At 47.4% G+C, this 70,558-nt stretch overlaps 5 protein-coding genes across 5 annotated transcripts; 4 read left to right on the top strand and 1 right to left on the bottom strand.

The window, feature by feature from the left end:
- Positions 1 to 3,227: 3,227 nt before the first annotated feature.
- On the top strand, positions 3,228 to 10,061 carry LOC122375840. Its single transcript, XM_043355383.1, has 5 exons — positions 3,228 to 3,426; positions 3,975 to 4,110; positions 4,393 to 4,607; positions 4,810 to 9,249; positions 9,445 to 10,061. Exons 2-5 carry the CDS (start codon positions 4,034 to 4,036, stop codon positions 9,642 to 9,644), a joined length of 4,932 nt encoding a protein of 1,643 aa, XP_043211318.1. The 5' UTR covers positions 3,228 to 3,426; positions 3,975 to 4,033; the 3' UTR covers positions 9,645 to 10,061.
- Positions 10,062 to 25,702: 15,641 nt separating this feature from the next.
- LOC122375843 (uncharacterized protein K02A2.6-like) lies at positions 25,703 to 30,147 on the top strand. The gene is made up of 3 exons (XM_043355387.1): positions 25,703 to 27,967; positions 28,121 to 29,905; positions 30,061 to 30,147. The coding sequence occupies exons 1-3, from the start codon at positions 25,703 to 25,705 to the stop codon at positions 30,145 to 30,147; spliced, it is 4,137 nt and encodes a 1,378-aa protein (XP_043211322.1).
- A 147-nt stretch (positions 30,148 to 30,294) lies between these two features.
- LOC122375842 (angiopoietin-related protein 7-like) lies at positions 30,295 to 32,995 on the bottom strand. The gene is made up of 3 exons (XM_043355386.1): positions 32,013 to 32,995; positions 31,085 to 31,219; positions 30,295 to 30,520 (listed from the first exon to the last, which is right to left on the bottom strand). Exons 1-3 carry the CDS (start codon positions 32,993 to 32,995, stop codon positions 30,295 to 30,297), a joined length of 1,344 nt encoding a protein of 447 aa, XP_043211321.1.
- Positions 32,996 to 47,744: 14,749 nt separating this feature from the next.
- Positions 47,745 to 62,037, top strand: LOC122375837 (cyclin-dependent kinase-like 4). Its single transcript, XM_043355381.1, has 12 exons — positions 47,745 to 47,914; positions 48,164 to 48,341; positions 48,611 to 48,808; positions 49,137 to 49,315; positions 49,768 to 49,880; positions 51,828 to 51,964; positions 55,978 to 56,100; positions 56,775 to 56,875; positions 57,171 to 57,332; positions 57,561 to 57,760; positions 58,064 to 58,194; positions 61,537 to 62,037. Exons 2-12 carry the CDS (start codon positions 48,171 to 48,173, stop codon positions 61,576 to 61,578), a joined length of 1,557 nt encoding a protein of 518 aa, XP_043211316.1. The 5' UTR covers positions 47,745 to 47,914; positions 48,164 to 48,170; the 3' UTR covers positions 61,579 to 62,037.
- Positions 62,027 to 66,649, top strand: LOC122375838. Its single transcript, XM_043355382.1, has 4 exons — positions 62,027 to 64,056; positions 64,801 to 64,950; positions 65,187 to 65,343; positions 65,870 to 66,649. Exons 1-4 carry the CDS (start codon positions 63,456 to 63,458, stop codon positions 65,997 to 65,999), a joined length of 1,038 nt encoding a protein of 345 aa, XP_043211317.1. The 5' UTR covers positions 62,027 to 63,455; the 3' UTR covers positions 66,000 to 66,649.
- Positions 66,650 to 70,558: the final 3,909 nt, after the last annotated feature.

Raw genomic sequence — 70,558 nt, 5'->3', positions numbered from 1 at the left:
CCACGATAGGTAGAATAATGCTAACGAAAGCATTGGGGCTGAAAGTAGAATCTATATTACTAGTTAAAGCTGCTGCATGAAAAGTTCGCAAAAACTGCTTTCTTTAGCAGCACATACTTTCACTAGTTACTGCAAAAAGGACTAATCAATTACCAAAAAGGAAATTGTGTAAGGCCGAAAAGACGTGCAAAAAAGGTTATATCCTAGGTAAGTGATAACTACAAGTCTCAATGATTGTGTTTTGCATTCTGCAATATTCCCGTGTAAGTGCATCTTTCAAGCATCCAACACATTATAAAATTAAAAAATAATAATAGAACATTTATTAACACTTCATATCATCTGCATGAAAAACAAATGTAAATATATACACAAACAAACGCACGGGAAATAACGAAAGGTCGCTCATATACCTGCACACTCGCAGTGACCGACAATTAACGCGAGATCGACTGGGGGAGGCGGGGGGGGGGGGTCGTTGAACCGACGTTCCGTTCATGGCCATAAGTTCGACCTCATCCACGACCAGACGGCGTTTAGTGATAGACGGAACCGGAGACCCCGTGTTGTTGTCGTAGTTGTCCTCCATTGTAAGTGGTAGTCGACGGAAGAACTGACCAGGCCCCATGCCTGGAGCAAAAAAAAAACTGGATCAGTTCCAAGATTTTTTTTTCTGTTGGGAGCTATTTTCGCAAACAACACAACTTTCTTTCAGACCAAGAAGCGCGATTTGCCAAAGTCGGAATATGAAGCACTTAAACAATATAAGATAATGTCAAAATATACAACGTGTCAGACTCACCAAAGTCGATCAACGTCGGTGTCGGTGGCATGTGTCGGTGGCAAATGCTTATGTACCACCCGGCCCCGGATCACTTCACTTCACTTCACTGCACTGCTGCACTGCACTTCCCTCCACCTCACTGCCTCCCGGAGCAGGGGCACGCACTCCCATGCCACGCACGACGGATTCCACCGATAATAGCTGATTTAAGCTATCATTCCAGAGCTATCACTCGGTGGCATGTGCCCGGAGCACTTCACTTCACTTCATTTCACTTCATATACCGGAGCACGTGCACACACTCCCACCACGACCAACGGACTCCACTAAAATGGCGCAACACGTGGCCGGAAACAGCTGGCACGCGCATGCGCATATCGCTCTGCGCCGTCAAAACGTGCTAAAGGGCTGGTGATAAGACTCCCAGAGATTTGTAAAGCAGGGCTTAGCTACTTTCTTTGGCGCCAATTTCAAATTTGTTTCCTCTGTAAGCATGTCCGGTTCTATTGTGATACTAACGTAAGCACTAGTGGTGTCAATCGGAACTTGAATCTTCGGAATTCCGATTTTGTCCAATGTCCAATTCGGAATTCGGTTGGACAATGGCCGCAGGCTTTGGACAACTTTGGACAATCGCTTGCTACACCTCAACATTTTTAAAAAGTAGTCGTGTTTAACATTGATTGGCTATTAGAAAGCTCAGCTTTCGATATGATTAACACTTTTGAGCTTGTAGCGGTACATGAAAAGCAAATGAAATAACAGTGTTGATTGTAAATTATTGCGTAGGTGTCGGACATCTTTGGACAAATGGCTGGCTTGGACATTTTTGGACGGACAATCGACGTAAGCATTGGACATTGGACGGACTTTGGACATACGTTTTCTGAAATTGACACCACTAGTAAGCACCATATTCAGCATTACCAACTTCTAAAACACTTAAAATGGTTCTAATTAGAAATCCAGCTTGAAAGAGCACTCACTGATGGACTGGGTACTAGCAGAAGTAGACGTTAAGCTCAGTAGAAGAATAGGTGATCTAAACTTGTAATATTTGATGGGAATGTTAGCTATCATTAGCACAGTATTAGCACCATGCTTCTTTGTAAATACGTCGTAGGGTTCTTTTGACGCTAAAAGGTGCTACGAATAGCAGCCGTTAGTACCCCAAATGCTAAACTTTTTTTACAGTGTAGCTCTAAAAATGTTGAGTGCGGAGCAGAAAGACTACCTGGGGGGGGGGGAGGGGTGGCACTGGCAACCCCCCCCCCATGTGCGGGCGAGGGCTAGTTGAGGCTTGAGGGCGTCGAAAAATGAAAGCGATGCTGTATATTGTCTTATGTAATTTGCACAAAAATAACATTAAACATCAATATCTTCAAGATAGGTGTATTGGACTAGTACATTTGCCGAGCAAGCGGTACACAAATTGTAGCCCGAGCGCTCCTAAAATCCAAACATCATCAACTGTGTGTGGTGGCGTGCAATATCGCCCGACGGAGTCTGGTACCTACCGTACAGTAGAATCCGCTTAGTAAATCCTCGGATAATAAATCCAGCCGCCTATTGTGCCCACTTGAGCCATTCACTGTTTTCTCCGTAGAAGCATAACTGACTCCGATTAATAAAGTCACCGCTTAATAAATCCATATCGCCGAGTCATCAAAGTGGATTTATTAAGCGGATTCTACTGTATATCGCTCCCCACACAAATGCTCCCAGCTGCTATAAGGATATTACCTCCATCACTATCATGGTTGGTAGACATTAAATATTCAGTGCAACGAAGAGCCACGTGGGCCCTTGCTTGGCTGCACTACCTTCATTACCCACCTATCCCAAAAGTACTGGTAAGCTAAGCCCTTGTCGATGAAGTACGAATCTAGTTAGTTGTGCCTTGGTCATTCCGCTAAGGACGATGAAACTCTTGTATGTCCTATAAAACGGAACATAATGATGCCAATATGTCAGCGGTGGGTGTATGCTGCAAGAAGTGGTTATATTAGTACACCCAGTCTTGAAAGTACCGCGCATCGTTGCGGTGGATCCATCAAGCCTGACCGAGAAATGGCTCCTGATTTGAGGATCACCTTTAACCAATGGACATCGTCATCCATCCCCCAGGTCAATTTATTCGGTGATTCTAAAACTTAGCAGCCCTTCCTCGGTCGCGATTGATGGATCCACTGCAATGATGCCCAGTACTTTCAAGACTGACTGTAGAAAAACTGTGGAAATACACAGTGAACCCTGACTTCACATCATGATTCACGCAACCGAAAGGTCCTTAATATAGCCTGTCACCGCCTGTCACTATGTGTTCATGTATATTGTGTCCTTTACACAGGGGCAGGAAACTGGTGGAGATAGCTGCGAACGCTCCGGAACTAAGTGGCTGATAGTATACCGCCACTAGAGTGCACTTGTAAAAAAATGATTCAGTGTGGATGAGGGCTGCGCACTGAACAGTAGTCGCTGGCGACAGATGTGCAGTGGTAGTTGCTTTACTAGAGGTAGTTGTTTTGGGTAGTTCTTTTACTAGTTGTTTTACTTTTGTAGACTTTTGTTGAGTTTTACGCTGATTGTGGCCCACGGACCATTGATGATGGTCACAGCGGCCACTGCTGATCCGTGAAACAGTGAGTATGGTCTTGACTATAAACTTCATGCGTGGCAGATATGCCGTTATTTGGTGCCTGTCTATGCGTCGCGGTAGGTATCATTTTGGGTAAGCAGGAAAGCGTACGAGTGCCGACTACTGTAGTAGCTACAGCCTTACGCTGCCAGTACTCTCTAGCCCATGATTTCTTTTGAAGGCATGCTCATTTTTCTTTTTTCAAACGGGAGGAAATGTGTCGTCGGTTGATGATGAAAGTGAGTTTATTGGTTTGCAAGAAATCAAGTGAACCATTTTTTCCTTTGGGTTTCTCGTGCTGGGAATGGCTTGCGCTAGCGCTAGTTACCTAAGCAGTCGACTTAATTTTAGTTGATATCTTCACTGGGCATTCGTGCGCTTATTTAGGGACGTCATTTTTTCTTACTAACGTAAGTTTTTCTCGTATAACTGCATTAGGTACCTCATATAATTGAGAATGTCTCAAGTTAGGCCAAACCATTTACTTCACCCGCTGCTTATAGTGTATTTTGAGCGAGATGTGACGGCTTGTTCATTGGTTTTCCGTGGCAGGCGTACAGCGTTGACCAGCTCAGCTGGTATTGTCGCATGGTGTCTCTTGCCTGAAACCGATGACGTCGTCGGCTCTCCTCGCGGTCTGGCTGGCCGTCACCCTTGTGTCCGTCGTACGCTCGCAGTTACTACTAGGGTGAGAAATATTTGCCGTCGCGATTGAGAAGCTTGCGTGTGTGTTCTTTTTCAGCCTTCTTCAGCCTACCATTTCTGTCCTTTTTTGTATTTCTTGTAAATTATATTTTCATCACAGACAATGACATCACAATAAAAACAATTGCATTTTATTTGTTGGTGTCATCGCCATTGTCTGTGATAAGAAATCAAATTTCATAGGCTGCTTTCTTGTGGCTACAGACAAAAGGCACCACATAATTTCTATTGTTACGCCATTTAAAACAATTAATCGTCATCACAGGGATGGCCGTCTGGATTTTCTGGACCGGACCGCCACATGGAGAGAAGCTCACGAGCAGTGTCGACTTCGACACTCCTTCTTGGTGCCATCGCAAGCTGCATTCGACAGCTTGGTGGGCCTCAGCTCAGCCGGTCGTCTGAATCCACCAAGTGACTTTTGGATCGGTGCCAAGTACCTACGAAACGGCTACTTTCAATGGCTTCTCCAGGATGGTGGTAAGCTGATGTGCTGGCTAAAATAGTGGCGATTGAACAAATAAACCGGGTGGAGTTCGTAGTTTCGTCGTGAGTGATTACTATGGCGAAAACTTGGGCAACTCAGTTGTTGTTTTGGTGTTCGAAGTTGCAGTGGATGATTACAGATTGTCGAGGTGCTAGTTTTCCAGAGTAATTAATACAATGTCAACTTCTGTTTCAGATTACAACTCTATTTCACCTGGAGACGTCGCCCTCACTGCCTCCGCTGAAGTCACAGATCTATGCGCTCTAGCAACGACGATAGACAGCGAACTGAGCATGGCCTGGACTTCTTGCAACGCCACCCTAGGAGTGGTGTGCTTCCGTAATGAGCACACTGACGCGGAGCAACAACAAGCCGACTACAAACCGTCTTTCACAGCTCAGATCGGTGCTGCGACCGTCCGACCGTCTCCTGCCCATGACGAAGTCGTCTTTGTGGATCAAACCTCTCTGGATACTGGTATCCACATAAACATCACCTGCGGTCCGGGCGACACCATCGTCAAAGATCACTTCGTGCTCGGAAGAACGCGCTACATCTCGAGTTGGTGGAATGCAAACTTCACCATTTTTCAACAGTTCGCGCCTCGTTCAGGGAACGTTCTGAGCGTTGGCACTTTCTGGTGTCGAAGGTATGTGAAAGGAGCAGCGGATCCTGTGATAAGTGGACGCCTTCACGTGGCGAGCTCTGGAGATATGTACGTACTGACGACGACGCCAGACCGGATCCTGGAGACACTTCAGCTGCTGGAGTTGCGCAGTGGTGGCCTGGCATTGGGAGAAACGTCGACGCCAAATGGAACGATTAAAACTTTGGGGGACCTTTTGAATTCAGTTGCGGACAGATTTCGATTCGTTGCAGCGTTTGACTACCCAAGCAATCTCGTCAGGCATCAGGAATACGGAAGGAAAACACCAAGACCTGTTCTTCGCAAAGTGTCACTCATCATCGACATTGGTGCACCCCTTGATGCTGCACATTTCCAGAAAAGCATTGCTTTCAATGATGCGACCGCTCGACAGAATGGAACCTCGTCCCGGAACGACCACTCACTTCGTGAGGTTTTCCGTTGTCCCATCGTGGACGTGGAAGGACACATGTGGCAGACGTCGAACAGCTCGAGTTTCACTCCATCGTATCCACCATGTGTAACAAATGGTCTCATGGCTGTCGTTGAACGGCGATGTATGCCGAGTTTTGGGCCCAGCGGTGCCCAGTGGGGTCCCTTCTGCGCTGCTGGCGTTTGCCAATCGAGGCTTCATCGGTGCGAACCGCCTCCACCTGCATGCCCACCCGGATCTGTACTCCTACCGGCCAACAACACAAAGACTCTGTCGGGACTGTGCGTGAGGGTAATTCCAAATGTCAGCTTTGAAGAGCGTACTTCCGCGTGTCACCATCGGCATCCGTTTTCCGTACCTTGGATTCCACTGGAAAGGGTGTCGTGGCTTAGTTCCACAATCTGGCTTCCTTTTCAAAGACTGTGGCCACATGGATCATTCTTACCGGCAATTCGAAGTCTTCTGATTACTGATGACGGTCAAAGCACGGTCAGCCTACAAAATGATCAGAATTGCACAGTGATGACCAAGAAAGGTCTGGTCTCCAACTCTTCATGTACGGCGAGACATGGAGTAGCGTGCGTCACAACTCCTCTGCTCTCACCGACTGGAAGGGAAGCTTCACAGGTGTCGATAGCAAGACAGAGAATATGTCAGCCTGAAGATAAGATGGGCACAACGGGCACCGAACGCTGTTATGCGCTCATATGCCCAAGTAACAGCTCGCGTATCTCGTGGGCAGAAGCATCGGCTCTGTGCACCAGGTCTGGTTCAACTCTAGCCAGCTTGACCTCGCCAAGATACCTGGATGCAGTGCTTCGTCTGAGAGACGTTCAAGGAAGATCGGACCGTGTCGCGGTGCAACTGGAAAGACACGACGGTCGAGTGACATGGCGAGACTTCAGCAGTCTGGCCTACCCAGGCTTGTCCCCTTTTCTGTCTACTGATCAGAGTCATACGCATGGTGTTTTAGACGTCCCACGTGGTCAGTATGACTTCGTTATGCCTGATGAAAAGGCCGTGGGATGCGCCTTGTGTGAAGAACATGCTGTTGCTGAAGCAGCAGAGATTGTGTTATTTTATGATCATTCCTTCGACAACAAAACCATTCTCGCGAATGTTACGAGTGTCCAGAATTTTGTAGAAGACTGGGATGATGATCTCATATGCATGGTCTCTACCTCGGACGCGACGACAGCTGAGCTGTTTCAGAACGGAAGAACTTCATCAAATGCACGCGATGGATTTCGAGTGAAAAGCTTCAATGTTATCTCCGATGACGATGGGCGAGTCTTTGTACAAATATTTCCTTCAGTAGATTTTGGCTACCTCACATGCGGACTGCTGATCACCGAATTGGGAGTACAGATCACGTCCAACTCGCTTCTGTTAACCAAGCGAGATGTATTCGTGCAAGAATATGTTGTTGGAATCCAGGAGACTGGAGGGAATATTTCGCAGTGCGAAGTTACCCTCTGTGGCCCCATTTGTCCCTGCTTCAACTTGACGCATACAAGCGAGGTACTTGTAGTTCCCGATACCGGCCAGGTTTTTCAACGAAGAGTTTACCCTCTCCGTGTAACATCATCCAGCAACGGAGATGTTACAGCACACTATTACATCACCTTAGAAGCGGTCATCCTGAGCCATCCACCGTCCGGAAACGCCAGCCACTCTAGAACTTCGAACCAAAAGGAACTTGAACAGGCTCACCGAGATCTTAATGGAGTTGATATCCTTATGCGAGACTTTAAGCCTGAGTACTTCAAGCCTGCACGCTGCTGCCCAGCGGAAAGGACCCAGCACCCCGTGCCTCTCAGCTGGCCAAAGACGTGCGGAGGGACTGTCTTCGCCGAAGAGCAGTGTGTGGATGGCTCCGGGCGACGTCCGCTGCGGCACTGCCAGGGTACTCCTCTGACGGGCGTCCAGTGGTCGTCTGTAGACTTCGGAGCCACCAGCTGTGCCGCCGTATCTAGCACCTCAAGGAACCTCTACCAGCTGTCTAAGGACGCCGTGACTACGGATAACGTGTCGACTACAGCGGACGAGCTGCAACGGCTGACAGCCGAGCCGGCCTCCCTGGATGCTGGAGATGTGGTCTCGGCTGCTGACATATTGGAAAACATTGCTGCCAGTGTGCAGAGGAGCAGTCAGGGTGAGGATCGGCCCATACCACCGGAAGATGTGCTGTCTGTACACAGGAAAGCTGTTCAAGCTGCCAGTCAGCTGATGAATGTGGACCAGCCAGTACTCAAGACCTCTTCACTGGTACCTGGAAAAGGTTCCCGCATTGCCAACGCGCTTGAGGGCATTTTGGAAACTCCAGTGGAGGGCAATTACAATATAGACACGGAAAATATAGCAGTTTTATCGGAGGACATCGTTGGCATCGCATCATCCTCAAACGAGATAACGAACCTCAGTGTAAAAAAGATAGCCCACGGCGCTGATATGTCTCGCTTTTCCGCATCTGGTATGGAGTCATCGATCCTGTTAGAAAACAAGAGGCCTAACATCTCCGTTGCCTTTGTTGTCTATCGTAATGGTCGGCTGTTGCAGTCCCCCGGCCAACGTGTCACGAGTCAGGTAGTGTCGGCCATAATTCCTGGCGCAACGAGCAAGGAGCGAGCCTTGGCAAATGTTTTGATGACGTTTCGTAGTCTGCCAGGACAGTGTGCGCCTCCGCCAACATGTGCCTTTTGGGATTCTGCTGAGTCTCGTTGGTCCACAACGGGTTGCTGGCTGGTGAAGGTTCAAGACGGTAGTGACTTTTGCCGTTGCAACCATCTGACTAACTTCGCCAGGATCTTCAACTACGAACGGGACGAGTATCTTAGTGCTAGCTACCACCACGCTCTAGATATTGTCACTTACATCGGTAGCTGCCTTTCGCTTTTTGGACTCGTCTTTACCATGCTGACATTTGTGTTGTTCAAGAAATGGAGGAAGCTGCGTAGTAGTCAGATCGTTATGCACATGAGTGTTGCTCTAACAGGGGTTTACGTGGCCTTTCTGGGAGGTCTGGGAGCGAAGGAACATCACGACGCCTGCGTTTGTTTGTCGGCGCTGCTTCATTTCTTCTTATTAGCAACGTTCGGGTGGATGTGCGTGGAGGCTGTGTTTCAGTACCTGCGCTTCGTGAAAGTTGTGAACACGTACATCCCCAGATTCATGCATAAGGCAAGCGGACTGGTCTGGGGCGGAAGTCTTGTGCCGGTTGTCTGCGTGCTGGCTAGTCGCCCTCACTGCTACGACAGTCAAGAACGCGTCTGCTGGATGGACTTCCAGAGTTTCCGCTACGCCTTGGTACTGCCAATGCTCGTCTTGATGGTGATTAACGCCGCGCTGTATGTCCGTATCGTGTGCGCCCTGTACTGCAGCCGCGAGAGGAGGCTGCGCACCAACCAACCAGAGCAGCAGCTGGCGCGGCGCCGTCTGCGCGTCTCAATGGTCACCCCGGTGATGCTCGGACTAGCATGGATCTTTGGCTTCCTGGCCGTACGGGAAGGTCGTCTGGTGTTCGCCCTCCTCTTCTGCATCTGCAGCACGCTTCAAGGTGAGACTTTGAAACTTCTCAAAATGTGCTCATATGTCAACAGCAATCTGAGGTACAAAGCTACATGACTTTAAAAAGTTTGTTACAAAATTAACATGGTGGGTTAAGGAGTTACAGAGTAAAGTATGTGAGAATGCACGTGTATTTCGGTCTAGTCGGTGTGCCTTGGTGTTGATTACTGTGTATTCGCTGCAGGTTTTGCCGTGTTCCTTCTGATGGTGGTTGGCGAGGGCGGGGTGTGGACTCTGTGGCACGCCCTGCTCAAGAACCGCTGTTGTCGGGCAATCAAGAGAAGCGTCACCTCAGCGAGCACCATGTCTACGGGCGCCACTCCGTCCAGTGGTACCAGTGAGCCACTGATGTCTGGCGGAGGTCAGTGCGAGACCGGGCTCTGATGTACTTGCCGCGCCAGTGAATTTGATGTCATGTAACGCTGAGCGTAGCACCGACCTTGATGTCACGCTAAGACATTGCGGTCTGTCTTGCCAGTTGTGGAGTGTAGCGATGGCGGAACTAGTTACGCTTTATATAAGTCGGAAAGACGGATGTCTTACCACGTGCTTGGCTTGCCAGAATTATAGTGTTATTGTGTGTGAAATGTTGTAGTACTGGAGCAATTAAATCATCATGTCGTCACTCGTCATTTGCTCCAGATGTGATTGTGATGTTTTGCTGTAAATGGCCGAAGTCACATCATGCTTTCCAGATATGATAAAGTCAAGTCAGGAAAAGGTCTTCTCCTGATTGGCACCAGTCTTGCAAATGTATTTTGTTTTTGTGTATGCAATAAACATGTTGATGATCATCATCAATCATAATTGTGGTAATGACAGACACATTATCGTTTGTTTTCAACGCCCGTTAAGGTATACGATGTATATTGTATATCCAGCATCAGTGTAAGGGATGTGGGGGGGGGGGGGGGGGTACCACCTTAACACAATTGTCCGGGCCTCCTTTCACTTATGTTCATTCATTATCCTTTGAGTTAAGATTTGAGCCGCACCCCGTAAGACTATTACCGGACCCTAACATCCGTAGGGTGGTCGTTTCGCCCCCCCCCCAAGATATCGGAATTCAAAAACGGCGGTCGATAGCTCCATCAGGGAGCCATCTCGCCACCCAGTTTCATTGATCTCGGCCCAACCGGTGACGGTACAGGACAGGTCAAAGGTCGTGTTTCTGACCGTTTACAGACCTACTAAGAAATTTGTTGAATCATCGAGAAAAAGGAATGTTATCGAAAATCACCGACGGAGCAGCATTATTACATATTTTGCCGATAGGCGTTATCACAAGTGTATTCGCGGCCATTGGGGCGACGTAAGAAAAGAAGAAACCAACTGGCCCCAAGAACTTTAAATTATCAGTTAGCATGCACCTTTTCCTTGATGTGTAGAGAATTTACCATTATTTGCTACAGAAAATTGCATTTAAAATCTTCCATTTATGCTTTTTCATCGTTTGCACAATATGTTCTTTTACTAAGCTAGAAGCACTAATTAGAAATAGTTCCCGCATCATCAAGAACAATAGGGAAGGCTTGAAGTGAATAAAGTAATTTAAACGGTTTTGTAATCTATGTGAAGGCTCTTCTAAAATTGCCTGTAGAAATATTGAAGGCAAAAGTTTAACTTTTTCACAAGACGGATGTCTATAAACCTATTTAACTTGTGACAACTCAGCCGGTATTTCGTCGCCTACAGCCCAGCTTCCCTAGTGACCGATAGAGGCGCTGCTATCGATGTCCGCCCGTGCCGCCTAACGCTAAATGAGGTCACCGATGTCAGGTCAGGTTACAGAGGCCAGGTCACTAAGGGTCTCAATCTGAACCCAAGTACACATTTTCATTGTCAAACTAAAATGATTCAAAATCAAATTGAAAAAGGCCACATTAATATTCAAAAAGGTCACATATGTACAAATTAAAAAAAAGATCACTTCCATATTAAAAATTTCACAGCTTAATTAAAATGTTTACATTCAAACTTAAAAATTCACATCCAAATAAAAAGGGCGCATTCAAATTAAAACTTTTTGAAGCTTTTTGTAATCTCACATATTTGCAACCGCTTAACTGGTCTATGAGAGATCTTGAGCATTAGATAGTCCGTTCATTTAAAAATATAATGCGACTAGGTATTGGGTAACCGGGTAACCGTGCCGGCGCGTGCCAAATGCTGAATCCTGAGTGCTTAAAAGGTCTCGCTCACAGACTCCGCAATCACTGGGACGATTGTTTTGAAACTCATATGGCTTGCACAATGTACAACTACATACCTATATATATGGGTTCATTCTCGTGTATTACAGTTAGGGTGCTATTGCACGTGCGCTCAGAGCTGGTATACAGATAGGGACCGGCTATATGGGTTAGAGTTGCAAAATTTCCCTACCGCACTACCGGCATGCCGGTAATTTTTCACTACCGCAGGTTTTTTCGTGGTATCTGGCATGTCTTGCCGGTAGCATGCCGGTATTTTTTATTTTGCACAAAAAAATATCAGCATATGATTCAAACTTTGAACAGTAAGAGGTGCTGGGTGGGGCGGTTACTGAAATTGCCAAAATGTGGCATCTCATGTAGGGGAAAGCCAGAATCAAGAATGCAGGTTTTTTAGTATGTCGGTAATTTGGCGGTTTTTTTGCTTGGGGCGTGGTAGCATGCCGGTATCCCAGAAAAATTTTGTGGGGCGGGGCGGTGCCGGTAGCAGCCCATTGGGAAAACTTTGCAACTCTAATATGGGTGACCTGAACAAATCAGTTGCTGTCTCACTTTGCACGTGCGCACGTGCTGAACCGAATTCTACATATATCTCAATAATGGTTAGGTCGTAGGCCGATGGGCTGAAAGTTCGTATTTTGTTAGGGACAGGATAATTTGGTTATCTCGTTGATTTCAGTTAGGGCCCCAATTTGCACGTGCGCAAGCGTGTGCTCTGATTGTGCGCATGTCAATGTGCAATAGCACCCCAACTGTGATACACATTGGAATGGTCAAGCGGTTACCAAGATATGAGGCAGGAAAAGGCCTCACGGGACAAAGTTTTACTTAGAATGTGACCTTTTTAATTTGGATGTGAACGTTTTTAAATCGAATGTGAATTTTTTATTTGGATGTTGAATGTGACCATTTTTAGTTTGGGTGTGATTTTCTTTTAATTTGAGAGTAGAAAGGTGTATACTAGGGTGTTGTGGTGTATGTTTTATGGTCAGTTTCGTAATTCAAATTCAATGATATGGGTGATGTGACCATTGGGGCCAGTTGAGTTTACGTTCTATAGTAAAGCTCAGGTAAAAAAGTCAAACTTCAACTGGATATTTTTGCATACAGTGGGTATATATTCGATTAAGCTTCTCACGGAGAATCTAATCCTGGTCTTAGTTTTACGCCACCTGGTCTAGAACAGAAAATTAGTTTGAACATTACACGTAATAAATTGCCAATTCTTTCGCTATACATTTCCCAAAAATTGAAATTTGGTATGACGATGGAAGACCTTTAAATTTATAATATGTATTAGTTTGTCAAAATTGGAAAAAAATGGTAGGGGCTAGTGGGGTAAGACGGGCACCTCAACTTTGGAGCCATTTTTCGGCCGGTTAGAAACATCATAGAAACGGGAAACTGAGCGAAAACCTTTTTTAGAAATTTTACTTCCATTTGCCAGAAGATGAGACTTAGACCTGATTCAACAAATAAACTGCAGCTATTTTTGCAAAACCTTGCAAAAACCCGTCTTACCCCACCCCATGGGGTAAGACGGTCACATGGGTAGGGCAAGACAGCCAGCTTCTTTCACCGACCAGCACAGCTCGCAACAAATGATCGAGATTAGCCGCATTGATACAGTCGCTCGTTGGTCTCAAGTGCTTCGGAAATGGCAGTAGGTATACGAGATTCGTGTAGAAGGCGTATGCTCGTATATAGGCCCTATGTTCAGAAGCCATGTAGAACCGTTTGTCACATTCATTATTCGGGAATAAGCTGTGCCGAAGGAATATTGCTAACATGTCTGTGAATATCGGAATCGAACATATTATTAGAAATGCTTCTTTTTTTCCTACAGCAACAAAAATATTTTCACCATTACCGACCCATTTGATTCATAGTTGCCCGTCTTACCCCAAACTCAATGTCAGAAGTTCAGCACGATTTTTCTCTGTGGACAATTTGATGCAGACAAAGCAAATCCGCAGTAAATGAACACTGGTGTCATATGAGTGTACCACAAGTGATTGCGAGTATTTAACTCTATAGTGCTGCACACAAAACCTTGCACAATACATTATGGATGTTTTCAATGTGAATGAGTGTTTTAAAGAAATCAAAATAAGAGATTATCGACTGAATACAAATTCACCAGACTTCAATGGTGATGTGTAGTGGGAAAGGCATGAATTCTGGTCCTAATTTATCTCGCTCGTAGTGCTATTGGTTTGGTCTGCAGAAGGGGTGCCCGTCTTACCTACCCTGACTGTCTTACCCCACTTTCCTCCACTTAATTATGCAATATATTAAAAAATGATTTTTAATTTTAAGGGCCAAAGTCCGGAATTTTTCAAAAATCTGACATTACACTTTTGATGCCCTGTAAATTCTACACATATTGTTGTACGTATTTTTTCTATCATACATATACCTATAACCGTGTGCCTGATAGCTGTTCTCGCAAAGCCTTGTTTTTGGTCCAAAATGGCAGTTTCGTCCCCTCCCCTACGGGGCGTGGGTTAACAGCTGGTTCCAGGGACTTTAAAATTCAGCAATAAAGAATAAAAGTAAAAACAGGGCACGGTCGGGTAAACCCCGTGCTTGTCCTCTGCTTCCCTGGCACCGTGCTTATCACACCAGGCAGCGGATGTGCCGTCACGGAAGCGGTCAAAGTTGCGAGAACTGCGCCGAGGCATTGGCGAGGGGGTGGCAGTGAAGCCACGGCTGATGGAACCGGATGGGGCACCGGTCCCCAGCACTTTTGCTCGGAGAAACCGGGCTTCAACGACTTCGATTATATGACCACAGGGGGAGTGAGGTGAGCTCACCGCCCACGCTCTCTATAATTTGAGAGGGAGCGTATGTTGTGGCATGTTTTTTACTTTTTTTTACAAAACTTGGTGACTAAAATACGTAGGTACGGCCGTCCAGGTATTAAGTGGTTAGTTGCCGACATCTCAATAATTAATCGGCATTCATGAGTACCTATACGTCTTATGGCTGTCGAAAACCATTGGCAAAGTGTCCGCACGAACTCTTCTCATTTCTATTTTAGTCATTTTACTGGATAAGTGTCATTTAAAGTTATTATACTTACCAAAAACACATCGGCTAACCAACCAATCCTTTGCTATAGGGCCGTACAATAGACGGGATGCGCGAGCATACAAGGGACACCACAAACTTTTAAATGTTCTGTATTGTATGCCACAGCTCAGCATTACACACCGCCTCATTTGTCGGCGTCATCGATATTAGGTTTTTTGACGTCATTGCCAGCCATAGTTACACACAGTCATACGACACAAATAGAACATTAGGTACAGGTCTCGCGAGATTAAGCGGTAGGTTTTGCACTTTTACATTTCCGGTTATATCTCAGAAACTAATCGATCTACGATGAAGCCATTTTACACGATCATGGCCGGCTTGTTACCCAACAAGTCGATCGCATCTTCAACACTTAAAAGCTTAACCCGCGCCCGGCTGGGGGTCCTGGATTTCCACGCCCTGCTGGGGGGGGGGTGTTTGAACACCCCCCCCCCCTTGTAACTCGGCTCCTGGGCCACGTAGCGATACGCGGAAGGCGGCGTTCGAAAGAGCGTAAAAAATAATGACGAAATCACTTCGGTCAATTTTTTGGTCAGGTCAAAGGTCAGGTCACCAGAGGTCATTGAAGGCAAAATTTCGCCGATTTCCAGGTCGAATGTCGAAAATTTCCCAGAAGCCAACGCATAACTCGGGAACCAATAGAGCTACAGCGCCGCGGAAAAGTGCATTCGATAGCCCTATTAACGCCCTTTCTGAGTAATTCTCTCAGATTTGACCTAACGTCAACGATTTTGCCTGCAGGGGGCAAAAACTGCAAAAATAGCCGATTTTTTGGAAACAGTTTTTCTGCAATAACTTTTGACCCAAGCCTTGTACGAGCTTACTTTCACCGGCATCGTGTTCCTCTCGTCAAGACGCATCGAATGAACTATAACTTGACCTTGAAAGGTCAACTTGAAAATTTGACCTCAGGTCAAGGTCATGACCTGACCGGAAAGGGTCATGTCGCATATCAGTCGATCCGTATCGTCGAGCTGAACACATATAAGGTGTTTTCATCGCTCTAGCATGCCTCTATCAAAAGTTATTTGCGAAAAACTGTTAGATACCATTCGTGACCTAAGATGACCTCAGGGCACTAACAAGGGTCACGGACACCATTTTCATGTTCATTGTGTCTAAACCACTTGTAATTCGGTGTTTGGGAGTGTTTATAATGTCTTTCGTCCAAAAGAGGCGCATTTCAATTTTCTCCCATTGACTTATAATGGGGAGGTCGCAAAATTGACCTGACCTTAGGTCATCGATATCAAAATTCTGAGATATACATTTTGTACATGCTATTACTCTTAGCAATCGCTGAGAGTTTCAAAGCGATCGGTCACTCGGTGTAGCTATGACAGACATTGAAACTTTTTATGAGGTGAGGTCACTTCAAGTGACCTGGTGACCTGACCTTGAATGACCTTGGTCTGAAATTTTCACAACATGTGTAGAATTGATGTATGATAAGGTGTACCAAAAACGGCGGCGCTCCGCGCCGCCGTTTTTGAGATATTCGCGAAAAACCACAAGGGGGGGGGGGTGTTCAAACACCCCCCCCAGCAGGGCGCGGGTTAAGACGACGAAGATATAGCCTGAAGTACACTAAATTTTCTAGGTGCAAAACCTACCGCTAAAACCCGCGAGACCTGTACCTACCGATATCCTGCATATAACATCATATCCGCTGGAAAGTCTTGTGATGTTGACTCATGACGTAATGCGTCACCTTTTGATCGCAAGGAACGACGTTGCCGACGGGGGGGGGGGGGTCGGAGGTTCCCCCCACCACCACTGACCCTCCCCCATTTCCAGTAACAGCGGGTCTACCACACCCCTGCACTTTTTGTGAAGTAGAGTATTACTTTTTTGTGGAGTTAGGTCAATGAAATTGACGTAAGCAACATCAACAAATATATAGTATATACAGCGTCAGGTTCAGAATCGCTACGAGACCTCTCTAGGTAAGATTCAATTGGACAGGAAGACAGGCGTTTATTCGGAACCTCCACACAATGTGTTTTATGGTTTCCACGCCGCATACGGTGCGAGATAAAAAAGAATGTGTAGTTAAATCCAAAACCATGTGGCAAATATACATGCCTAGTTACTAAAAACCGAGGCTAGCTAAGTTTTTTTTTTGCCTGACAGGGTCGAGATCGTTAAGTCCTTTTTTGCGGCCTTATTTGGTGTGACCTGACGATAGATTACCTGTGGTCATAATTTTTACACATGATGCAAAATTTTTAGGTAATAAGCTATGCCAAATAAGCTATGCCAAGTTTTCACCTGGCTAGTTGCGCAACAGTGGTAAATGGCTCTCCACGGCGTCTTGCTCTCTTCTTTATCCCACAGAGAGTCTCTGCGATGCAAAGGTCGCCACCAGGCGGCGCTGCAAGCAGCTCCAGTATTGCCACGGCTAGGTGCAGGGCTGGACTACTTACTGACCACCTGCTGCCATCTGTTGGATATCAGGATTATTAGCGAATGATTATTGTGTATTACAAGGCGATAAAGCAATGTGAAGCCAGCCCATAATATTTAGCCATTAGCGTCGCTACGGGGGGGCAAGCGGGGCAGCTTGCCCCCCCCCAACCTCGGACCGGGCACCCCCTGAGATCGATACAGATCCGATGAGATTTTGGAGTCGGGAAAAATGGGGGTACCTTTCTGAGAATGCCTGTGAGGTCAGACTCGTTCAAGCCAGAGTCGGAGTCGCAGTCGCCAACATCGTCAAGACAACGACTCCAGACTCGGAAGTGTCAATACTGTGATTCATTTCATGTTCCTCGTTGGTTCTTTATTACATTTTATAGCTGATTTTCATAACTTTTGAAGTGCTGATACAAAATTTGCGTTCAAAGCGTGACACTAAATCTTCGGGCCTTTCTCAACTCTCGTCAAATGTCTGCGACAGACTCAAGCACCGTTCAAGTGCCACAGGGCTCATGACTGCTTGCTTTTCACACAGGCTCCGAAGGAGCTCCACTGAGCTCTAAGAAGCCTTCAGAGGGCCCAAACCGGCCTCTGAGAGTCCCACTGGTGTTCATATTCTCTGAGGGCCCATACAGGGATATTCTTTGAGGACCTTACACATGCGTAGACCTCTGAAGGGCCACACGGATCTTTGAGGATACTTTCAAATATTTCTGAGAACCTTAGGCCTCTGATAGCTCAGCCGAGCTTTTGAGGCGACAGATTTTGCTGAGCCCAAGCCTGCAGTTTAGGGGTCACGACTCAGGTATGCCTCTGAGGGTCCCAGCACATGTTTCTTATGTCCCTATGTAGGGTCCTTAGGGATTCTACACAGACCTCCAGGGTTCACACTGCTATTTGAGGGCTCCCTGCTCACCCTGGGCCTGGTCTCTTAGCGCCCGCCGCGCCGCCCACACTGGCTTCTGAGGGTCCCACCTTGGACTCGGAAAGCCCTAAAGCACCACATACACGTAACTATTTGGGGTGACCAGCGCCGATCTTCAGGATCCTAAGCAGGCTTCTGAGAGCCCACACTGACCCTGAGTGGCCTAAACTGGCCTGGAAGTCCCAAGCCTATCGCTAAAGGATCCCTTGCCGCTATGCCGTGCGAAATTTTGGTTCCGTTAAACGTCTTTTCTTCGCGTTTGCAGCGCTTTTTGCACACGAAAAACGAGAAACTACACTCTCGTGTGAACAAAACACCTCCTCTCACTGGAGCAAAGATGAATTACTTCCGATTCACACTTCCGACCTTCACTCTCCGCCGAAAGCCCAACTTAGCTTCAATCGGCGGCTGGGATAAGCCCTATGCATTTTACGTAGAACCTCTGCATGCATGCGTGAATGAAAGTTTCAGCAAGGTGATTCGATTAAGCTGAGCGTTTAACCTTTTTTTATGATCATGAGCGACGAGCGTCTGCACAGGGGCTCTCCAGAGTGCGTCGGCAAGCGCAGCCATTGTGATTCTACCGGTCGTTTTTTGTTCAAAAATTTAAAAAGAAAATGAATTTTCTTTAAAAAAATGGCAAGTCATAGCTACAAGGAAAACCTTGTCACCATCGTATTCCTCGTACCATTGCGCGTTGAATGATAGTAAAATGAATGAGTAACGACTGGAGGAAGGCAAGATTTAACACAAAAGTTGATTTTGCCCCCCCCAACCGAAAATCGCTGGCGACGCCTATGATTTAGCCCATGATAAGGCGATAAGCCTACGATATTTAGACATTTACGCATTGATACACTGAGCAAGTAGAAGTATCTATTGAAAAAGTTTACTTTAGTCTTTCTACTAAATTATAGCATTTCAGAATTATAGTCCTGATGGTACATACTACATACAAATGCGAATCATAAGAATTAGATGATTGACAAAGTATGTCCTGATCAATGTTTCATGATCCCTCACCTTGCAGACCCGGCGGCGTGTACTCCCTGCTCTCCCCAGTCCGCTCCCCACTCTTTCCTGAGACCGCAGCGGCCAGGGACCTGCCGCCTCCAGCTACTCCTGTCTGGGTCAGGAGGGTGGCTAACAGGGCAGCTAGCGCTCCGAAGGCGGCCAGGACGCCAGCGCCGCTGGTCAGACAGGAGCAGAACGGTCCGGATACAGAACCTGCCAGAAAACCGAATATGTTTCAGTCAGGAATGGCATGATTTTTATCCAAACTTTAGAGTTATTTTTGTTCCTAAACTGACTGTCTCAGGAAAGTGCACCGAAAGAAATTACCTACATTGGTTTTCTTTACTTTTAGCATCACCAATAGTGATGCACCAAATAAAGAGTAAATTCACGGAAACTATAATAAAATTTGCTTACCGTCCCTTCCCACGACATCCCCCGTTCTCTCGCTTCTCTTCGCTCTTTTGCTCTTCTCTTTTTGTTCATTATTTTCTGTCTTTTCAGCTTCCTCACACATTACATTCTCTACTACTCGTAATGCTAATCTCCACATAGTGTCATCGTTCTCTTCCCCTGAGCGAGGATCCGGCGTTTCCAAAGGCAGCTTCAGCGTGGTCGTTGAATTCAAGGTCGAGGTCAAGCTCGAGGTCACATCCGAGGTCAAGGTCGAAGATCTCCCGCCTCCTCCGCCCCCCTGGCCCAAAATTCCTCCAACGAAGAGGGCAGAGAGGATGGCGCTGGCGGCTGCCAAAGCCAGAGTGTTGTACCGGGAACAATCGCATGAAGAAGATATTGTGGGGTAGTGGTAGTTGCTGCTACCCCCGTGGCCAGCATAATCTCCATTGTAGACTCCATTGTAACCTTCGCCGCAAACCCCGTTGTGGCTTCCAGTGTTGTAACCTGCATGGTTGTTGCCTATATTGTTGTAACCTCCATTGACTTCATGATCGTTTCCTTTGCCATCTTTGAGCTCATTGCCGTACCCTTTACTGTTGTGGAGTTCATTGTTGTAGCTTCCAGTGTTGTGTCCTTTTCCATAATTGTTTATCCCATGAGCCGCGATACTGGAATATCCGACACCACTCACAGTTTTGTAGCCCTCACTGTGAGTAACAATGTGGTCAGGTAGGTGCTGGTATCCATCACTTAACCCTCCATCGTGGGCATAAGCTTGTGGATGGTATTTGCCCACTTGAGGCTGGTATACGTGCTGAGGAGGTCTTCCATGACCGCCAACCACTGCATGGTATTCATCGGTTACTGAAGTATGTTCAACATGTGTTACACCATGTTCGCCTTTTGGAGAGCCATAGTCATGGTGTTCTTCCTTTGGCGGGTCATACCCAGTATACGGGTCACCGTACCCGACATTCAGGTGGACATACCCATCCCCCATATCCCCGTAGAAAGACCCGTAGTGACCATACTTGACATACTCGTCATCTTTGTAATCTACATCGGGTAGACCGAGTCCGTCTCCGTGCTTTGCGCGGAGTTTGTTCTGCGCTCTTGAAAGCTGAGGAAGTCCTTCAATTGTAGCAAGAGGTGCTGCAGTAGGAGGAGCCTGTGACGTCATACCAATAACCTGTGACGTCACTGTCAGCCAGTCGATCAAGAGGGCTAGTATCCCGGGGATGGACATGACCGGATAGGATTTTTATATCACTAATAATCGTTTCTCATTTTCTCTCGGATCATCCCTTGGTTCTCGAGCTCGTAACTCATGTTTGGTTGATTAGCTCGGCTCAGGTGTTTGTGACTAAGGATGTCCGACTTTGAGTGCGGGTGAAAATTTCCACATCATCAGCTTCTGCCACTCTCTGCAGTCTGTGTCCACTTCACTTCTTGCTCATTGACGTCCACTGTCCACCTTTCCACTATTCAGCTTAAATTCAAGCTTCAGTCCTTGAACGTCCACCTATCCGCTTATTTCGCTAGCCTTTCAATCTTTTTTGTCAACCGTCCATTACTCTGTCTACATTAATTGCAAAGCTAAATCCACTTAGGTCATCCACGTTTCCACCACTATGTGCACCTCTACCTTCCACCTTATCCCTACTCGTCCACCGGGCTCACTACACCTTAATGTCCACCTATCCACTCAGTCCTTCCACCTTTCAAACTTTGCGTCAACCCTTTCTGTCCATCTTTCCACCGACCACCACTTAGACCACCTTCAACGGTCGCTTCTCCACCACTCTTTGTCCACTGTCCACTTTCCACAAACAATCCACTCCACTCCACTCGACTCCACAAAGTCCACCCAACAGCCGGCCTTTTCGACTTCCAAGCCCGAGCTTTCCTACTGGAGCCTCTCTGTCCGGCCAACTGCTGAACCAAACTCTGAACACGGATCGCCGCATCACGTGACGCCGCATCACACAGCAGTCACGCTGAGTCACGAACAGTCACGGTCACTCACAAGCGTCACCGCTGTCACGAGAGCCCCGGATGGTCACGTTTTGTCACTGAAGGTTGTGTTTCGGGTCATGTTTTAGAGTTAGCTTGGTCACGAGTCTATGGTGATCTTCTCCGTTAGTCGTTGTTTGACATTGACCGTACCAGTTCGTAAAGTCACGTGACTTGTCGGTCACGTCTTTGACTAGTCACGTGGTCAGCGGACTTGGAGCGGCGTCAGATTGACGAAGATCACGTGTTGGAAGCAGTGAAGCGAAGCAAGAGTCACTTGATGAATTGCACTGATTGTGACTCAGCAAATACGTCGGCAGACAGAGCTGAGAACTGTATGGGTGGATGAGAATAGTTGTTGTTTTGTTATTACACGGAAGTCGGAACCTTTAACCCTATTCCCGGCGGGCTCCGCCGGGACAAGAAACTGGCGGGGGGGCCGATTCGGCCCCCCCTTCAGATCTCAAAAACTACACATCGCAGCGACAAATGGCGAACGGCGTTTGATAGGTCGTTTAAAGATCTACAACTTTTACATAAAACATTTTCAGGTCAGGTCAATATTGAGGTCACCAGAGGTCATCAACGATAAAATGTTTTGGAATTAGTTACCCATATAACTTTTAAACTAAGAAACATAGAGACATAAAACCAATACATTTTTGTTGCTCTCGCCCAGGCGATGCGAAATAAGTATGTGATGACCTTCACAGGTCAATTTGAAATTTGACCTGAGGTCAAGGTCAGGTCATTCATCAATGAGGTTGTGGGGTATGGTCATGCTGCATACCAAACGACGCGCCTTGACCAGGCGAGCAGTTTTTTTTTCTAAGCCGCCGCCCATGATCAGACGACCAGAAGTGTCCACCCACTGACCCACGCGACAACAGCACCTTACGTTAACACCTCCCAAGACAAAATATGAAGAAAGTCGCGACACTCCCTGCTAAGAAAAAGGAAAGCAAACAAAAACAAAGCTAAATACAATACTTAGTAAGTTAGTAAATTGTCATAAGAAGAGGCAAAGAAGTCAAGACTAAATGTAGCTTGACTGGCCGCTACTCCATCCCCAAAGAAAATAGTGAGAAGGAGAGAGTGATCCAGGGGTTAGTGGTAATAAGCGCATGCAAAGCTTGCATTATTGAAGAGGGACAGAGCCTAGTCATACCCGGAGGAGTCAGATCCTCACCGAAAAGGGATACCGAGCTAAGCAAGCTTGTTGCTCGGTAGACAGTTTGGTACCACTTACAAGTCTTTAGCACCATCATGTCGTGATTTATTGACAGAAAAACGATTTATGACGTCACATGACCTCAGATGACCTTTGCCGGTGCCCCTGTCAATTAGCGGCACCAGAATCATCACCGATGAGATAATCTTCCATAATACTGAAAGAATTGGGTGGTTTTGACTCGTTTACACGAAGCAGGAGGCGTTTCAATATTTTCCCATAGGCTTGCAATGTAAAGGTCACGAGTCTGGCCTGACCTCAGGTCACAGATATGAAAATTCTGAGATATACAAATTGCATATACTTGTACCCTAACTAAAGCCTGAAGATAAGAAATTGATCGGTCAACAACTCTAGCTCTGGCGTGATTGCAAACTTTTCTGAGGTAGGGTCACCAAACCGCCTCTGGTGACCTGACCTGAGGTCAGATCAACTCAAAATATTCAGAAATGTTGCGTAAAAGCCTTTTGGGAAAAGTCAGAAAATTTGAGCTTCCTAGCTCAAAGCGTTTGGGAGAAATAACCAAAAAACCTCAGGGGGGGGGGGGGCTCCTGAGGCTCCCCTCCGCCAGGAATAGGGTTAAAGGCATCGATTTGTGTGATGCATGTCCGTTCCCTCGATATCTTTGCTAGCTACATGTGTACCTAATCGTTAAATGCTATTTTTAGGTGCTCCTGAATTATTTATTGGTGTGCTGTATTTTTATGTGTTTCTTGTAGACACTCGTGTCTCTAATTATCCTACTGGCCTCCTACTGTGTTTTAGTCCCATGTTGTTTTCAAAATCACTTCTAAAATCTATTAGGTACTATAGGTCTCATAGTTTATTACTATTCCTAGGCAGTACTTCTCCGATTCTCGCACCATGTTAAGCAGGTACTTTTGTACTCCCGTACTACCTCAACCATCTCCGGAACCTCCATAGTTACACTGGAGGCCAGCCCGTCAGCTCCTACCCACAAAAACACAACACATATTTTACACTCCAGTGACCACGAACTCTTGTAACTGAGCTCCTAACGGTAAGACTCGGACGGGCGACAATGATTGGCGCGGTGAAAAGTGCTGTCTGCGAGCTGCTCTGAATGCGTGATAACTGACGCGGTTAGCCATGCCTCACGGAGCCGTGCTTCAGGTGCTACACATGAGGTAAAATCGCGTAGGTACAGCCCTCTGCAGACTGTGTGGTAGGTATTCTTTTTTTTTCGCCAAAACCGATAATAACTCAAAGGCTAAGTTATCAGTCGGTCGGATCTCATTGCATATAGATGCGCCATGCTCCACTCCTTCGATTGGGTCTATCACGGAACAAAGTATACGCCTGGTGTAGCAACAAAATGCAAAAGTTCGTTTTGGGGGCGGATATAAACTTTTGTGTGTTGTTGCCAAACTAGATGGAAAATGTATACCAAAATAAGCCCAATCTAAGGTGCGGAGCCTCGTGCGTCTTGCTGTTACGATGTCCGAGTGACCGTTAGCATAGTATTCGCGTTATTCTCGGTTTTGTCGAAAAAAAAAGAATACCTACCTCAGTTTGCAGAGGGCTGTACTTGTGCCAGTGCAAGCCTGACCAGATAGGAGCAAACTGAGTCGGACTGGGAATTGGTTGCCAAAATTGGTTGTGGGCAAGTTATTCACGATCGCTATCATTGCCATGTCACATGTATGTTTTTGTGTCTAAATAAAGATATAGCCATTTATACTCGTAGCTGTTTTATTTTTCTCTGCGTTACCTAATACCTACCTACTTCTTTCATTGTTGACAAAGTAAGCCGACAGGTCAGATTGGTAAATGCACGTCAAACATCAGTCGCAATTTCACATATTACCGAACAGCAAAACACCCGTCAAGCTACCGTCACTTAGTGTCCATCAGACCAGGGCTACAGAGTCGATGGATTTTCGGCGACTCCGACTCCGACTCCGGCTTTCAAAAACCAACTCCGATTCCGTCTCCGACTCCGGGCAGGACTGTCGAATCCGACCGACTCCAACTCTCGACTCCGACTCCGCAGACCTGGCAGGGCTGCGGACTGCGGAGTCGACGGATTTTCGGTGACTCCGACTCCGACTCCGGCTCAGGTTTCCAAAATCGACTCCGACTCCGACTCCGGTTACAACTGTCGACTCCGACCGACTCCGACTCCGACTCCGACTCTGCAGCCCTGCTGATCAGAGTGGCGCGAAGATCAGCTAAGCTGGTCTGATCTTCATCTCGGTCTTCATGAGGTGTGTCAGACCCAGCCACGCGCCCCACCAGATTCCCCTGGGGTCGCCTCCAGGAGAGACATAGCGTCCGTTAACCCATATATGCATGAATTAATTTTTTGTCGAGTATTTGTATGAAACTTTCTAGCATTGTTAAACAACATGTTACTAAGCTGCTGACATCAACTGTTTTGTTTTTACATTTAGTGCTTGCCTGATATGCTCGTTCAAAGTGACGTACAAAAATGTACGTCTATGCCAGGTGTCAACAAGACAATTGTGACGTCTGCCGCCGCCGTCCTAAAATAATACATCCGACAGCCCTAATACAATGCTAACGTCTTTCGTACTTCAGAAGCGATGTATGAGGGATGGGTTGGGGTGGGGATGGGGTTGTGGAGGGGGTAGGGTGACGTCATGTCATCGTTAACCCGGGCGAGGGGAATAACTTGTGTTGTATGGTCAAATATGATGTATGATATGTTGTGTTGCATTAGAGACCCTTGGAAATGGTAGTTACAATTCATACGTTGAATTAGGAAATAGATGTAGATCATGTATGATGAAAATAAGGAAATTTGCAAAGCACAACTCGATTATGTCAACATTTACCGTTGTGGTGTTCTGTTACGGACTGGTGTCCCTCTTTCGTTCCGTACCGTACGAGTGTGCCAGTGTCACCTAGCGGCAGTTCTGTTAATTGCAGGTTGTGGGGGTGGCGCTGAGGGCGAGTGACGTGTCCGTAGGCCGGCCGGCGGGGCAGTCGGTTGGCGACGGTGGTCACGAATGGTGACGGTCTGTGCCGTGCGCGTTTTGAGTTCTTCCTTTAAACCGGACTGTATATATCGCGTGGGTGGTGCAATACACTACAGTGGCGACGAGGAACTGAGATCCTTCTGCGCTAAGTGATAACAGTGATCGCCGCGATGGACTGTTTGCGTGCGCCAGCGCCATTTCTAGTGGCGCCAGGACGGCCGACCACGCCCTGGTCCCAGTGGCTTGGCGAGTTCAGGATTTTCGCCGTGGCGAGTGGTTGGGACGAGTGGACTGTGCAGCGACGAGAGGCCCTCCTATTACACTGTGTGGGACAGGAGGCGCGGCGTCTCTATTTCGCGGCGGCGAAACCGGCGCAGGGCGTGGCACCGGGAGCGCAGGAGGCGGCGATTCCGGCGCAGGAGGAAGATGGCGTCAAGGAGGAAGGACAACCGACTGCAGCAGTCGACCCGGTGGCTGCGATCTCTGCAGTGTTTCAGCGGCTGTTTCCGGAGACACGAGCGACTCATTCCGAGAGAATGCTGTTCCGGCGGTGTTACCAGCTGGACAGGTCTCCAGCGGTGTACCTCACTGAGCTGCAGGACCTGAGTTCCAGGTGCGCCTTCGGCGATCTCCAGGAGCAGCTGATCTGTGAGCAGTTCATCGAGGGCTGCAGGGACGACAGGTTGAGAGGGCGGCTGTGTCGGGAGCCAGCTCTGACTGTGTTGCGCATCCTCGAGGTGGCAGAGGAGCTGGAGGTGGCTGCTGAGCGACAGCGGCTGGTGGGTGGAGGTGGAGCTACGCGGGCACCAACCTCTCCCCCGGCTCAGCTGGAGATAGCTGCAGTGACTGCTGCTCCCAGGAAGGGGGTCTCGCCGTGCTGCAACTGTGGCGGTCCCCACCGGACTGCTGATCCCTGCTGTCCAGCTCGTTGGAGAAGGTGCCACAACTGCCAGCAGAAGGGCCACTACGCCAGATTCTGCAAGGAACCACCTAAGAAGACGAAGCAGACCAAGAGGAAGCCAGTGAGGACTGTTGAAGTGCTGGCCGTGACGGATGACGACCGGAAGAACCTGTGGACCGAGCTGCGGGTGGACCAGCAGCCACTGCGGATGCTGGCTGACACTGGCTCGGCCGTGAGCATCCTACCGTTGTCCGTCTACAGGAAGCAGTTCCGCCATCTGCCCCTCCTGCCCACTGCAGTGCGCCTGGAGGCCTACGGAGGGTCATCGCTGCTGGTGCAGGGGGTGGTGCAGGTGACAGTGCAGGCGGAGAACGGCAACAGCTCCCAAGTTTCACTGTACGTGGTAGACGCTGGCGTGCCCCTGCTGGGCAGGGATCTGCAGGAGAAGCTGAAGTTGTCCGTGATTCACGGGGCGACTGTGTGTGCTATCAAGGAGGAGCAGATGCTAGAGGAGCTGCCGAGTCTCACTGGGTTCGTGCACAGGGTGAGACTGAAGACGGAGGTCAACCCAGTACAGCAGCGGCTGAGACCTCTACCGTACGCCGTGAGGGAAGAGGTGCGGGATCATCTGTTGAAGTTGCAACAGGCTGGAGTCATCGAACCAGTCGACGCATCCCCATGGATCTCTCCCATAGTGGTGTCCAGACGGCGGAACGGGAAACTGAGGCTGTGTGTGGATCTTCGAGAGGTCAACAAGGCGGTGGAAGCCAGCGGACATCCACTCCCCGACATGCAGGACATGTTGGAGCAGCTTCAGGGTGCAACCATCTTCAGCAGCCTTGACATGAAGTCAGCATACCATCAGCTGGATCTACATCCGGATTCAAGGTCGCTGACGACGTTCATCACCCATCAGGGACTGATGAGGTACAGGAGGTGTCCCTATGGGCTGAAGAGTCTGCCACAGGCGTTCCAGAAGGTGATGGAAGCCATCCTACGTGGTCTGGAAGGAGTGCAGGTGTACCTAGATGACGTCATCATCTACGCTGCGACCTCCAACCAGCACGAGAGGCGACTGACGGCTGTGCTGAAGAGGCTCAGGGAGCACCAGATCACGCTCAACATCGAGAAGTGCAAGCTGAGGAGAGAGCAAGTGGAGTTTCTGGGGTTCATCATCTCCAAGCAGGGGGTGGCAGTGAACCCAGACCGCATCAAGGCTCTCCGAGAACTGCGAGCACCTGCTAGCCTGAAGGACCTGCAGGCCATGCTTGGCTTGTTCGGCTTCTACAGCCGATTCGTGCCGGCGTACAGCACGCTAGTGGAGCCACTGCGGTGTCTGCTGAGGAAGGGGGCGCCACCCTTCCAGTGGACTGGCGAACTTCAGGCGGTGATGGACGACGTCCGGCAGCGGATCCTGGGCAGCAGAGCGCTGGCCATGTACGACCCAACGCTGCCGACCCGAGTCACCACAGACGCCAGTGACGTGGGATTGGGGGCCGTGCTCTCTCAGGCTCACCCGGACGGAGAGAGAGTGGTGAGTTTTGCATCATGCAGTCTCACCCCAGCTCAAAGAAGATACAATGTCACGGAGAGAGAGGCCCTGGCATGTGTGTGGGCCGTGGAAAAGTGGCGGAAGTATCTCTGGGGTAGGCCGTTTTGCCTACGAGTCGATCACGCGGCTCTCCAGACGCTGATGACGTCACCGGGGGTGGGCCGAGCCGGCCTACGGGTGGCACGGTGGGCGTCACGTCTCATGGCATACGACTTCACCGTGGAGCATGTCAGAGGCGGTGACAACCCAGCTGATGGCCTCTCACGACTGCCAGGAGCAGAGGAAGGCGAACTGGATGATGATGTCGTGGCGGTGGCGGCGGTGACTGCCCAGCTCGGAGCAGTGCAGCGGGACGAGCTGCTGGAAGCGACACAGACTGACCCAGTGCTGTGCCAGCTGGTGCAGCAGATCCCACGGCGGTGGCCGCGACGGCGCCGCGACTGCCCGGCAGAGCTGCAGCCCTTCTACAACTGCCGAGAGGAGCTCAGCCTAGTGGGAGACCTGGTCGTCCGTGGTCAGCGGGTGATCGTGCCGGCGGCGCTGCGGACGAGGATGGTGTCCCTGGCTCACGAAGGACATCAAGGGATCGTCCGAAGTAAGCAGCGGGCTCGTGACATCTACTGGTGGCCCAAGATGGACACGGACATAGAAGAGGCGGTGAGAAACTGCGACGTGTGTGCCGACGTGGACAAATCGGCTCGGACTCGCAGTGCGCCGCTACACCCTGTGCCGCTGCCAGGAGCGGCATGGGAGAAGGTGGGCGTGGATTTTATCGGTCCAATGGAAGCGCGCCGCCAGCACCAATACGCAGTAGTGCTGGTAGACTACTTTTCCAAATGGATAGAAGTCGGCTTCTGCACAGAACCCAGCACGGAGGCGGTGGTGCAGTTTCTGGAGACGTTAGCATCTCGAGAAGGTTACCCGAAGGAGCTGGTGTCCGACAACGGGACACACTTCACCTCAGCAGCGTTCGCAGACTACCTGAGGAGTGTCGGCACGCGCCACATCCGCGTCACGCCGTACCACCCTGCCGGGTCAGGTGCGGTGGAGCGTGCGAATCGCACTGTGAAAAGTGCTCTCCAGGCGGCGGACCGGAGCGGCGAAGATCGAGCGTGTTATCTGCAGAAGTTTCTGCAAACGTACAGGAGCACGCCTCACGCCACGACGGGGCTGAGTCCAACCGAGCTTCTGCACGGACGGAAGCTGAGGACACGTCTGCACGCGGCGGCTCTTCCCACGGAAGAACCGCAAGATCGTGAGCTGCGAGACAGAGTGCAGAAGAGGCAGAAGAAGCAGAAGAGGTACGCTGACGAGCGGCGTGCAGCTGAGACACCACGGTTCCAGGTCGGCGACTGGGTCCGGTGCCGGCTGGTGCCGCGTCCCAAGAAGGGACGGCCACGGTACTCCGAGCCGAGACGGGTGGAGTCTCGCCTGGGACCAGTCAGCTACAGGCTAGATGACGGTTCCCGGATCCACGCAGAGCGGCTGACGACAGCTCGGGCGCCGCAGCAGTCTCAGGCTGAGCTGCACGTGGATCAAAGCGGCCAGCCGGGGGCTGGTCAGCGGAGTGCGGTGTCTCCGACGTCTGTGCCTCGCCGCGGGGAGCGGCTGGAGGCCGACGACTGGCGGCACGCGGAGGACGACGTGCCACTGGAGGACGGACAGGCTGTGTCACTGGGGGTCGGCCGGCGACACACCGAGGCCAGCCGGGGTCCCGCGGAGGACGGCGTGGCTGTGTCACCGGAAGACGCAGAGGACGCTCGGGAGCGGGAGGCGTCACCTCCGGCGACGGAGCGGCAGGCAGAGCAACAAGACGCTGGCGTGCTGCTGTCGCCGCGCGAGGCAGCGAGCGGTGCTGGGCTGGTGGCGGTCGAACCTGCTCTCCAGCCGGGCGCGAGAGTGAACTCCGGGACGCAGCCGGTGAGGAGGTCCCAGCGTACGAGACGTGCGCCAAATAGACTCTAACTTTTTCCAGGGGGAAGAATGTGGTGTTCTGTTAAGGACTGGTGTCCCTCTTTCGTTCCGTACCGTACGAGTGTGCCAGTGTCACCTAGCGGCAGTTCTGTTAATTGCAGGTTGTGGGGGTGGCGCTGAGGGCGAGTGACGTGTCCGTAGGCCGGCCGGCGGGGCAGTCGGTTGGCGACGGTGGTCACGGATGGTGACGGTCTGTGCCGTGCGCGTTTTGAGTTCTTCCTTTAAACCGGACTGTATATATCGCGTGGGTGGTGCAATACACTACAACCGTCTACTGAAAACTTGTCTTATGTACATAATAGTCAACATAGTAGATCTATAAAAAGAGCACGTTGTCAATGGCGATCAGGAGGCGTTCTGCTGCTGGCCACCGACGCGGTGACCCTGTGAGTGTGCTCCACTGTGGCAGTTACAGTCCGGCGCCCGGCGCGCTCCATGCTGACTACCTGACTGCAGAGCTTCTTGAGGAGACAGAAGATGTAGCCGTTCCGCTGGGGGCCTTCGCCCAGGACGTCTGCCTCGTCCACGCAGCTGACGCGTCGGTCGTCGTAATGGCACCACCTGTCCCGTCCCACACTGTACACGTCAGACACTGTCCCGAGCGCGTGGCCCCGCTGTAATGACTAAAGACGGCCATCAGCCGGACGTAAAGTCGCCGGCATGGTCAACGGAGCAGAGCGACTGGTCGCCCTCGACTTAGAACTCGGAGAGGTGCGTGTGTCCAGGGGCGTCGGCCGGCTCTTCCTTCCCCAGTGACGGCATGATGGTCTCTTGGAACTCGTGATCCTCGACCACGTCCATCCAGCGGATAACAGCCGCACTTCAGCCGTTGTTGGCACTCGTAAATGCTTCGATGGTCTGATTGGACTTCTTCTTGAAGGCGTTGATGTCGGTGAACTTGTTCGCCTTCAGAAGGCGATTCCCTCACATGGTACCCGTGCCATGGAACTGGCGCTTCTGGATCTCTGCTGCAAAACCGATCATCAGGGTCAAGCTTGGTGCTGCTTTGGAAGTGACATACATCCATTATCATCCCGAACCGGTTGAGCCGGTGGGTGCGACCAGTTACGGGCTCAGTTACGTCTTTACGGCTCAGTTACGTCAGTTACGGCTCAGACCAGTTACGTCAGGCGGGCTGGGTCAGCATTCTCTTCGTCGCTAGAGTCTTCGTTTGTGTCGACGCGAACTTCCGGCGGCTCTAGGACGACGACCGTGACATCGGCGACTCGACTTCGCTCCTCGATGCCATCCAGAACAGGGCTGCGGAGTCGGAGTCGGAGTCGAAGTCGGTCGGAGTCGACAATTCTGACCGGAGTCGGAGTCGGAGTCGATTTTGGAAGCCGGAGCCGGAGTCGGAGTCAGAATCACCGACAAACCCATCGACTCCGCTGACCTGGCAGGGCTGCTGAGTCGGGAGTCGGAGTTGGAGTCGGTCGGAGTCGATAGTTCTACCCGGAGTCGGAGTCGGAGTCGGAGTCGGAGTCACTGAAAATCCATCGACTCCCGCAGCCCTGATCAAGAACATCGTTGAGGCTCACATTTGCCATCAAACCAAAGCATAAACGTGTTTGATGTTTGGGAAACAAAATGTAACGGATATGCATAGACGTACATTATTGTACGTGCGTTTTTGTGAAACATACTATTTTTGGATTCGCTTGGTAAGCAAAATTAGCATTATAATGACACCACTCATGAAGTTAGGGTCATGCTTGAGCAGATTGCTGGCAACGAAAGCTAAGCCGGGAAAAGCACTTAACTGTAATTAAGAACACTTGGCTCACCCTGGATCGAGCGTCTGAACGGGTGAAAATCTTCCCGTTGCGACATCAACAAACCGAATGTCTCAAACTCAACACTGAATGCATTGGAACCGTGTTTTTTGGTATTCACCTGACGGCTAACAATGTAAATGATTTAGAACGACCGCGTTTGATGGCTCATTAGCTCTATTTCTATAAAGATGGCACACATTGGTCACCTCAAATTGACGTACATTTATGTACGTCTATGCATATATGGGTTAAGGTTGCTCAGCCCGCAGCTCCCGTACCACCAGGCACCCTGATATTCGTGGGCGCAGTTGGTCTCCGCGTCTTCCGGGATCCTGTCGTGGGTCGAGAATGTGCTGTTGACGCCGTACTCCAGACCATCGCCGGCATCTCCTGAGTAGTTGGATACACTGAGCCTGTATCCGTCCGACTCTGAAGAGACGCTGAAGTTGGTGTAAACGGCGAAAGCTTGGTCACCATCGAAGGCGTCGAGGTCCACTCTCAGTACGTACTGCCGATCTGAAACGGAAGTCAGGTGCCAGACGTGTTCAAGTCCCCACCAGAACTCCCCAGTCAGTACTCCGAAGCCTGTCTTGTAGTCGCTCCAGCCGCGGTAGAAGTCCTTGCGCGGTCTGATGTCGTCTCTGCGCTGGATGACCGTCCATCCTCCTCCGTCTGTGTCCATGTCACAGCGAGCCCGCACTGGCCGGGAGCGGTCGGGGTAGACGAGGTAGGTTGCCGTCGGCGAGTCTTCCGGCAAATCGCTGCAGTCGCGGGGATGTAGCAGGCTGTCTGACGAATTTTGCTCGGTCTTTTCTTGAGCGGGCTGTGAGCTCAGCTCAGGCGACTGAGATTGCTGAATAATAGCTGTGATTTTGGAGAACTCAGATTCATGGTCGTAAATACGGTTAGCGAGCTTGTCAATCAGTGAGCTTTGAATTTCCAGCTCGCTTTCGAGCTTGGCTTGCTGGCTCTTTTGATTGTAAATTTGTTTATACATCAAATCGTACAGCTCATCGGCGTTCGACCGGAGTTGAACCACCTCTCCTTCCAGTGACTCTACTCGAGACTCGAAGCTCCTCTCCAGCGCCTCCACCCGCGACTCCAGTCTACTGACGATTGAGCGCATTTCTTGCTGGACCACCTGCGCTAAATCCTGGTCGCCAGTAGTCTGTTGATGTTGCTGTTGCTCCTCTGCAGTGGCTATCGCACAGATCACAACCAACCACCAGAGCACCGTAGTTTTCTGCCGCCAGGCCGCCATTCTCCCACGAGGAGCCTCTCCAAGATCTGATCAGAGGAGCTACGCTAACTGCGGGCCACCAGTGACTGAGATCTTTCTGTGAGCTCTCCACTGCGGGGACTGCCGTGGCGCCGGAGACTGATATGCCACGAGTGCGCCAGAGCTCTGTGAGAATGATCACTACCAGACGAGCCCTGTATGCTAACAAATCCAAACGTTGAGGCCGCTTTAACTAAACATCGGAAGTGCGTTAGTGAGGTTTTGTAATCTGTGGTCATCACGGATGGGTGAAGATCGGTGGACTGTGGTGGTGTATGTACATTTCTGTGACACATCTAACGGAAGATGGTGTCTTGTATAAGACTTGGTTACAATACATGATGAACTTGAAGTTTTGTGTGTGTAGGGTAGGGGAAGGAGGGTGAATTGCGCCACCTTAAGGAAAAACGTTAATTGCAAGAAAAGTGCTGGAGATATAAGCATGCACTGGTAACCATTTCAAAGGGGAGCTCATTGGCTACGATTTAAGAGCCTCCCGATCAATTAAGAATGTTTCGTTTGCTTCTGACAGCTGCTTTTTCAGAAGCATGAAAAAGGGCGCATTTGCCAACAACCGCTGTAAATTGCGCCAGGGGGATGGCGCAATTAGAACCCAATTGCGCCCTATACTTTAACATGGCTAAGTGAATGAGACGGAATGCATACACCCCGGCAATCTAATGTCATTGCGGCTTACTTAAACATTTATAATGTTATTCAGGCTGGATGAATAATAAATGTAAATATAAATCGCGATGTTTTTTGCCCAGGTAGATAACTTTACATGTGTCCGTACGCTTGTAAAAGTGCAACGAAAACGTTTACTGTAACCGACTAGATATATGTGAACTTATGCGCCTATACAGTTAAATTTTCAATCGGTTCTCTCAAAATTAATAATTTTTATCGTTTTGACAACTTAATGACATCAGTTTTTACTTTTTTATCATAGCTGTCACTTCTCACGCCTGAGTCCATGTTGAAAATGTCGTATTTTGTCAAGTACACCACAAGTCGTAGCCTAAATGGCAGTTGCATTATAAGTTTGACGATAGAGATAATTTGCGGACTGACGACAGCGGGCTGCTCCCTTGCCTGACATTAAACTCCTTCTTTATTGCAATCAGTTAATGATGCATTCATACTGTCGTGATACAATGGCTTCACCATTATTCTATTTGCGCCCCCCTGGCGCAATTGCCATGGGCGCAATTAAAATTGAGGTACTTTTTAATAAAAGCATAGAAGTTATCATTAAGATGTTGCAGGAAGTTTACGGTTTCAGTGAAATACAATGAAAAAAGGGTTTTTCTTTCTAAATATCACTCTGAAAATCACACAAATAACGTAAATTTTTATAGCCAACGGTTCAAAGTACTGCAAAAAAGTTAAGAAAACGCCATAACATTTTTGATGGCGTAGTGAGCTTTGCTGATTGGCTTCATCGGAGTGTTTGGGCCATAAAATGAACAATCCAGTGGTGAAAACAATGTTTTCGAACACAAAATTATAAACATGCCATTGAATCCGTGGGAATGTTGGTGGGCGCAATTGGTTAGGAGGGCGCAATACACCCACTTTCCCCTATAGTGGTGCCAGTTAGGTACAGAAAATCGGAATACCGATACCAAACCAAATACCAACCAAAACCACGTGAGAATACCGAAACCGAACCAACTTGGGAATATGAGGGAAATACAAACTTTTTACCAAATTTACAGCCTCTTATACATTATTGAAGATTGATGATACCAACAAAATACCAAAAACATTAGGATTGTAATACCAAATACCTGATACCAAGTTGGTATGGTTTGGTATCGGTATACCAAAACGTTGGTATCCGATTGACATCTCTAGTCGGGTAGAAGGTGGTAAGACGCTCAGTCCGACCACCCCAATGGTCGTGTAACCCCTAACATTGAATGTGAGATGTAAAATTGGCCATAAAACATATAGCATAAATTTAAATTTAGTTGACCACACGACCCTAGCATAGTTGGGTTAATATTGTGATCTGACCTCTGTGACCTGACCTGGCATAAGTGACCTTCTAAGCAGCATATGTATAAGGCGACCAGCGCTGCATAGATGATTTTTGATAAGATGCCTTTTGTTTGATGTTATAACGCATTCCTTAGAAGGCGTACCATATTTATTTTCTAAAAATGGCATTCAGAGTGTTAAACTAAGGTCAATATCAAGTCTACCCATCACAATTATATGTGCACTGGTTTAGTGGTTATGAACAACAGACATTCGTCCTGAAGAACACGGAAATATTATGGCAAATTCAAGTGGACAAATTATGTAACTTCCTCGACCTATCAATTTTTAAATTCATTATGAAGATAATGAAAGTGATTAAAATTCGCGCATCTCTGACTGGTTTCAATGTCTTTCTGTTTGTGACCAATTAGCTTAGGGGGCATCAATTATTTGAACAAGCGGCTGTCACCTATTGATAATATCTCTTCAAACCTTTCCTTTAGCAGTAATAACTTAATTGCTGAGCCCACGACCTGTTTGCCTCTGAACGCACTGTCATTTGAGCCCAATTACCCTCCAGTCCAGTGCCGTGGCTGTAGGAAGCGGGAACTGCAGTTCCTCCCCCGGGACGGTACAGCAACTGGAGCGGTTCCAATAAAGCAGTGGCGGCCACACCTGACCACCCCACTCTCAGCCATGGCTCGAACGGACGCCGTCCCGCCGCTGCCGCTGATGACGCCGCTGATGACGCTGATGACCATGATGACGCTGATGACGCTGCTGACGTCAGCGGCCGCGGCTCTCTACGGCTGGCAGCAGGCGGTGACCCTCTCCGGAGCGCACGTGCAGGCCACCACCGCACCGTCAAAGACCACCTGTGGGATCAAATGTGAGGCCCAATACCTCCACGATTGTACCGGCTTCAGTTATGAGCCGGATGACGGCACGTGTCGTCTGCTGTCTGGAGGCTGCCCCGGTCCGGCCGTCGATGGACAGCAGGGCATCTATTTGAGTGCTCTGCGCCTTCCAGGTAAGAATGTTTGGAAACCTTATATTTGGTGTGATAGATGTGTGATATTTACCCATGCAAATTAGCGTTCAAAGTTAGGAATTAGCTGTAAAAACCAATGTCTGGTAGACTGGATGCTTGTTAACCCTCGCCCGTATTGGTCTTTTGTATTGGTGTTTTAAGTGTAAAACTGGTTTACTCGAGGGTTCTGAAAATGTCGAGATCGGCCGCTTTTCAGCGAATTATTCACGATAAACCGAGGCAGAAGATGTCCGTTCGATTCCCCCTCCCTTTCATCCTGTGTATAAGTGTTAAGTGCGAGGTTTGAATACGAGTGTAATTTTGTTCATTATAAACGGTGTTACATTTTCAATTATTATTATTTTTTGTTAAAAACGTTCATTCCAATTTAGTTGATTGTTTCATCATAAGGTCTTTGCAAGAAAAACACATATTTTATTTATCATTCTATCCAAAAAGGGATATGATTTCCAACTGACAACATCCATAAAATAAACGCCTAAAAGTATTATAACCCGCGCCCTAGTGGCGGTCTCAGCCAACTTCGCCATAGTGGGGGGGGGGGGGCATATGTTGTCACCCACCTCTAACTCAAAAACTAAGAGGGCTAGAAAGACACGGTAAAAAGCAGTCGATAGCTCTCAATGCGTACGTTTGAAAGTATTTCGGTCATTTTTCATCTTAGAGCAATATTGGGATCACCAGAGGTCATCGAAGGTCAAAATTTGCCAAACTTCATTATACCTATTTGTCAGAAAACTTGCCGTTATCTCAGGAACCACGATAGCTAGAAAAACACATGAAAAGCAATCGATAGCTTTTGAATTCTTCTTTTGATAAGATCATTATCAAAATTTACCTCAGGTCAACGGTTAAGCCTCCATAGGTCAAACATTGTGAAAATATGTGAAAAGCGATAATGTGAACACATATATATTGCACAAACCGGTTTCGATATCACTTCATCAGTGTGCAAATATATAAATAAAACACACAAAATACAAAACGGAGACGAAATAGGTACAGCACGTACAGCAGAGCAAATTAATTTCAAATACATTCATATGACCTCATGTGATTGAGATCCCAAGACGCTTCCGCACCAAAAGAACGGCTAAACTTTTTCCCAAACGTATGTCACCAGCTTTGGAATTTACACACAAACAAGATTCAATGAGGGACGATTCAATCGTTTTTCTATCGGACCTACTTAACCTATCTCGTATGATCTCAGTGCGATCCCAATCAGGTAAACTACCACACTTTTCGGCATGTTTCACCATTGCATTGTTAATGTTGTGGTTCCTAAAATCTCTCTTGTGCTCCATTAACCTGTTCTTAAGCCCTCTCGACGTTTCACCGAAATAAGGCTGTGTACACCCCTTGCACGGTATTTTATACACTAAACTTGTTTCACTACGGTCACACTTTTTCTTTTTTGCTACAACCTGACCAATCTTCTCCCCAGCCTTTTCCACAATCTGAATATCGGAGCACTTCAACATCTTTGATAATGCTTCACAATTCTGTGACCTGGGTACAACAACTATAGCGTTCTTTGTCTTTCCGTTTGTTTCGTTTCCCGTCCTATTCTTGATCCTTTTTGCCTTATTATAGCATTCAATTATAAATGCCCTGGGGTACCTCAAACCTCTAAAAACGTCAGTGATATGATCACATTCTTCCTTCAGATTTTCGGGACTACATATTCTCATCGCTCTGAGGAAGAATCCAATCACTACCCCCGATTTCGTTCTCCTGCTATGGGCTGAAAAGAAATGAATATAGTCCTCTTTGTTTGTGATTTTCCTATACACTTTGTATCTGATGCCGCTAGGCGTCCTCTCAATATGTACATCTAAGAAAGGTAAAGTATTGTTAGTTTCTTCTTCTAATGTAAACTGGATCCTCCTTTCCACAGCGTTCAGCTCAGCTAACTTTTCACTAAGATCAAGATTGTCTGGCACAACTAACAGGATGTCATCAACATACCTATACCAAACAACATCACCTCCCATGACGTTAAAATAATGGTCGGTCTCCATCATCTCCATGTATAGACATGCCGCCACTGGGCTTAATGGGGACCCCATGGCCAGACCGTGTATCTGTTGAAATTCTTCCCCGTTGAAAGAGAAAACCTGAAAGTCTAAACACAGTTGCACAAGCTGAATAAAGTGACTCTTAGTGACGGGGAAGTTTTCATCTGGGATGTTTTGAATGGCCTTCTTAATAGCAATGATCGCCTTTTCTACAGGGACACTGGTGAATAGCGCCTTAACGTCAAAACTAGCAAATTTCTTGCCACTCAAGTCTAGCTCACTTAGACGACTTAGCAAATCACCGGAATTCTTTAAATGAGAATCACTAACCGTTCCAAGTAACTGAGTTAGCGGTCTAGCTAGGACCTTTGCCAGGCGATGCGGAGCGCTTCCGATACCCGATGTAATCGGTCGCATTGGGATTCCGGGCTTGTGTACTTTAGGCAGTCCTCTCATCCTCGGGGCCACTGGTGCTTCCTCGAGAAGATGTTGTAGCTGTTTTCCCTTTGCCGAGCTTCGGAGTATCTTGCGGGCCTTTTTGTTGAACTCGACACTTTGACATCTGATCGTTCCAGTCACTATTTTCTTATACGTTTGCTCAGCGATCCGGAAACGTATAAGAAAATAGTGACTGGAACGATCAGATGTCAAAGTGTCGAGTTCAACAAAAAGGCCCGCAAGATACTCCGAAGCTCGGCAAAGGGAAAACAGCTACAACATCTTCTCGAGGAAGCACCAGTGGCCCCGAGGATGAGAGGACTGCCTAAAGTACACAAGCCCGGAATCCCAATGCGACCGATTACATCGGGTATCGGAAGCGCTCCGCATCGCCTGGCAAAGGTCCTAGCTAGACCGCTAACTCAGTTACTTGGAACGGTTAGTGATTCTCATTTAAAGAATTCCGGTGATTTGCTAAGTCGTCTAAGTGAGCTAGACTTGAGTGGCAAGAAATTTGCTAGTTTTGACGTTAAGGCGCTATTCACCAGTGTCCCTGTAGAAAAGGCGATCATTGCTATTAAGAAGGCCATTCAAAACATCCCAGATGAAAACTTCCCCGTCACTAAGAGTCACTTTATTCAGCTTGTGCAACTGTGTTTAGACTTTCAGGTTTTCTCTTTCAACGGGGAAGAATTTCAACAGATACACGGTCTGGCCATGGGGTCCCCATTAAGCCCAGTGGCGGCATGTCTATACATGGAGATGATGGAGACCGACCATTATTTTAACGTCATGGGAGGTGATGTTGTTTGGTATAGGTATGTTGATGACATCCTGTTAGTTGTGCCAGACAATCTTGATCTTAGTGAAAAGTTAGCTGAGCTGAACGCTGTGGAAAGGAGGATCCAGTTTACATTAGAAGAAGAAACTAACAATACTTTACCTTTCTTAGATGTACATATTGAGAGGACGCCTAGCGGCATCAGATACAAAGTGTATAGGAAAATCACAAACAAAGAGGACTATATTCATTTCTTTTCAGCCCATAGCAGGAGAACGAAATCGGGGGTAGTGATTGGATTCTTCCTCAGAGCGATGAGAATATGTAGTCCCGAAAATCTGAAGGAAGAATGTGATCATATCACTGACGTTTTTAGAGGTTTGAGGTACCCCAGGGCATTTATAATTGAATGCTATAATAAGGCAAAAAGGATCAAGAATAGGACGGGAAACGAAACAAACGGAAAGACAAAGAACGCTATAGTTGTTGTACCCAGGTCACAGAATTGTGAAGCATTATCAAAGATGTTGAAGTGCTCCGATATTCAGATTGTGGAAAAGGCTGGGGAGAAGATTGGTCAGGCTGTAGCAAAAAAGAAAAAGTGTGACCGTAGTGAAACAAGTTTAGTGTATAAAATACCGTGCAAGGGGTGTACACAGCCTTATTTCGGTGAAACGTCGAGAGGGCTTAAGAACAGGTTAATGGAGCACAAGAGAGATTTTAGGAACCACAACATTAACAATGCAATGGTGAAACATGCCGAAAAGTGTGGTAGTTTACCTGATTGGGATCGCACTGAGATCATACGAGATAGGTTAAGTAGGTCCGATAGAAAAACGATTGAATCGTCCCTCATTGAATCTTGTTTGTGTGTAAATTCCAAAGCTGGTGACATACGTTTGGGAAAAAGTTTAGCCGTTCTTTTGGTGCGGAAGCGTCTTGGGATCTCAATCACATGAGGTCATATGAATGTATTTGAAATTAATTTGCTCTGCTGTACGTGCTGTACCTATTTCGTCTCCGTTTTGTATTTTGTGTGTTTTATTTATATATTTGCACACTGATGAAGTGATATCGAAACCGGTTTGTGCAATATATATGTGTTCACATTATCGCTTTTCACAAACGTCAAACTGTCATACCACATTGTGAAAATAGCTGTTTTTAGATAAAACTTTTTCACGAATAACTTTGAACCAGCAAAGATGAAGAGTTGGCAATGGCACTATCGTATTTCTCTCCTTCAGTCGCTTCGAAAAATATATTTTTTACCTGGAAAGGTCAAGGTCAAACTTTGACCTCAGGTCAATGTTACGTGCTGACCCAAATAGGTCATGTTGCAAATCATTCGATGCGTCTCGACAAGACAAACACAATGAAGCCATCCTCAGCGTTTTATCTCTTTCCAATCAAGAGTTATTGGCAAAAAGCTGTTTGTAGCCTCAAATGACCTCGGATGACCTTTCTAGAGGCTATCAGCAAAAAAGACACCCTGGTCGTCACGGGTGGTCCAAATCATTGTGATTCTGAAATATTTGGACTGTTCCTATGCGTACACACTGATCTATGTAGAGGCATTTTCATTTTTCTCCATTGACTCATATGGGAAGGTCACGCCACTACCCTGACCTTAGGTCACGGATAAAACAAATTCGAGATAACCAAATTATAGGTGCCCATTACATCATGCAATCCACCAAGTTTAAAACATCTGACAAACACTGCAGGCTGGAGTCTGGACATAATTGCAAGCTTGTTAGGCATGGTCAGTTAACTTGACCTGGTGACCTGACCTGACGTGACCTGGGGTTAAAAATTTCACACATTGTCCAAAATTGATATACAGCAAGCTACTCCAAGTGGCGTGGCGCTATGCGCCGCGGTTTTTTATTCACAGGCAAAAAACGCGACAGGGTGGTAACATATGCCCCCCTCCCCCCCACTGGGGCGAAGGTAAATGAAAATATTTGACAGCCTGCTTGAAGATGGAGCCAGTTGCTAATGTTTACTGCAGTAAAGGCTGTTCTATGGATGATGGAAAATATTATGGTGCTGTCTTATCCATTTATTTAGATCTATCATCTAAAGAACGCTGGGAATTTGCTAAAAAAGGAAAAAATCGGAAAAAGGAGCCGGACTGCCATAGTTTTCGTGAATATTAATATGATTATCAGTCGATGTATCTGACTCTTTCACAGATGCATTTAACGTTTCGTGCGCCTGTCCGGCCGGCTTCAGCCGCTGTGCCGGCCGCTGTCTGAAGCGACTGGATGTCGCAGTCAACTACATTGAAGCGGAGAGCCAGTGCGCCGCGCTAGGCGCCCACCTGGCCGTGCCCCGCTCCGACGAGGAGAACCAGTGCGCCATCAACGCCTCCCTTGGCAGCCAGGTCTGGCTGGGCCTCACCGACGTCATCACCGAGGGCCAGTTCGTCGGCGCCGACGGCTGCGGCACCGTGCCGTCCACCGGTCCCCGCTGGGCGGACGGACAGCCCAACAACCTCGGAGGAGGGCAACACTACATCGTCCTGTACCCGAGGAAGACCAGTGTCTTGCCGCCTGGCTGGCATGACGACGTGTCAAGTGAACCGGCCCGTCCTCTGTGCCAGTGGTCCTGTCACTGATCCACCGAGAACAAGCGATCGGCGCAAACAACATACATACACGGCATGCCCTGCGCATGCACAATGCAAGCTCACAAACAGCACTAGCACATACACAAACACAAATAGACCATACACATTTACAGCACTAGCACATACACAAACACAAATAGACCATACACATGTACAGCACTAGCACATACACAAACACATATATCATACACATTTACAGCACTAGCACATACACAAACACAAATAGAACATACACATTTACAGCACTAGCACATACACAAACACAAATAGACCTTACACATTTACAACACTAGCACATACACAAACACAAATAGACCATACACATTTACAGCACTAGCATATACACAAACACAAATAGACTATACACATGTACAGCACTAGCACATACACAAACACAAATAGACCATACACATTTACAGCACTAGCACATACACAAACACAAATAGACCATACACATTTACAGCACTAGCACATACACAAACACAAATAGACCATACACATTTACAGCACTAGCACATGCACAAACACAAATACACTGGTGGTCGCAGCCGCTAGCAAAGGGGGGGGGGCAAAGTCACACTCGCGGGACATAACATTTATCCATCACCGGAGGGGGAGGGGGTGATCGGCTAATTTTTTACATCCACGAGGTGCCGCGCAGTTGGCATTACTTATGCTTCATCCATCTCATTCTTGCGTGAAAAATCGTTGAGCTCAATTCAAGGCAAAATCACCAGTTCCATTTCCCGTCCCACGGTGTTTCCACCGGTCGTGCCACTGCACCATGGCGACGGATCGGTGTAGCATATACTGGAAGGTCGGGAACGCGGATTCATGACCTTAGCACGATAAAACAATTCGGAAAAGTACAGATACCTCTTGCTTTGAACAAGCATGTGAAACCCAGAGAGCATTTTCAGACTATGACATTTACTCATATACAGGGTGTCTCAAAAGTTCGTTCACACATTTCCCATGCCAATAAAGCATATAAAAACCGGCCAAAAGTATAAGGTTTTGGTGTCTGTGTGTACACTAGACAAATATGCATGCGTTGACAACTGATTAAGAAGGTTGGAAACCAACCCCTTTGCTGTATCTCCAAAAATATTTGCCCATACCGATTTTTGTTGCTCCGTCAGCTGCCGGAGGCTGATAAAAGGTTACCAGCTTTCAAGCTCTTGCAGGGGAATCCCCTGCAGTTTCTGCGTCGGATTTAGTTTTGACTAGCTCCCCGGCAACATCTGATTTCCCCTGAAAGCCGACAGCTTGCATCGACACCATTCTTGAGTATTTTGTAGGCATTCTCTGGCGCTAACTCCTTCATAAATGACTGGCGCCGACATCCCAAGCGCCATTTTCCTTTTCAAAACGACCCCAGTCCTGAACAAACGGGAAGTGCCAGGAGTAAATTTTTCGCATCATATGGTAGCAGAATGTGTCGGACGTCTGTTTCTCAGACACATTGTGCAAATTTTGCAAATTCCAAGCGCTCGTCATTCCCCATGCCAAGACCTTCGCTTGGTTGCGGAGTGTTTTCCTCGGGAGATGTTCTGCTTTGTAAACGGCCCAAACCTGTCCATCGTGTGGTTTTATCGGGATTTTGTGTTTAAAAGAAAATTATTCGCTGCAGATCTGCCTCTTGAAACTTCGTTAGATAACAATTTACAATAACTGACACTTTTGGAGGGTCAGGTGTCCTTGGCATTGACGATTTTTGTGTTATTGTCCCCAAAAATTCGCGTTATAGATATTATAAAAAAATGAATAAATTATAATTTGTCTTTATTTTACGATGACCTGCACTTTTTTAAAATGGGTAACCTCTGTCTATGACCTTCTTGCCAGTTTTCAATAGTTATGACCGCATTTTCAGCTGCTTTACGGAACACGAGTCTGCTGTCGTGCGAGGGTCGTTCAAAACGCCGTTAGTCTCGCATGGTTTCGTCCTTCAAAAATTTTAGCCACCGTTTTTATGAGATGATCATCATGTTGCACTCATCCTCGCCGACACTTAGCCATGTGTCATTTCCGACTTAACCATTCCCATTACTCCTGAAACAGAGAGTTTCACAACATACCCGACTTTGCAACCTACATTTTCGTGCCTGACCCATGGTCAGAGGTGAACCCTTTTTGTGAGCTCATGAAGGGTCGAATGCACTTGAAAACAATGAGACTGCTTGAGGAAGGTTGTCACCAATGCCCATGCAAAACTTCGACTGTTAATTTCTTGTTGATTCAGAATTATTGGCAAAAAAGCATGGCTGGTACCTGTGAACGAACTTTTGAGACACCCTGTAGTTGTGTGGCGGCGGGAGAGAGTAGGTACACCGACCTTTGGAGACCCCTACAGGTTCCGAGCTTTCAAAATTGGCATCTGATGGCCGCGCGCGACTCCTGCGGGGCTTCGCAACGGCTCTATTGGGGCTCACTCAACCTGCCTAGTCCTACTGCTTAAAAGACTGGCTCTGAGCCCTAAGGACTTCATCAGTCTCTGCCAGCCCCAGGACCCACACCGGCTCATGGGGTCCCGACGTCGAAATATGAGGGAATCTGTGCGGACCATCAAGACGTAAAGTTACCTCGATCAGTACCAACGTATAGGCTGTGCCGGAGTCTGCGTGAGCCCTCTGATCTTCAGAAGCCCACCATGTATGTTTTCACTTCTTAGAGGCCAGTTTATGGCCCTCAGAGACCAGTACAGGGCCTGCAAACTGCAAAGGCCAGTAGTTTCAGACCATCAGAGACCGAGTTGGGCTCTCAGAGGCTAATGCGGGTTCTTACTCACCAGTATAGCGCCTTTTGGGGCGACCAACGGAGCGAGCGAGGGGGTGAGTCTTGCACGTGCGAAATTTCGAGGGGGTACCTCCAACTGACTTGTGCACGGCACTCTACTGACCGGTTTCTAGCGATGTGCCAAATTTGAGCAAAATCGGCCCAGCCGTTCTCGAGATCTGGAAGCGGCACCCTGCACGTGCGCACGTGCAAAATGGGTCCCAACTGACTTGTGCACGGCACCCTACTAACTGGTCCCTAATCGTGTACCAAATTTGAGCGCCATCGGTCCAGCCGTTCTCGAGATCTGGAAACGACCCCTGCACGTGCGCACGTGCAGCAGCACCCCAACTCTGGCACATGGATATGCAGTGCCTAGTGGGTGCCTATCTACATGCCAACTTTCAGCGCAATCGGCCAAGTAGTTACCGAAATATTGCAACAATTACAAAACTGACACCTCCTCGTTTTGCACGTGGCACGTGCATAAGGGGTCACCCACATGCATCGGGAATAGTCCAATACTTGGTAGAAGGAATGAAGCTACCCTACAAAATTTACCGCATGTAAATCGGTCAAGTGGTTGCTGAGATATAAGCCTCGCAAAAGCGTCCGCACGGCCGGCCGGCCGGCCGGCCGGCCGGCCGGCCGCTCATACTCAGAAATTTCCGTTAATCTAAGGAAAGACTACGCTCGCTTCGCTCGCTCCGTAATTACAGGCCAACATGGGGCCATCAGAGGTCAGCGTGGGGCCGTAAAAGACCGGCATGAGCCGTCGTTGGACCCCAGAGGCCAGCAGAAGGCTCTCAAAGGCCAAGATGGGCCCTCCTCAGAGGCCAATGCAGGCCCTTAGAGGTCGGCATCGGGTCTTCAGCAGCCAGTGCGGGGCCCTCAATGGCACCTAAAGGTTCGTCTTGGGACACCAAAGACCGGTGTGAGACCCTCAGACGCCAGTTGGGGCCCCTGAGGCCGGTTAGGGGCATTCATAGGCAAGATGATGTGGGGCCTCAGAGGTCGATGTGGGCTCTTAGCGGTCAACGTGGGTGCTTGACCGCCACTGAAATTCCCTCAGAGGTCAGTGTAGGACGCTCGAAGACCGGAGTGGGAGCAACACTAAAAGCTGGGCGTGGGTTTTTTGAGTCTCGTGACAATCGAATAAGGGCAAGGGTCCCATACACCTATGGGGGCCCATTGGTTGTTTGAGGGGGGCAAATGATATGATGGCCCCCGTTATTGGCCTTGGGGGGGGGGGCATGGCCCTGATGTCATGTGTACACCGCCACTGTGTACAAATTACACAGGCCTCTGAGATTACATACTAGCTCATGCAAACTTTATGCAGGCCCCGGAGGTCCCACACTAATCCTTAAGAAACCAAACCGGCATACGGCGTCACCACCGGGCTTCTAAGGTGCACAGCACCAACCCATGAGGTCTTACTTTAGTGTCGTAGAGCCACGCTCATTTGGCAGGGCCCACCCGCCACTGCCGAAGAGGGTCTCATGCCAGCCATTGCTGGGCCTACGAGAGCCTCAAGTAAACCCACGCTGATATTCCATATAAGATCCGGCCATACTCGTGAGCCGGTGCCAGCGACGCTGACCGCCAAATTGACAGAATGCGAAACTGAGCCCACTCATGAGTGAAATTTACGTCCTTTGATGGCGCAAGAAAGAAAATGAAACATACAAAAAGCTTTTCTAGGACTTTTGTTCGATCTGAAAGGTGGGGCCAAAAGATAGTATGGCCCCACCTTTCAGCACCAAAGGGGGGGGGGGCATGGCCCCCGTGGCCCCCCTGGGACCGCCTATGCACAAATAGACCATACCTACACATTTACCTACAGCACTAACACATACACAAACACAAATAGACCATACACATTTACCTACAGCACACACGGACAACGTGTGCACAATACCAATACATGCACCGCGTATACACATGCAATTACACAGCAAATGAACAGAGCATGCACATACGCAGCACATGTAAACACAAGGAGCGCATGCAGAGAGCTACATGCATGTAATTGTACACACCATACGCAAACGTAAAAGTGCTGAGCGCGGGAGGGAGCTTTGCTGTCACAGATCCACGAAAAAAAAAAAACATACCAACAACATTTTGCCGATTGTTGCAAAGCTGTGACAGTTCTAGCCCTGTTAAGTTGTATGCATGAAGAGCTGACTTGAAAATGTCAGGTATGACAATATTCATCATTTGACTATCTATCTTAACCGCGTAATGAGGCATCACAATAAAGAACGCGACGGGTGGTACCCCTACCCACCGCCTTTCCCAAGCCGAGCGAGGAAGATAAATTATTCAATTTATGAATATCTGTTATGGTTTTTGTCCATCAATCAATGAAATGTGTAAAATCCTATGGTATTAGTTATGTATAAAATAGGTCATTTATCAAATATTTTTTAGCTGGCTAGGGCTGGCTATTAGCTGGCTATTACTGGCTAGGTCGTATTGCTGCCTGTGTTTAAATAAAGACTTCACGTGTTATATTGATACGAGTAGCGAAGACTTGAAACTTGGTGGATATCTGCTGCATAGTCGTGGCCTAAAGAGACCGAAGTTTAGTGATGATCTGAATACAACTTCGGAAGTTGTTTGAATTTTGGTGATGACCGCTTTTTGTGTCACCCTGTAGTATCGAATCTACGCAAACGTATATAGTACCTAAACATGCCTATTCCTTATCCACCGACCAACAGAGCGATGATGTCATCACGGGCTCGCGTTCGTCGATGCTTTGGATCGATAATGATGAGGTAGCCTGGTCAGTCGGCGGTGAGCGTCGGTCGTGACGGGACTGACCTCCAAGTGACCTTATAGTGGCCGCGGCGACTACTCACAGCGCCAGGGCGACAAGAGCGAAGGGAGAAGTGGGAGTGGCACTCTTGAGCTATGGAGAGGCGTTGAGAGATGGCTGAGTTGGAGAGTGGTAAACTGAAAGTTGAGTTTTTTTTTAGTGAGCATCGAGGGAAGTTGGTGTGCTAGCGAACGGAGGTTCGCCTAAATATCAACTGAGTTTATACTTGAAGTAGGTCTATAGTTCAATTGGCATTTTTCGTGCGCCACTGAGACTGAGAGTCGATGAGATGAGAGCTAGCCTAAGTGTTGCCAAGAACTAAGGAGCTTGGACCGAGGATTGACCGCGCTGTGGTGACGCAGGAACCACTGGTAAGCTGATGTGAGTTCTGATCGGCGTCCGTTGGACGCTTATCTCATATTCTATCAGAAATGCTAGGAACTGCTTGTTGCCGCTTTCTTCTTATTTTCCTGTAAACAGAATTGCTAACGTAGGTATACATATTACATATGGAGTAGGTAGCTGTTCATAAATCGCGCGGCTTCGTACCGCCGTTTTTTAGTAGTTACGTCTCATTCTATGCCTTTTTTGCACCAAACTAGTCCTGATTTGATTGAGTACCCTTCCCAGATTTACCATGGAGAAGTACGACCAGCTCGGTGTGGTAGGCGAGGGGTCGTACGGCGTGGTCATCAAATGTCGACACAGGGAGTCGGGAAGGATCGTGGCCATCAAACGCTTTCTGGAGGGTGAGCAGCAAGACGTGCACGTGCGGAAAGTGGCCATGCGCGAGATAAGGACGCTAAGGGTGAGTATTATTGGTGAGATGAAGGATGCATTAGGAAACTTGCCATTGTCACGCGTTTGTAGTACTGTCATATTGACGGCATACCTCACATTCGTTACCTTGTTTCTCACCTTGTTCTTTCTAGGCGTCCACTATTCATAACTCAAATCAAAAAAAGAAAAGAATACGAACCCCACAGTCGAAATATCACCTGAACACATCCACTGAGTACATTTTAAGACCAGGAATCCCTCTTCCGCTGCTTCTAACGTCATACTGCATGTTCACAGCGTCTGAAACACGAGAACCTGGTGAACCTGCTGGAGGTGTTCCGTCAAAAACGACGCCTCTGTCTGGTGTTTGAGTTTGTGGAGAACACAGTGCTGCACCTGCTGGAGGCCAGGGGGGAAGGAGGTCTGCCGCCGGACGTCGTCAGGAGCTACATGCTGCAGCTGCTGAGGGCGCTGCAGTTCTGCCACGCACAATCGGTATGAATGACATCACTGCGCAAGTGGGAAATATTATACTTAGATCTGAATTAATTACAGTTTGATGTCATCGAAGAGAAACGATGCACTTTATAATTTGTTTGAAATGGATGCCTCTCACATGTCCTATTTACATGAGATGCCGCTGGTGTGATGTCTGTACTCTGTCTTTTATGTCTCAATGATGTTTTATCAACCTTCTTCAAAACGGCATAGTTTGACAGCTCCACACCTGCTGGGCTAAGTAGATAAACCTACGACATAAATATTCTTATTACGGTCTGGGAACATGGTCAGTGGCGGCCGAAACATCTTCTTTTCTGCACAGGTCATCCATCGCGACATAAAACCGGAGAACGTCCTGATTTCGGCCGGCGGCGTGGTCAAACTGTGTGACTTCGGCTTCGCGAGACCCCTGGCGGCGCCCGGAGAAAGCTGCACTGACTATGTCGCCACTAGATGGTACCGTGCTCCCGAGCTGCTCGTCGGCGAGACGGCCTATGGCAAGTGAGTTTATCATGCTTTTACTAAGAAATTGTCAAGTGGTTGACTGAGCTTGTGTGTCTTGATGAGGAAGGTTTGTAGCGATTGAAAAACAGGACCAAACATCGAGCCTTGCACGCGCCAAAATCAGCGGTATTGATGTCAACAAAAATATCGGGAAAATTCGTGCTAGTTTGACGTTGCTAACCCGGATGAATGTGATTATGTGAATATACCTTGTAGAGTCTTCATACAGCGTACTTCTGTATTCAGCGGCGATGGCGACAGCGTCACAGTCACAGCCCCACTGCCCTCCCCGACCGAGCTCACCCTGCAGCGTCTGGCACGGTCGGTCACGTGACCGGTCGCGGCCGATCGGGCCGCGCCCTCGACGGGTCATTTAGGGTTACATGCACCACATACCTGTAGGTGGGTTTATTGATTTATATGTATGTTTGTTTGTCTGTGTTTGGCAGGGAGGTGGATATTTGGGCGTCTGGCTGTTTGTTTGCCGAAATGCTCACTGGCGATCCACTCTTTCCCGGCGAGAGTGACGTCGACCAACTGCATCACATTCTGCAGGTCACAGGTAAGGTGACAGGTTAGGTCACAGGCTAGGTCACATAACAAGTCACAGATTTAGTCACCATGTAGAGTTCGTTGGATAGACGTATAGGCCATGCCAATAGCCACGGAGGTTAGTGCTCTCATAATATGTTATTTTTATCGGTCAACCTATTTTTTTTTCAAAAAGAAGACGTGACGTGACGTAAGCCGACGGAAGGAATGCAATGATAAACGTTTTCCGTTCACCTATGATGCAGCATTATTTGGCTTTTGCTATGTTCACCATTTGATTCAAGCCTTCCAAAAAATATGTTTGTATTTAGAATTTGTAACATCTTTTTTTTTGCAGCCAGCCATTGTGATTGGTCATTTCCGCACTAATCTAGAAAATAACTGTTTGAATTATACCACATGTTTTGCTTCGTAGTCCCGTATCAGACTAAATTCAATACACCGACCCCTCAAGGTCACACACACTCCACCGGGCTGTTCACACACAAGGGCTGTTCACCTCACTACCTGTTTTGACGAATGGCCTGTGTACGCTGTGAAGGTAGACCGTGTCGACCGTGATCAATTGTGCATACCCTGCAATTGGGGCGCGATTCCAGTTAGGAAGATCAATACAGCTAGCACAGCGTGCGGCCCTCTCCCTGCCCCTCCCCGTCCGGAGCAAATGATGGTGTGAAAACAGGGTATCAAGCCTTGATGATGATTGCAGGTGACAGCGAGTAATGTATTACAATAGGTATTACATTTATAGCGTGGGGCAGATTGCAGTGACAACTGGCAGCAGTTGATACTTGATAGTATTTTGCTTCACAGCTCAGATAAAAGTACACTTACACTTTATCAGACAATTTTCACTTAATTATCTTAATAATGTGGATAAAACACCCGACAGATAAGAACGATTACCTCCAAACGTTGTCGCTTGGCTAGCTAGACTATCCCGTAAAGCACGGGTGCATTGCGGGTCAGTCTACCTTCCAGTACTTCGTTCCGCTTCAGTTCAGCGCAGATCGGCGGGCCGCAGTTGGAACCAACGGTCGCTGCAGTGAACCGGAACGGAACGTCACCTGTCTCACTGGAGTAACGTGCGAGTCACTGCACGACGACAGTCACGCAGGGATGGCCTCAGTTCAGTTCATTGGGACAGGAGGGCCTCCAAAGGCGGACATTTTAAAACGGATATTTTCAATGGTATATTTGCATCGTTCATATTATGAATGATTGTGGTTACAAATGAAACCAGATTTAGCTTAATTTCAGATGAGGGTATTTCAATTGCATTATATGATGGTCATTGCGGAGTCATGCAGATCATTGCAGGCGAACTTCAAACTAATTGGCTATCAATGCCTCATAAAGTAGGTACTGGAATTTTTGTTTGCGTCAGGTCATTCATTTAGAAACTGCTTTTCACATAAGGCCTTGTTCTTCCCACAGCATTATCACAATATCTTTAGTACCAAATATCTCCTTAGTCTTCCTCGAGTCTCCAATCGACCTGCGTTTTCACACCTACCTACCCCAGGTCTCCGCTGCACTGTGGCTGCTGCAGCTATTACTGCTACTAGGGCAACCAGAGCAAACAGTCAATAGGCCTGACCGAGTGACCCCCATTTGCGGCTCGATTGGCCGACGGTGCCCCCGTTTTTGTTTTATAGCAATGACCGACAGCAAAAGTTGAGGATTTATTTACGTGAATTGTGAATTTGGGTTGGGCTTTGTTTTACCTCCCCATGACCTTGGGATAGACAGACTAATGAAACTAGCGGTATTAAAAAAAACTCAAGTAGAAGAACTATTGGTGTTCCACTAACAGGCAATACACGATGTCTGTTTGCCAGTTCCCGACAGTCGGTACCGGATGTGTTCTTCCGCCTCATCCACGCATTCCCTGTATCGTTTCGCCGATGGATTTCTTTCCGTTTCCGCTCCGACTGAATCTGTGCGCGCCCGGCAGGTCCTCTCTGCCTCGCCCACCAGCTACGTCTAGGTCACGGCGCCGTGGCCCACGGCCTACGTCTCAGGGGCACGGGTCGACCCCTGTTCGGCGAGAAATTCCCCTCCTGGCCGGCGCCGCAGCTGCAGCTACTCGAGGTAGGTCCTGTAGGTCCTGTACCAACTTCGCAGTATTAGATTAGCGGCTGTACTAACTTCGCAGTACAGTACCTATTAGATTAGCGTATATGTGCCAAACTCCCTGCGTTAGCATAGTGGGTGGTTTCAACTGGGACTTATGAGGGCGATCAGAATGGTTGACCCTTCTCATCATTGATTACTGTCTGTGGGCCGAGAATGTCGAGGAGAGTGCAGTCGATCTACACTGTAAAAAAAGTTTAGCATTTGGGGTACTAACGGCTGCTATTCGTAGCACCTTTTAGCGTCAAAAGAACCCTACGACGTATTTACAAAGAAGCATGGTGCTAATACTGTGCTAATGATAGCTAACATTCCCATCAAATATTATAAGTTTAGATCACCTATTCTTCTACTGAGCTTAACGTCTACTTCTGCTAGTACCCAGTCCATCAGTGAGTGCTCTTTCAAGCTGGATTTCTAATTAGAACCATTTTAACCCTCGCACGACCAGGCCATTTCTCATAACACGAACGACCGGGGGGGGGTTGTTACGACCCCCCCCTGGCGTTTCGAAACGGAAGGTCGTAGAGCTTAGCGGAAAAAACCAACGGATTGCTCTCAACGAGATCTCGCGATTGGTGGTATATTTTTTGGTCCTAGGTCAACATTTGACCTACTTTTGACCGGTCAAAGGTCAATTTTTCGGAAAAATAAACTTTTTTCAACTTTCGGCGGCGATTGCGGCAAAACGGTGGGAGATATCGACTTGAAACCTTCACTATCGGGTTCCTTGATCAATTCTCTATCGTTTGGTATGTATTTCGTTTCCCTAGCTCTAAAAATGGCGCGTTGGGAGCGCCGGAAGTCGGCAAGGTCACAGTCGGCGGTAGAAATTCGAAAAATCAAAATTTAAATTTTTGAAATCTGATTGTATTTTTGGATTTGGGAGGTCCATCTGCTCCCTATAGAAGCTAATATTGCTGCATATTCCCATTGAGGTGACAAGAATTAGCAAAATAGTGGTTCGGGCGCTTTTCAAAAATAGTACCGGACGCTGTTCCTCTTGTGACGTCATAGCTCCGTGACCTGACCTGACTCGGTCAAATTTCTTATACCATATGATAGCCAATACTTGCCCCAACATGCATGGGAAGTTTCATCACGATCCATCAACCGATGTCCGTACCACCGGCAGGAAACCTCGGGCGTTGGCACTCAGTTTGTGAAAATCCGGCCGGAGGCTGTACCTCTTATGACGTCATAACTCCGTGACCTGACATGACCCGACCAATTTTTTTCGGCAAAAGATGCGCAAAGGTTGCCCCAGAGGGTATTGAAAATTTCAGCCCGCTACGACAAGCCGTTTAGCGTGCACTTCGAAAAAACCTCAGGGGGGGGGGTTGATACAACCCCCCCCCTAGGCGTTCTAGGGTTAAGTGTTTTAGAAGTTGGTAATGCTGAATATGGTGCTTACGTTAGTATCACAATAGAACCGGACATGCTTACAGAGGAAACAAATTTGAAATTGGCGCCAAAGAAAGTAGCTAAGCCCTGCTTTACAAATCTCTGGGAGTCTTATCACCAGCCCTTTAGCACGTTTTGACGGCGCAGAGCGATATGCGCATGCGCGTGCCAGCTGTTTCCGGCCACGTGTTGCGCCATTTTAGTGGAGTCCGTTGGTCGTGGTGGGAGTGTGTGCACGTGCTCCGGTATATTAAGTGAAATGAAGTGAAGTGCTCCGGGCACATGCCACCGAGTGATATCAGCTATTATCGGTGGAATCCGTCGTGCGTGGCATGGGAGTGCGTGCCCCTGCTCCGGGAGGCAGTGAGGTGGAGGGAAGTGCAGTGCAGCAGTGCAGTGAAGTGAAGTGAAGTGCTCCGGGGCCGGGTGGTACATGAGCATTTGCCACCGACACATGCCACCGACACCGACGTTGATCGACTTTGGTGAGTCTGACACGTTGTATCTTTTGACATTATCTTATATTGTTTAAGTGCTTCATATTCCGACTTTGGCAAATCGCGCTTCTTGGTCTGAAGGAAAGTTGTGTTGTTTGCGAAAATAGCTCCCAACAGAAAAAAAATCTTGGAACTGATCCAGTTTTTTTTTGCTCCAGGCATGGGGCCTGGTCAGTTCTTCCGTCGACTACCACTTACAATGGAGGACAACTACGACAACAACACGGGGTCTCCGGTTCCGTCTATCACTAAACGCCGTCTGGTCGTGGATGAGGTCGAACTTATGGCCATGAACGGAACGTCGGTTCAACGACCCCCCCCCCCGCCTCCCCCAGTCGATCTCGCGTTAATCGTCGGTCACTGCGAGTGTGCAGGTATATGAGCGACCTCTCGTTATTTCCCGTGCGTTTGTTTGTGTATATATTTAATTTGTTTTTCATGCAGATGAAATGAAGTGTTAATAAATGTTCCATTATTTTTTTTTTAATTTTATAATGTGTTGGATGCTTGAAAGATGCACTTACACGGGAATATTGCAGAATGCAAAACACAATCATTGAGACTTGTAGTTATCACTTATCTAGGATATAACCTTTTTTGCACGTCTTTTCGGCCTTACACAATTTCCTTTTTGGTAATCGATTAGTCCTTTTTGCAGTAACTAGTGAAAGTATGTGCTGCTAAAGAAAGCAGTTTTTGCGAACTTTTCATGCAGCAGCTTTAACTAGTATAGATATTCTACTTTCAGCCCCAATGCTTTCGTTAGCATTATTCTACTTGTCGTTGGGTAACAATAGCGCTAAAACGGTTCATATGTGAGTACGGAAGGTACTAACTGCATGCTATTCTTAGCACCTTTTAAAGTTTAGCACCGCTAGGGTACTGAAAATTGGTCTAGCAGGTGTAGGGTACTACATTTAGTACACGGGTGCTAAACAAATATGGGTACTTATATTAGCACCTTGATACTAAACTAGATCTCAGTTAAGTATGAATAAAATGCTTAGCTTAGCACCGCTAGGGTACTGAAAATTAGTCAATTGAAAAGTACCTCTATGGTGCTAAACTTTTTTTACAGTGTAGGACGAAAAAATGGCTTATTGATTTGAACGTTCTTGAAAATCAAGCAGATAGCGATTTTATCATTGGAATCGTTCTTCAAGTATTTATACTGCGTTGAAATTATAGACGATTTCAGTGCTTTAAACCTCTCTTGTCGCCGGCCAAGCTGTGTGACTATGTTAAGTTATGTAAATATATATTTTGTCTGTTGCATAATCAAATAACCACTACGCGTCAAAAATAACCTCCAAACCACACACACCATTTACTATTACTTTGTTTTGCAACTACACACCAGCACGCCGCTCCTTGGCGTGCTAGCCCCGGTTCCAACACGGCTCGATAGTGGCAGTGGCTTTGTTGATACTGCTGTAGCAGCCAGTCAGTTTTATACCAGCTCGTGCCAAACAGCAGTTACTGAGCGCTGCGACTGTGACGCAATCAGTCGTGTTGATGTTCTAGGAATCGTAGCGTATAACGCTGCTATTAGCGTGATTGCACAATGGCAATGCAGACATTTAGGCTGTATGTACAGACCTAAATTACGGTCTTTGCATCGATTTGGGTAATATGTATTTTGCATTGCACTTATGGAAAACATATTTGACAATGCGATGGTCAAGTCAGATAATAGAGCTTGTATACTTTATAAACTTATATGAACAATACTGTAACTTCACTTGTACCCCAAATTCTGTGATAGGTCAGCGAGAAACCTAGGCAACTAAGACAACTAAGATAATCCAAAGTGTCCATTGTCCATCCTTGCAGCGAAAATCGGTGCAACTGTACAGTACATAGATATTTTCGCGGGATTCGAAAGGGAAAACTAAATGTCTTAGTCAAACAATGGATATTGATTGTTTCTCCATGTCGCCAGGCGAATAAGCTTCATTTATCCTGGAGCTATAGTTACATTTTAATGAGAACATCTATTTAAAAAAGGGTTGCTTGCAATCACAAACGTTGGCAATGATTTTGTTTTCCCCTGCCCTGTCTCAATCCCAGGCATGTCTGGTAATGGACCCGGCTCAGCGGCCCGACTGCAGCTCACTACTTCAGCTGGAGTTTTTCACGCAAAACCAGTACGCCGCCACCCACACACAGGAGATTTCCAGGAAAGCGCAACAGGTGATTATAATACTATATAGGAAAATATCAAATATGATATTTATCCCCCATGCACTGAAAGAGACCAATAGGTATAATCAAAGTCGAAGGTGGGTACTAGGTACTAATAAAAATACAATGCAAAGGGAAGGGACTTAAATCGTCCTTAGAAGGCCTAGTGAAATGTGGACGGTGGTCATTTGATTAGTGTAATACCTACTTGGATGGCAGGAGTATTTATATGATATACCTAAAACATTTCCGGTACATATCCACACACACGCACACACAAACCCATGCACACATGCCCGCTCGGACACGGTCAGGAGGCGTTCAAGCGCCAATCCTCCGTGCGGCAGTTACAGTCCCCCACCCTCCATCCTAACTATCTGGCTGCAGAGCTCCTTGTGGAGGTAAAAGAAGGTATAACCATCCCGTTGGTGACCTTCATTCAGGACGTGCGTCTCGTCCACGCAGCTGACTCGCTGGTCGTCGTAATGGAACCACATGTCCCGTCCTACACTGTACACGTCAGACACATAGTGTCCTGAGTGCGTGGCGCCACCGTAGTGGCTGACGACTCCCACCAGCCGATACGTAAAGTCGCCGACCAGGTCGACGGGACGGAGCGACTGATCTTCCTAGATGGCAGGAGTTAACTTTGTTTATTCTCCCCTCCCCCCGCCCAATTCTAGGAGTTCTCTACTTCTGCAGCCCTGCGAAAACTTGGGAATATCACTACTTTGAAGAAGAAAATCGACGACAAGTTCTTCACCGGGAAGGATATCGAAAACAGGTAAGTTGTACGATAAAGTTATTGGCGCTGCATTTTTGGCATCGGATTTATTTGCGAACGACAAACGATACTCAGGTGGAAAATGATCTTTATTTGTGAGTAATCTTATCTAAAACATTTTTTTTTTCATTTACATAATAGGAAGCATATAAGCTCACCTTTAGGCTCCGCAACTAAGCTTTTACTTGGTATGTTGCACAGACAATTCGTAAGAATATCAGTGCTGCTTTTTCTTGAATGTGTCCTTAGTTTACAAATTGATGCTTCTCTAATTTTGATGGTGATTAATCCACAGAAATCCACCGATCCGACCGTCGACTGAAGTCGGCAGAACGACCGGTCACAGTTTGGCTCCGCCCCCGATCCCGCCTATTGGTCGACCGGCCCAGCCAGCGGTGACGTCACACGGCTGGGTCAAGGACGGCCTGGCCGGCTGGAGCATCCTGGGACTGGGAAGGTGAGAAAACGGTGAAATAAACGGTTTGCGACTGGTTAGAATATGATAGGGTGTATGCTATAAATCAGTGAGCATCTTTATTAACATCTGTATTTGCCTACCTATATCATAATAAATATTATGTTCCGATAATTATTTAGTGACGGTTGGAGACTTTAAAAACGTATTTCAAATAAATAATTTAACAAGAGACAAACTACCTACAACAAAAATACTTCAATGTTTCAGAAGCAAGGCAACGGCTTCTGACTCCAAAACGGCCACTTCTGTTCAGCGAGCTCAGAAGAGCGCACTGGTCACTGCTGGTGACGTCACTGGAGGTATGACGTCATTGGTGGCAAACCCGAGGCCCACATTGGCCGAGATTATACAGCAGCGTCGTCAAGCAGAGGACCCACGTGTAACGCTGCCTTCGCTACAGCGAACAGGTAAATGCTATCGGCAGAGGCATTTCGGTTTAATTTTTCTTTGAAAAAAATGATAATGGGGAATTTTAGCGTGTTTATTATCAATTATACCCAGGACGGGATGTAGGGCAAAATCAGGTAGTGGGTCCATGATGTCATTTGCGTCAAGCCCTGCTTGGCGGAGCAGTCGGGCCCACAGCAATCCATTTGGACAACCGACAATATAAAAAAGGATTCCGGACATTGCAACATCTATATCTCGGTACATTTGTTAATTCATCTGGAATCATCGTAGAAATGGCTGGGATTTTTCTTCTCTTTCAGTTCCGCCTAACTCGTCAAACGTCAGCCACCGGGTATCTACCGTGTCTCCTATGGCGTCATCAAAAACGTCACACGTGCGATTGGGGAGTTCAGTGGCGCGGACAGATGGGCAGGACAGCAGAGTCTTAGCGGTGAGGAGAGAGAGAGAGAGAGAGAGAGAGAGAGAGAGAGAGAGAGAGAGAGAGAGAGAGAGAGAGAGAGAGAGATAGATAGATAGAGAGAGAGAGAGAGGGAGGGAGGGAGGGAGAGAGAGAGAGAGAGGGAGAGAGAGATAGAGAGAGAGAGAGAGAGAGAGAGAGAGAGAGAGAGAGAGAGAGAGAGAGAGAGAGAGAGAGAGAGAGGGCAAGCACCCCTACACAGACTGACTGACAGACCGTACAGAGAGGCAGATAGTCTGACAGACCTAGCTCGCTGCTTAGATATCTCTTACAACGTTTTCTTTGCATTTTTGAAACACTAAAATTATCATTACGAGATCTGTCGATAAATAAATAGAAATAGACCTTCAGCTATTCGCCTGCCGTTTTACCGCGAAATGCACAGATTTAGATCTGTAAAGAGTCTGTAGCGTCTCTGAAGAGGAGTCACACTCAGAGGCGACAAAGCGCACGAACGTGACGCAACGGTTGATCCAGTTGGCTAGTCGATGGCCTGGCCTCGCGACATACTAGCGCCATCCACCAGCCAGCCACCGACTGCAAATCGGGCCTTTCGACACGCTCTGCTGAACACGCCCGAACCCAGCTCGTGCGAACGAACGCAGCGTGACGCATGACGTCACGCGTGACAGGGTCACGTGACCCGGTGTGACGAGTGACGCGTTGGCACGGGCGGCCTAGACGAGGTTGGGTTATGGGGGGGGGGGAGGGGTGTCATGACGGCAAGTGGAGACGAGCAATGCTCGTCGAGCTATAGCTAATGGCACTGACGGGTGTGCATGGTTTGACCTAGTGACAGTACTTGACTCAGGCCAGATCAGGATTGGCTGGGGTCCAACTGGAACTGATATATAAAATGTGTGTCTCAATGACATGTATGTATAAAGGCCTGGCTACACTATGCGTTTTCTTCGTGCGTTTTTTGCGTGTTTGCGTGTTTTGCGTGATATCGTTCTAGAAAAAAGAACGATATTACGTTTTTGTGATGTTTTTCACCTTAAATTTTAGTTACATAAGAGTTATATTAGCTTTTGTACATAACCAAAGTAGAAATTATATTGTTTATAACTTTTTTCCTAGAACGATATTACGCAAAACACGCAAACCTGCAAAAACGCACGCAGAAAACGCATAGTGTAGCCAGGCCTTAAGAGAACGCGTAAGTTGTTCATTTTTGTGGCAATAAGATATAAATTTCTCATGTTCTATGCAGGGTTGTATATCAATCAAGTCGATTGAATTGATTGATTTGATTCAACGCGTATTTTGAGTTGATTGGATTGAGTCGATTGACTTTTCGAGATTACTGGTTGACTGACTCGTTTGACTTTAGCGACTGGTTGACTGATTTGATTCCCGAAAATTAGAGTGACTCGTATGATTGAGTCGATTGAATGGAAAGTCCAAATAAGTTTTAGTTGACGAAAAATAATGACACCAATTGATGACATCAAAGATCACAAAACTACACTGAAAACTGCTTGTCATCACAACTGCAATATGGGGTAGACGGCCAAATAAAGAACAGGGCCTAAACATGAACAGCCAACTTTGACTTTCAACTGCAATAATAGAAAAACACAATTCTAACGAATAGTGTTTGTCCTTTCAAACAACCTGCGGTTACCTAACTGCTCCAATCCTGGTGATAGAACCTGGCGATGCACCTACCTACCTTTCTGCACTCAGCAGGAAACGTTTTTTTTTTTAATCCAGATGATAAAGTGCAAGGCCCTATATACTAATAAAGTGTGATTAATTAATAATTCACATCTCCACATCTCCTCAGAAACAACCCACTGAACTCTATAAATATCTGAAACCCCTACAAACTACAAAAATAACTAAAACAAAAGCGCCGTTTTCGTCTCGCTAATTACGTTTACGTCCCTAATTAATAGCTAATTTGCTGCATTGTTTAACTTGCAGCAGAACGTTTGTTGATCCTTTTCTCCTGAGAGCCTAAGCATAACATATTAAACATGCTTCATTTTCCTTAAAATATTTTACCGAATATTATTAAGTGGTTTTATTTCAAATGAAATAATAATTAAAACGAAATTGGTGTTGTACAACCGATTTATTTTATGATGATCTACCATACTGCATGATAATCAATGACGTCATCTTACCAAAAAATCAAAAGACATAGAATAAGGATTTATAAAAGCTTAGCATACTTATTGGCAAAACGTTTTCTTTGTTTTTTTTTTCGCAGTCGCACCGTGCCGTTTTCGCGTTTTAATTTTCCTTGTTCCTTATCCTACTTCCTTTGTCCTTAACTTATCCTGTGGTTCCAGAGTCCCTGTCCTCTCCATTTCCTTTTAAATATACTTTTAATCCTCATCCCTATCCCCAGTCCTAACAGTTTCAAATTGTATTGCAATAAAATGTTTTGAATTCTTCACATATAACCTATCTACCTTCGTTGGTACTGTTGGTAGCCAGTGACACATCTAGGCAGGTAAGTAGGTACCTACCTGCTTTCCTGCTGTCTTCATAAAGCATACGTAATGAAGTTGTCAAATTTGTAGCACATTTTCAACACTTTCATATGGTGTCAGTGTGGCATGAAACCTAGCTCGGTTCATTATGTTCAGGGTTCAATTCAGAAGAGCTCAGCATAACTCACATAAGAGACAGACAGGGGCTTTACATGGGGTAGATGGCCTGATGACTTAGCTGGAATATGGCCAAAATTAAATTGACAACTTTTAGGTGAAAGGTGGTGATTTGGGTTAAGGGGCGAGTCAACTATTGGGTTATTTTGCACCCATTAAATGAAACTTCTGCTCCAATTCTACCCATTGAACCTCAATATCACCTGTCCATCACTAGGTATCCTTCCTTATTACATAGAAACTTTGAATGGCATGGCAATTTATAATTTTAAATGACAATATTTTTATGTTTCTTCTGTAGGTAGGTAGGTAGGTAGGTAGGTACACCAGACTGCTATGGACACTTTTCCAAGTTGGTGGGGCAAAAAACCTAATGTATGTCTTGGTTTGAGTCGTTTGATTGAGTTGATTGATTCCTTTCATTGTCGCGTTTGAGTCGATTGAATCAATTCCCGAAAACTGCTCTGACTTGATTGATTTGATTGGTTTCCCAAATTTGTCGTGATTGAATTGATTGCTATTGATTGAGTCGTATACAACCCTGGTTCTATGGCTTTTAACATGCATAATGATGATTGTCAGTCACCAGCTTCTATTTCTTGGACGTATTCCGTCATTTCAAGTGCAATAAATTACGCTCATAAGTTTGCATAGGTGATGCACATTTTAAACATAAATGTATTTCCGTTTTCAGAGACTATCGTCGGGATCTTCTTCCAGTCTACCGCGCGTCTGATCAATAGCCTATCGACGGCAGTACTGGCTCTTCTAGGGTTCTGCAAAGAATTCCGCGAGATCAACGAAAGGATAATAGTGAGCGAAAACTTATCCTATCGGACACATAACGAGATGGGAGATAAAAATGAGCGAAGGCTCATCCCATAAAATCCATGAGAGGATGAACTGCAAACTAAGGATGAGTGAGTGCTTGTCCGATGAGATATATGTGAGAGAATGAGCTACAGGAAGGAGGATGAATGATTAGGTATTCATCCACTCTGTATAGTAAGAACTAAGAAGGAAAGCGTGCGGTGTTTTTCCTACAACTATGTGCCTTCGGCGAATTACTCCTACATGTCTTTTTGAAGATGCTATAATTGCGTCGTGTATATTCAATTACCGTATGATGTAGTGAGCTTGCACATAATTTATTTGTGTAAAATAAATGGAGTGCTGGTGTTCAAACACAGCAAAATGGCAACGATGGACGAGATGGTCGAAGGATGACGAAGAAGCGCAACGTTCGAGTGATCGAAAAAGGGACGATGGGACCAGTGCATTGTAGAGTTTAGTGGACCAGTGTTAGGCGCCGTCAACGTTAGTGAGTATCGGGCAAAGGGTATAGGCTAGAGTTTAAATGATTTCGTTCAATAGAAATGGAACATGTAATAGATTAGCAACGATTGTAATTTAACCTAGCTAATGGCCGGTTTCCCAAACCGCACACGAAGCCAAGAATCTCAGCAGGCGCCATCCATCCCACTTCCGCCAGTTTTTGATGAGCACCGGACCAGAACGAACGGTCAGCTCCCGTGGCTCCTCCGTTCAGGAGATCCCACCGTAACGGTGAGACAGTGATGTGCAGAATTTCAGCGTCATTTTTCGGGTCGATTTGTCCACGGTAGCGGTTGGCTGGCAGAGTGAGAAGGCCTCCGGAGGTGGGAGAGTCCGGAGTAGGTAGCCATCAGTGGACGTCTGGAGGTGGTGAGCGGTTGGAGGATTGTCGGGGTGAGGAGAAGCACTCTGGTGATTGCGGTGTTTGGGTATATTTTGTGGTAGATTTGTGGTAGGTCAAGCGGTAATTGAGGTGAGTTGTAATGGTGGGTGGTTGTAAAATTAGTGAGCTGTGACGATCTGTGATTGTGATCTTCAGGACTACCCCATCCTTAATCACCACACCGCACGGCAGCCGGTAAAGACTAAATCAGTTATCAGTAGGAGCATACTACTCGTCCCTAGTCCCGAGTGACCGTTTGAACGATTGGATGGCCTGCCCATTGCACGCCTGTATCACGGGACGGGGTCGACCGCTGCGGTGTAACAGCCGGTGAATTCTAGTAAGCCTAATGTCTTACGAACCCTTAGTCTGACCCTGAAACGGTACTACCTTTTGGTATTAGACCAAAAGACCAAAAATTGGTATTAAAGCTCTTTTGGTATTAGACAAAACGAGTCTGTCCAAAGAAGACGTCGGTTTGAACATTTTCCTTATTCAAGTTTATATTGCCACGTTGCCAGTTTATATTTCTTATCTGTCACTTATTATGTGATGTCCGAACTATTGGCCGTAATTACCTAGTTGAACGTTTTTTTTTTTTTACCAACTGTTTAGGAGTTGGATCGTTCATCCTAAAATTTACTGGACCTCATTGAAAATTGCTGTTGGAAAAAGGATGCAATGATGCAATCGCAATGATTTACATAGGTAGGTATGGGCGGGCACGCTGCTAATTTTGCTAATCTTTTTCCCTTTTCAGGTGCTCAAAGGAGTTCATCGTCCTTTTATAACGAGCTGTTCTAGATTGTTCATCTTATGCCCACAAAGGTTCAAGATAGCTTATAAGAAGTTCTTTAAAAGCACCGAAGAGTAAAACTCTTTGTCATTTCAAAGCAATGGCATCAGAAGCATGGAGGAACGGCAAGTTAGTGACACCTCTCTTCCTATTCCTTCTCTTTCATTTGCAAATAAGTGTCATATCAGCCAAGTGTAGACACGATTCACACGTCCTCAAAAGCGATTCTCTCGCTTTACATTCATTACAACTTGACACCACCTTTCCCGGAGTTCGTTCTTCCGCTAAATCTGCAGCTCTACCCGCCCTGACCCAATCGCCCGAGGGCATTTCTCGTTGGCGTCGAGCTCTCTCAGGACCCGACCTCAGCGCGGCTGCCTCCGGCGGCGGCTATGGAGGATACGGCGGAGGAGGGTACGGCTACAACTCCTGCGATTGTTCCGGTTATGACCTGATCGGGCTGATCGCCGGTGGCGCCGCCCTAGCGGCGGTCGCCACGTTTCTCATTAATCAGCTGATTAATGGCGGCGGCGGCCGGGCGCTCGGTTTAAACTGGCTGCCAGATGGAGTTGTGAAGATAATGGCCGAAATGGTGCCGCAGCCGACCGAGATGTTTGCCCTGAAGGCGGTCAATCGGACCTGTGACGTCATCAGTGATATGGAGCGGAGGCAGATCAGTGTGGTGGAGAACAGGGAAGGAGGTGAGTAGAGTGACGGGACAGTGTTCTAAAATGCTGCTCACAGCTGCTGAGGGATTTTGGATGCGATACCGTCAGTGTTGCATTTGTTGTACTAACAGATGATGAGTCTCTGTCTCTCTTCCCCTCTCTTTCTCTCCCTCCTCTTGGCGTCTGTCTGTCCTTCCTCTCGTCGGTTCGTCTGTCCGTCCGTCCGTTTTTCCGTCCGTCCGTCCGTCCGTCCGTCCGTCCGTCCGTCCGTCCGTCTGTCTGACCGTTCGTCTGTCTGTCAACTGAATCCTTGTGCGATTTTTTGTTGTTGTTCCTCTTCCCTTTTTATTTATCTCTTTCTTCCTCCCCCGGCTGTTTTTTTTTGTGGTTCGTGGGAACGCATTTCTGTCGGCCGATACGTTCGAAACATTTACGCCGTTGCAGTGACCTGACATTTATAATTTTCGCACGTGTGGGAAAAGTCCCGTATTCATTCTCAAGCCATTATCCATTATATAACCGGTTGTTTCACGCTCTTGAACATCAGGATCGTTGCTTGTAACTCAATGTGTAGGCCTTCTCTTGCTATAATTGTAGTGATTGATTACCGTCCCGTTCCGTGTCACTGCGCAGTGCGCAATTACAGATTACAATAGCAAGTTATTTTATACGCCATAAATAGCAATTTAAAACTTACCTGTAAGCAACCCAAACGTTTCAGCACGCATGGCATGACATCTAATTCTTTATTATCTGACCTGTCCCATCTGATTCCAGAGTCCAGAGACGGCGACTGCGAGTGTTTCCCAGGGATAGCAGGGGCTCTGGCCGGTTTCGCCGCGCTAGGAGCCCTCATCGCCTTCGCCCTGGCCCAGGTCATAGCCAATGGAGGTGGAGGTCGCTCGCTGGATAGCGAATATAACGCAGGTGAGTCGATATAGCCGATAACAATTAAGATTTAAACAGTTCATTTCACACTCATGTAAGATGCATGCTGCTACATCGGACAGCCAGGAGTGCGTGTGGTAATTGCAAGTCGGTACTAGAACATGAATATCTACGATAATTCTATATTTTTCTTTCGACAGACGTAGAGACGTGCTCGGTAAGCACTATCCCGTTATTCCGGAGCTGATGTTGCGCCTATTTTCGCCATATTCCAGAGGGCGAGTTTGTTCCCGGTGGATTGGCGCTGGCGGGCGCCATGTTGGCGACTCTGGTCTCTGAGGACACCAGCTGTCTGCCCCACCAGCTGTGCCGGCTCAACAGCCGCGCGCAGCGAGCTGGCTACCCCTACAGCTACGTGGTGCGCGTGGCCAGGTCAGGTCACGGCGCAGCGGCGGACCCAGGGAGCGGGGAAGGGGCGAAACTAGGTCACTGTGCATGGGCGGAACCAAGGTGTGGACTGTGTGCGGAAGGGAAGTCGGGTCAAGGCGCAGGAGCGGAGCCAGGGGGAATTGGGGAGCCGGGTCAAGGTGCAGGGGTGCAGACGGGGACAGGTCATGCCACAGGGGCGGAGCAAGACGTGGGTATAGGGCCAGGGGAGTAGTAAACTAATCTTGGAGCCAGGGCAGGGCGAATTCAGGTGAGGAAGTTGAGCTAAGTCAAAGGTCACAACAGAGGCAGTGTCAGGATGCAGCACGGCGAGGCGTAACTCACGAGGGAAGAGGGAAGTGTTCGTGGCAGAGCCCGTATTAGGCAAAGCTTATTGAACGTAGCCTGATCTCGACCAATCAATTCGTAAATATTGCTGTATGCTTTTCACGCCTTACGATCGGAAATGTTTGTTTTCAATTTCATCACTTACCCAGCTCCGTGTTATAATATTCTTTCTATGTGTTTGCAGTCTGCCGCTGTCGTGGGTACTGATGAAGACTACCGGAGAGCCAATGACGAGTCTCTGCGCTGGTATGACGTCACTGGCGACCAATGGACGCAGTTGTGACGTCAGTTTTCCGCGCTGCGCCTTCAGCTAGTGCCTCCACTTTGATGATCCATGATGTTATCCTTTGTTACGGATGCGACGACATCGCAAAGAACGCATCGGTGATATCTATAGCTGAGCGGCATTGCTATTAACTCAAACTTTTGCTTCGTCTTCGTTTCCCATAAAGTTGAAAGCATGGACGAATGGTTGTTGCCCATGCTTTTATTTCTACAAATGTCGCGTCTTACTAATTCCGTGCTGACTTGAGACGGGATCTAAAGACTAACGCTACATGCAACCGAATATTCGCTTATCGGCATGTAACCTTGAACTTTAAACGTTTATGTATCACAATTATTCGAAGTGATACATTGGCATTACCACTTACCAGGTAGCCGTAGCAAATATTTTTTTTCGCAGTGCCTTTCCTGATCGCATTTTAGAAGCAACCTGTGGCCCTGTATCGGTATTAGCGTTGGCATTATTTTTCATTGTGCAGAGTGGATTGTAACATGTTACTACGTTTTGATGCAGATATTAGCGTCATATTGTTTGTTTGTGTGGGTCTGTTTATTGCTTTTTTTATTTCAAAGGCGGTATTTATTGCCACGACGTAACGTGACTACCACTGACCTATTGAGTATTGACTGTTGTAGTCCCAGTTTAAATGCTGTAAGAGTGCCCAAATAAACGTGCAATAAATACATACGCCTTAGTAACTGTGCAAGCGTGGCGGCGGCCATTACGAAGACTTCACAAAAGTCAACGTTTTACGTTTACGTTTTACGTGGCAGTGACTGATGATCGATATTCGATACGGTGGCTCAGGCTGTCAAGGTGAAAACTAAATAGGAAAGAAATGACACTCGTGCTCCGACACCGTAAGAACGGTTGTGGTCGTGCTAGGTCATTGGAAGGTCAGCAGACATGTAGTTTTTTTTTGTCGGTAGTTGGTCGGCAGGAACATTTAATCAAGACATTTTCGAATGGGAGAGTAAACAAAAACATTTTGATGCTCATCTCAAATGCGCGCACTTAATTCAATCATACTATTCAAATTTATTCATTTAGGCCAAAATCGCCAAAGGGCAGGTCATGGACGACGACAAAGTATTCGATTTAGTTTCAGGTATTGTACATCATGTAATTTTTCAGTAGCACCAAATCCACCAACAACGTTGAGTCTCCCGTCTCAGTCCATCAATTGAGTCTAATTACAAATAAAATGCATCTGAGTTAACAAGTATTTGCACAACAATGAATTTGGCGGTCACGACTTTTTAGTGTGTTGTGGCGCGTTGCTTGGAAACGTGACGCACTTTTGTATGTGTGGGAAATGATTTATTTTTAAGGTGTTTTAGGAATTTTTGCTCGATTTCTTGTGAAAATTAATTCACGAAACAAATGAATAGCTGAGCTTGTGCTCTTTTCCTTAGCATCATGTAACAACAGTGAGTTTTGATTTGAGCTCTGAACTCAAACAAACTGGAACGTCTCAGTCTTAGGTCGAAGTTCAGGCCCTAATTTTGGTTTATTTCAATTTCATGCTGGAAACAATTTTCTGAGCATCGTTTTTATAGGTGTGTAACTTGAATGTCATATGATTAAGCTATCAAAATTGGGAAGCAAAAGCTCCTTTACCCCAACCTGAACCCCCGACTGGAAAAAATGCACGCTTTCGTCGAGAACTCGAGCGTAGTTGGGCGTTTGCGCCGAAAATTTTCGGCGTACTTCGGCGTAAATCGACGGCTTGCGCCGAAATTTTCGGCGTACTTCGGCGTAAATCGCGAAAAAAACCGTCAGGGGGGTGGCACCAACCCCCCTCGGCCGGCGAGGATTAAATGTCTTCGGGAGTTAAACATCTTAAATATCACTTATCTTGTCTCGTGTTCGTCTCAGGGTATTTAAGTCATGTTCAGTGAACCTGATTGTGACTCTCCCACGGCGGGAACAGTTCACCGGTCGAGAGTGAGGTTATGGATTGTCGGATTCCCTAGTTCAGATAACGTATGCTATCATGTGCATATTGACCGTTGTGATTCCTGTATTTCCGGCGTGTGGTTTGCGAGCGGACGCTGGCAATCGGTCCCGCGTGGCCTGGTATCTGCCCGATCCCATCGGCCGTGCTTGCACCACGCCTGTTGGTTGAAGGCCCCGTCAGGCGTCAGTCACCGGTTGGGCACTACTGCTGATCAGAGCCGGGCAACAAAATAAAGGTTACATTATGGAACATGCCAGTGAGTTTGTGAGTCAGGAGATTTTGTGATAGCGAACGCTGGTGCTCGGTCCCGCATGGCCTGCTGATGTCTATTGTCTGCCCGATCCCGTCGACCGCGCCAACAACCGTCTGTAGACAGTAGTCACTGGAAGACAGCCACACACACACGCCAGCCCCCCCCCCCTCGACGAAAAGTGCGTGGCTACAGCCTGCAGCCATCAGTAAGCCTTGAAAATTTTTGGCGCATGAAGCATGGCTTGGTAAGATAATTTCGGCGCATAAACCCTTGCGCCGAAATTTCGGCGCATCACCTCCGCCGAGAACTTCAGCGTAGTGGAGGCATTTTTTCCAGTCGGGCCTGAACCCTGCTGGCATCAAAGCATCAATTATGATTTATGATTAGCAAAGAGTTGTTAGCTTAAAAACTGACAACTTTGACTAGCTATGCATATAATCCATTGTCAATTTTAGCATGTTTTCAATGTTCTTATCGGTATTGATGTTTTGAGAAATCACACTGCATTTAACATTCCAGGAAAATGGCAGTGATGCATAAGTTCCAGCAAATGGGCACATTTGCGGGTGTGAATTTGGAAAGAAGACATTCAGGTACATTGATAACAAATTGCTCATTTTGCTGGTGTGCAAGCCTTTTAGTTTTGTGTAGCAATATTGTATTCCTTTTGTGCATAATGATAATTCATATGAGACCTTTTTTCCTGTCTAATATTGATATAAGTAAAAACATTTTTATATGAATGTTTATGGTAAGTAATTGAATAAATCAAATCTGTCATTGGCTGTGTCCCCCAGACTCTGCACCCTCATCTGCCACATCAGAGACTCCCCTGCCAGCCGGCATCTGCACCACTCACGCGGCTGCTCTCAATGGGGAAAAGCAGCACCTTCAGAAGCTGGTGGCTGGTGAGTACAGACTGCTAGAACAGAGGCCCATGCTGACAAAGCCACAGCTTTGTTGGTCTGACTTATTGTATCCAGGTGTATATGGATGTTTCTGTTTATTTATTTCTACATGGCTCATTTTGGGCAGGGGTGTATTGTTTGATGAAGTTTATAGTGAATAGATGCTTTTACATCAACAAGTATTTTCTTTCATTTAGTAGGTATGCACTTAGATACACAAGGAAATAATATACAAATCAGATCCAAGGACCAAATACTGCTCAAAAACTCCATGACACATCCTGAACCTTGCCACCTCTAGTTTAAATGCCTGGTTTACCCTCCCTCATATGCTCTCTACCCTGATCATGATCTCTAGTCTAACTGCTCCCCCCCCCCATTCCACAGACTCTCTACTATATCTGACCACTCTCTCAACTCTCTAGGCTCATTCTCTCCCCCTATTCCATAGACTCGCTACACCTCACAGTGGACCGGTTCGGCCGCTCGGCGCTGGCGTTCGCCGTGATGGGGAATCAGCCTGAGTGTGTGGACCTGCTGCTGAGGGCCGGGCTGTCGGCTGACGCTGCCGACCACGCGGGCCGGTCGGCGGTGCACGGCGCCGCACACAGGGTCAGTGGGAGCTCTGCTATGGCGAGAAGTGAGGTGTCAGTTCAGTTATATACAAACTGAGACCGCATTTAATTCCAAGCTACGCTTTATTGAGCTCAGCTTAATGCAAATATGGGAATATTTAGTCACGGGAAAAGGAAGGAAAATTGGTGTGCGTGATTGTCGATCTAGATTACGACAATGTTGATGGAAGATATGTTTTGAGTGCTCTTGCGAATATGGCATGTTGATTGAATGCTGATCTGATACCGATAATCTTGATTCAACACTGATGCGATATCAAAGATAAAACTGAGTAGATGAGGTTTCTTGTGACATGCCTCGCAGGGCTATTACACCTGCTTGAAGCTGCTAGTTCAGAGGTCCAGCAATCCTGCATTGCCAGATCAGGACAAGGTGACCCCATGTCATCTGGCAACTCAGCGTGGCAACAACAAATGTCTGCCGCTTCTGCTCAAACACCTGAGCAGTGAGGCGCTCAACGCTGAGGATTGTAATAAGGTTAGTGCTCACTGACTGCTGAGAAATAAAAGATGACTAATCAGGCCCAAAACTGGGCAGTTCAAATTGAACCGCTTCAAAATGCAATTATAAACTGGGGCCGGACTCCGTTTGAACTCTGTTTTCTGACTCATCAACTCGGTCGAGTTGATACGACAATAGGGCATTTGAAGGGACTGATTACATGCGTCTCGTTTTATATGTGCATTTTTTATACAGTCGCTAACATTAGGCTAAGGAGACGTGATTTAACCTACGATGTTGATGTTATCGGCAGTAACTGGCAGTTATCGGAAGCTGAGACGTGCCAAGTATTTCGGAGGACAGCTTGATGATTAGCAGCGATGACCGAT

The sequence above is a fragment of the Amphibalanus amphitrite genome, unplaced genomic scaffold (assembly GCF_019059575.1).
Source record: "Amphibalanus amphitrite isolate SeventyFive unplaced genomic scaffold, NRLGWU_Aamphi_draft 001936F_arrow, whole genome shotgun sequence".
Lineage (NCBI taxonomy): Eukaryota > Metazoa > Arthropoda > Thecostraca > Balanomorpha > Balanidae > Amphibalanus > Amphibalanus amphitrite.
The sequence above is the reverse complement of the archived record's forward strand: the minus strand, read 5'-3'. Positions and strand labels throughout refer to the sequence as shown.

Bases quoted from the DNA above. Each gene is read 5' to 3' on its own strand.
- LOC122375840 (XM_043355383.1), top strand. From the start codon at position 4,034: ATGACGTCGTCGGCTCTCCTCGCGGTCTGGCTGGCCGTCACCCTTGTG. The intron at 4,608-4,809 runs GTAAGCTGATGT...CTTCTGTTTCAG, and splicing joins ATGGCTTCTCCAGGATGGTG to ATTACAACTCTATTTCACCT. The intron at 9,250-9,444 runs GTGAGACTTTGA...TATTCGCTGCAG, and splicing joins CATCTGCAGCACGCTTCAAG to GTTTTGCCGTGTTCCTTCTG.
- LOC122375843 (XM_043355387.1), top strand. From the start codon at position 25,703: ATGGACTGTTTGCGTGCGCCAGCGCCATTTCTAGTGGCGCCAGGACGG. The intron at 27,968-28,120 runs GTGAGTTTTGCA...GCGGCTCTCCAG, and splicing joins ACCCGGACGGAGAGAGAGTG to ACGCTGATGACGTCACCGGG. The intron at 29,906-30,060 runs GTGAGGAGGTCC...TGTTAATTGCAG, and splicing joins TGAACTCCGGGACGCAGCCG to GTTGTGGGGGTGGCGCTGAG.
- LOC122375842 (XM_043355386.1), bottom strand. From the start codon at position 32,995: ATGGCGGCCTGGCGGCAGAAAACTACGGTGCTCTGGTGGTTGGTTGTG. The intron at 31,220-32,012 runs GTACGGGAGCTG...CCGACTCCGCAG, and splicing joins GAATATCAGGGTGCCTGGTG to CCCTGTTCTGGATGGCATCG. The intron at 30,521-31,084 runs GTAACTGGTCTG...GGGACGGGACAG, and splicing joins GCTGACCCAGCCCGCCTGAC to GTGGTGCCATTACGACGACC.
- LOC122375837 (XM_043355381.1), top strand. From the start codon at position 48,171: ATGGAGAAGTACGACCAGCTCGGTGTGGTAGGCGAGGGGTCGTACGGC. The intron at 49,316-49,767 runs GTGAGTTTATCA...TGTGTTTGGCAG, and splicing joins GGCGAGACGGCCTATGGCAA to GGAGGTGGATATTTGGGCGT. The intron at 49,881-51,827 runs GTAAGGTGACAG...CGCGCCCGGCAG, and splicing joins TCACATTCTGCAGGTCACAG to GTCCTCTCTGCCTCGCCCAC.
- LOC122375838 (XM_043355382.1), top strand. From the start codon at position 63,456: ATGGCATCAGAAGCATGGAGGAACGGCAAGTTAGTGACACCTCTCTTC. The intron at 64,057-64,800 runs GTGAGTAGAGTG...ATCTGATTCCAG, and splicing joins GGTGGAGAACAGGGAAGGAG to AGTCCAGAGACGGCGACTGC. The intron at 64,951-65,186 runs GTGAGTCGATAT...GCCATATTCCAG, and splicing joins GGATAGCGAATATAACGCAG to AGGGCGAGTTTGTTCCCGGT.